The following is a 72,089-nucleotide window of genomic DNA, read 5'->3' as shown; positions in this document are numbered from 1 at the left end:
CGTGACCTCGTTGTTGTGTAACTATTCGGCGGCAGTATGTCTGTGACCTTTCATTGTTCCGATATAAAATATTAAAGTATGGTACGAAAGGTTGTGGCGTCTTAACTGAAGTTTCCTATTGTAAAATAAAACTCTCTGTGGTCCAGAATACACATTACACACATTGTTCAATCTAAGATCAAGTACATCAAGCTATCTGTACACGTATGTCCCGATTTAAATTTGATTAAATTTTATCTATTTCAGAACAACTGTAAAACAAGTTATCTGCTTATATAATCTTCCTTGTTGGTCCAAATAGAAGTGTGCGAGGGGTATTGCTGTTGGATGGAACCTGAGTACCCGGGGGAAAACTCGCGTGGTCGGGCATATGACTCTATACCTTTACACGTCAGTTCCGGGAATCGAACACCGCACGCCAAAGTGAAAGACTAGTGCGTTACAACAGCGCCACCCAATCATCCTGATTTCATGGGATAGGCTTGGACACAGGGATTTGGCACACTTTCCTGATTCACTGTCGGATTACAAGTATCACAATAATGTCCCATCCTCTCTTCATATATATATAAATATAGGTATATCAAGTTATATCAATATAAATATATGCGGACCGGATGCAGTTTTGTAAGTAGTAATTCGAACCGAGTGTGTGTGTTTTGAGATAATATCCACCTAAGAGATAGAACCAGAATATATGTTTCTTACGAAAAAAAAACGTATCATCATAAATTCCCCGAGATTATGTTATAAGCACCAAACTGTCGTGTCACGAACGTGTACTCAGCAAGTTCCCATAATAAGTTGGTGCTAGATCTTGGAGGGGCATTTTATAGCGGCAAACGACGTCCGCTGCTTTCTTACAATATGCAGTGGGCATGCTATCGCCGATTCTATCAAAGCAAATCACTGTACACCAAATGATGTGGCCATATTGATTTTATAAAGCCAAATTAAGTGTGTAAATCCACCCACCTGTACCTGCACCAGCATACTTAGAGGAACGACTGGGGATTTTCGCGTTCATTAGGTATTATGCAATTGAATATTAGTCACTAGCAACTGCCGGTATATAAACCACACACTCTTTACATTTTAGAACATTTTAATTTCAAGTACAGCTTTAAGAATGCTTCCTCTAATACAGAATAAAGCCCCCATACCATACAACTAGTAGACCCACAGTATTTAATATAACTGTCTGGATATCACGTGGACAAGCATTCTTGTGTACTTAACAAATATATCTGTCATTGATAACTTACCTATATCATTCAAATTACTCCTGTCCAAATATACGGGTCACACTATGGAATTTTCGTGAAAAGAAAAAATAAGTCATATATCCTTATGGAAAACTAACAAAATACGACTTTTAATTAAATAAAAAACAATATCCTTACGGAGCTGGTTATTGTTAGAAAAAGTTTGATTTCCCTTGTCGTTAGAGTGACTATTGCAGTACATGTTGTACTCACCTTGGTAAACGAGTTAAGGTTATTGAATACCTGATCTTACTTGAATCCCTAGTCACACAGCGCACCACTTACGTCATCCAATGTTTTGCATACGTCATTCAAAATTCTTTTATGTGAATTGCATTTTTCCGGAGGTATATTATGTGCCGTGATAATGGTAAATAGTCTTGCTTTCTGATAAAGATTCGCGGAAGAAGTGTTTTAAGATAAATAGGAAACATCAATAAAAGGTTTTACCAAAAACACACGTGAATAGCACATTTAATTCTTAGTTAAAAACAGTAGGGCCAAGCAATGAATTAAACTGTATCACACAACTGTTTCGTACTTCAAGGACTCGTCGGTGATGCTTGGGGTTTAAATTTTGAAACCTAGGAGGCGACTAGCCCCCATAATTAAATAATTTTCGTAATTTTCAAATATCAGATAATTCTAGAACAGCATCAAGTGTTCTTGTGTATATTCCAGCTGAAAAAAAACCATATGAATGCATGTCGCTGTGGTATTTAAAATGTATTTAAGCGTTTTCAGAATTTATTCTCAGAATGGTTGCTATACTTGACATATTGTTAGTGTTAAACGTCAGTTAGAGAATCGAATATTGATTTTATTATCTTACAAGCTTTCACTTGGCAGATTCTTCTGCGCATGGTATAAGGTAGTCAGATCTATATCATAGTTTGTACATATGTGTTACACCTGTACACATCTATGAGATGTTTCTTTCTATAACATGACATCACAAATCTCACAAAGTTAAATTTGCATTTTAATCCATATTTTTTTCCCGAATTCCGTCTTTACAGTCCGCGCCGTTCTGTCCGCTGCCGACTCGGTAGTTTAGACTCAACCATGGCCGCTGTAAAATTGAGTACCCTGGAGGATCAGATGAGTTTACAGGGTAAATACAGAAATATTACATTTTTCTCTCATTTTATCAACACACGCTATAAAAAGATTCATTTATTTTGTGTATTTAGTAAGTTTAAGAGTTGATCAAGGTGGAATAATTTTGCACATCATTTCTTCATCGACCAGATAAATTTCGTTCCAGTATTGGGGAGCATGCGTTATCTTCCTGTCAGCCTTAACGGTACCGATAACTGATTTTGATAAATTCAGTGTAAACATTACCATAAAATCGACACTACACACTGCGTATGATCTCTATTTAGCATAAGATATATGATATGCTCACTTAGTTTTTATCTTTGACGATTTTTCACGAAATTACGTGATAAGATGTGCCGAACAATTGAAACAAGGGTGTCTCCCTGGTGTAACTTGTGGCCATTGTCATGATCCGCGAGATATATGCACGTATTCAAAATGCTTATCGTCTTTGCGCATGTTATCACATGTACATGTCATGCAAATGTTGCTATGATCCTATTATGCACGAGTTTACTGAACGACATCCTGCAATAATGTCACTTTGTTAACAATAATATTGTCTAGACAGAGTGGACAAAGGGAGATAACCCGTAGCGGAAAAATACCATGGGGCCCATCAGGGGTATTCTACGTAGTGGGCAAATCGATTGTGAATACACTTAGCAGTGATTTTTGAGTCTCAAATATGTTCTTTACTCATGTATTTCCTATCGGACCCAATTAAACTTTTAGAATCTACAGAATTATTTTTTAAATTGACTGATAAAAATTTTGGATATGTTGTTCAAGGCTCGTTAGAAAAAATGTTTACTTATTATTCAAACAGATGTTTTAATTTTATAAACGTGCAGAAAGAAATTAATCAACAATTAGGTAACTTAGATTTGGTAAATTTTGACTGAAAGAATTCACTTTAGACTCTTCAAATATTAAATAAACAGTTCCTGTGATTTAGCACAATGTAATCAATTAGACTTTTTTAAAAAAATATTATTGATATATATGAATTGTAAATTATTTGTCAATCTAGGGCCCTGAGTCATCTAAAATTTATTAGGGACATCAGTCATTACATCAATATTTATGACTTTGATACCTTGTTGAATGCAAGATACGTTTGAGTTGGTAAAAATTAAAAAGTGTTTCAAGAGGTGATCCATGTATTTCTTTATATGGAGTGGATTTTACTGGCTTAGTACAACTTTCCACTGCTCCATATTGTAATAATTTGTTCCATATTGTTCAATTCATTATTTTATATTTAGCATGTCCTGGTTTATTTCGCTTCATGTTATCAAATGTAATTTTACAAAGATCTACTTAATGGCTTTAAAACAATATGTTTGTTGAATTTATTTGAAGTTGTTTACTGTAATATATTTATTTTCACAAACATATTTAAAAGGATAATTTGTAGGTCAGGATAATTATTTTTCAATGAATCAATAAATTTAATGTTCACAGTTTTTTTCTGCAAAAAATGTATAGTTAGAGAGCTGTCTAATGCTGATCGCATACATATGCATTTTTGTTGGATTTCAAATTCCACAAACATAACACATCTTTCATGTATGCTTTCTATTATTCGGTTCTTCTTAATTCACAATAAAGACATGGACAACCTAAAGAACCTACAGTCTATGGAAATGAAAAAAAAACATAAGAGTCAATCCTACAAACGAACGTTAATGTTGCAGATCAAGAGGTTACGGCGCGCCGTTGTAAGATGAACTTTGACCAGTTCCGACAACCATTTGATCCTGGTGATGGTGGAATGACTGCAGTTGAGGAGGATTACCTTGACAACATGCTCCTGGATAGTGGTCAGCCCCGTGCAGATCTTTGGGAAGGAGAGCATGATTTCCTAGCACACAATACTGACTGGTGCGAAGAGTTATGCAATTCATATAGTGTATACTTGTATTTAATTAAACATGTCATAAAATTAACATGTTTACTGTCTGGAATGCCAATATATGAATGATATATGACTAGCAGGTATTAAATAACTCCTCCTGGCTATAATCCTTATACATTGTAGATGTATATAAACTGTATCAAGTTGAGCTACATCCTCTTTTCTGAAAGTTATGTCCCTTTAAGAACTCTTGTTGGTGGAGGGGACAGCTAAAGTGTAGGAGTCAGCCCGTGGATGACAGTTCTAGTTTAACCTGTCAGTGAAAAAAAAATAGACAAGAACTGAAGTTTTATATGAATATCAAAAACTGCAGAGAGAAGAATCCATTTCTGTTTAAAATTGTGGCTGTTTTCATGCATAACATAAGAAAGCTATGTCATGTTTTTCATCTTTCATCTTAATCAATTGAACCCTCAACTGAAAGAAATTAAAAAATTAGAGAAGTTAGATTTATCTGAAGTTGTATCATGTAAGTAATGTTTAATGACTGTCTGAAGATGAAAATATCTAGTCATCTCATTCTGTTGTAAATTCATAGTAGATCTACAATACCAGATTTTAAACTGCATTTTGTTTTATTTGATTTGTAAATGACTCATATTTGTTGTGAGGAAAAACAAATTATTATTTATGAGTGAAATAATTCATGTTGGTCACTACATAGGGAGATGGAGACAGCACAGTTGTATTTCGAAACATTGCATTTTCTTCCCCTATTACCTACATATTGTATAGACGTATGTTACCATGGTAGGAACATCATGTTCAAGCCTCTATGCCATGATTTGGTTTGGGTTATTATTGATTTACCTTGTATTAACAACCAGGTTCATTAAAGGATGCACCAGGTTGCGGGTGGTAGAGGAAAGCCGGAGTTCCCAGACAGTACCTGGCAACTGCCCCATGTAGGTCTTAAACCTGCAACTCAGAGGTGGAGAGCTAGTGATAAAGATCAGACACCTTAACCATTTAGCAACCTTTGACCCCTGTTTACATATAATATGTACTGATATTGTATATCACAATACTTAAGTGCATAACAGACAGATATTCTCACTAAACGGACAGTTAGACTGAATTTGAATAACATATTTTGTGTTTATGAGGCTCAACTTTAATGAAACTGTTGGTTTTGTCTAATGATGCATCTTGTCTGTCCCTAGTGATGATGTGTCCGAGGGTTCAAGTGATGGAGAGGAGGAGATGGGACTGTCATGGCAGGACGATAAGGTTACCGATAAAGGAGCCAAGGCGCTGGGTTCACTCCCATTTGAACCCAACACACCACCTGGAATACAGATGCGAATGCTCACACGGTAATATTCTAGTATTTTTTGTCCCACCATCATCAGATGGTTTGCTGCTCAAGTCACCTTTTCTCCATGGTCGAATCTGTAAACATTTCTTAATATCACTACGTCTGGAGAAGCACTTGTTGGATAATTCAAATTTCATATGTATATTTCTCCTATTTATTAAGATGATCAATCTTAAACCTTTCATGTCGAGTAATTATTTTGCAGTATAATTAAATGTTATTGAAGAAGTGCATGTGAGTGTAAAAACTGTCATAGTACAGATATATACTAACTACAGGTACTTTCATGAAAAAATGACATTCAGTATTAACTACTATTTTGATATTGCAAGCTACCTTTAACATCAAGTCTGCAAAAGTCAGTCATTCATGAGCATTGAAACCTCAAGCATATTGATAACTACAGTTTGTACGATTCGTACTTTAAAGAGAAAATTATGACTGTCATCTAACAGATTGGTCTGGCACTAAAACTTCAGCATTTGCTCTATACAATAGATGACATTAAAACTTTCTGTAGTTTTCGACCATGGTCAGACTAATTTCCTTGCAAAACCTGTGAACTGTATCTTCTGCTGTATATCTTTCTGATATTTCTGAAAAGATATTATCTGTAGATGTATTTGATCTATGTTTTTTCTATTCTAACAGGTTTGTTAGACAGACAGCCAAGACCCCTATCCATTTCTTCTCTTTCTTCCTGTCATTTGACCTAGTAGCATCCATTTGTAATGCTACAAACGCCTATGCAGAGATGACCATTAAAAAGGGCCAGTTCCAGTGTTACGCCACACAGGTCCAGCAGAAAGATGTCTGGTCAAAGGTCACTACTATGGAGATGTACAAGTATGTTCAAGTTGTCTTTATCGGGATTATATGTGAAATGACAAAAATGTTGTTTCAACTACATATGTATGATATTTATAATATAAAATTATATAAAAGGAGAACTCCTATAGCATGGCAAGTAAGTATAGAGTGGAAGTTTTTAAAACACAAACAGTAGAAGACTTGATTGACATTTTTGATGACTACACAGTCACCTTTATAAAATTTAAAGTTGGTCAATACTTAACCATCTTGTACACTATATACCCCAGTGTTAGTATGCTTAACACTGGTCATTTTTGTGATGAAGGTGACAGTGTAGTCATTGAAACGTCACACTAAAATCTTCTACTGGTTGTGATATAAGAACTTCTATTTTATTGACATTACCATCCTGAAGAAAATGTTCTGAAATATGGCAAATATCTGTTGGCATTTCTACTGAAACAGCAATGGATGTGAGTGGGCTTTTCTCATCAGGCATAGACAATGTTTTCTTTCATGATATTAAAATTGTAAATATTTTTTGTTTGTTTCGCTTACACAAATGTATTTTGTTTTGTTTATAATAAACACCAGTATCAAAAAAATGTATATTTTTAATGTTCAAATTATATTAGTGCTAATCTTTAACACTGATTTCTTTGTAGATTCATTGGAATACTTATGTATATGTCTCTGAACAAACTACCCAATTTGGACTGTTATTGGTCTGAAATAGATGACCCTGTGTTTGGTCCTTCAAGTGACATGGTTAGGGAAAGTATGTCCAAACATCGCTTCATGACATTACTGGCATTCCTTCATGTTGTATCACCTGAAAATTTAAAAAAAGGTGTGTATTGTTGATTTATTGTCCTGTGTGATTTAGTCACTTTTGATAGTATTATAAGCTTTGTTGATGTCCATTATGTTTGGACTGAATTATATATCTAGCTGTTCTGTGCAGCTAAGTGACTTTATTACTTCAGAGATGGATTATCTTAAATATTCAAAAATAGAAAAAAAACTGAAACAGGGTCTGTAAGTGTGCTATTAATTAAGCTGTCTGCCTTGTTATATTGATTAAGGTCAATTAATCATAAAAAAAAACATCTGTAATATTAGAAATATATTATGCTTTCAAAATGTAAAGAAACGTATCGGAACTGATTCACACAAGTCTATAAAGGCTTGTTACTTAAACTGTTTGTGAAGAGCCGCGTAAAACATCAAGATGTAATTTATTTGTAAGTAGTGACTAAGAGCATAAATAATTTGCCCTATTCAAGGACTATTTTTGTCCTGGTGGCATCGATGGTGCCCAAGTGGCACTATCAACTATTTGAGGGAATTTGTTTTTTAAATGTTTTATGAAATCCTGTTGGTATCACATGTGTAACTAAAGGATTGTTTTTATTTTTTCTGTACATACATCAAAGTGTATTTCATATTTTAATGCATACTAAGCAATGTTTTGTTATGTAAATGTAAATACACTTTGGGGCACATACAGAATTTTATTTTTAAATCTTTAAATATTGCAAGGATTGTCGACTTTTGAAATAATAAACGTGAACAACAATGACACAGATTGTACAAAAGACACACATGGGAATAGAACCTCTTGATAAAAATTTATACGGTAGAGCCAAACAATAGATTAAACTGCACTACTGCGATTTCATTCTTCTAGGATTCTTAGGTGATGCGAAGTTTTGAAGTTTAGCAGGCGACTTAGGAAAACCCTGTTGTTGAATATTGATATCACAGTATAGTTTGTTAATATCACCTTTGTATATGGTAATATTGAAAATACATAGATATCACAATACAATTTGTTAGTATAACGGGGTATATGATAATTTAAGGAAGATTGATATCACACTACAATGTGTTAGTGTCATGTTGTTTACCAAACGCAGAATATTTCTTTCAAATTTCATAATTAGATATACACTTCAACGCAGCTGTGTCCAGAGATTTCTTTCAGTTATCAGATTGTAGTTTATATGATATCATACTCAGATGACTGCAACAGGAAATATTGTTATTTACTGCAAGGTATAACAAATATGACCTTAGCTTTTACTCCAAATTGAATATGGTTATATATGTGATAGAAATTAATAATTCTTAAAATTCATAATCGATATGCCGGTAATATTTATCTTTTATTTACATTTCTTTTTATTGAATTTACAGAGGAAAAGATTAGCTATGTGAAACCCCTTCTGAAACACATGAAGACTGTGTCCCACACGTTATACTTTCCCTACAGAGAGTTAGCAATCAAGGACAGGATGTTGGAAACCAAAAAGAGGCTTGGAAATCTTGACAATGAACCACAAAGATATGGCTGTAAACTCTTCTCACTTGTCTGTGCAGTCACAGGATACACATATGAACTTTTACTCTATGTGAATAAAGGAGATTATAAATTGGCCAATCACCCAGAAGGAATTCCATATTCAATAGTGAACACGTTAACAGCTGACTTCCAGAATCAAGGCTACCAGTTATTTCTGGAAGGTTTTTTTGTGTCTAAGACTTTACTTAGAGATCTTTTCAGTAGCTCCATCTTCACAACTAGTTCCTTGAAGGCTGGAAGCCCGGTGGTACCAATTTCTCTACGTGACTGGCAAGAATGGGATGAGGCAGCCAAGAAAGGAGACTTCCGATGGCAGAGAGAAACAGACAGCTATTACGTAGTGGTACAACATAAGGACGTAGGCACCAAATCGTATCTATCCACGTTACACATGGGGTCAGCAGTCGACTCTAAAACACATGTACCAAAATTGGTAGTGGATTTCAAACAGGGCTCAGACGGATTCAATCGTAGCATCAGTAACATGAATAATTACCCATTCAAGGTAGGGGAGGAGACAATTCACTGGTGGAAAAGTGTCTTCATGCACTGTATTGACATGATGGTGATGAATTCCTACATTATTTACACAGAGTATGTGGACAGGTATCCAGCAGAATTCGCAACACCATGCAATGAGCTGGAGTTTCGGAAGGCATTAGTGAAGTCTCTCCTAGTGCAAAAGAGGCGAGGCATAGACTTGTCACCTTGTCGGGACTGTATGCCGGAAATGGTGGTGACACGTCGCGATTGTGCTGTCTGTAATGCCCAGGCGAGACTTGAAGGCAATTCTTGTCCAAGTACAAAAACAAACTTCATCTGTAGACACTGCTGTGTGCCCCTGTGTATTTATAAAGACAGAAACTGTTTTGCAAAGTGGCACATGCCAGAGGGTAAAACCATTAGGGAATGGGTACGATCCTATGGACGGAAGAGGAAACATTCAGATTAAACGACAGATCTGAAAACAACCACTTTAATCTCTAAATTCACAAAACAATGATAATTTAATATACAGACATTTTGCCAATCGATTAAATAGATTTTATGCATTGTCAGATGAAAATCACATCAAACTTATATTTCCTTGACTGAACTTCTTCAAAACAAAATATTAAGATATTAGAGCGAATCCATTTTGTGGTAGCTTGACATTTTGATATTTTGTACTTTAAATCTCTTCTTTGAGCTCTGAACATGATACTGTAGCATATTAAAACTTAGATGCATAGGAACAAAAATTGTGACAAATATTGATGTTGATTCTGCTGTAGGGTGATGACTAAAATAAATTGTAGTCATATTGACCTCTCATTAAAGATTATCAGGCAGATTTCAAGTATGTCCATCCTCAGACCAAGATATACATCCATTATTGATTAAGTGGACTCAATTTCTACACACTACATTCCTTGAATCTAAATGCTGTTTAGCTTATCTATAAACCGTAATGAATATTCATCAGAATCTGTTTTATACTGTGAATTATATTAAGTGTGACAAAGGTGCTAAAAAAATACGTGCAACTACTCATTGTTCTCATTTCATTTTTGACATATTACATTTGACAGAGAATGTAGCACGATGTGCATTGTTTACTTCAGAGAATGTATTTTATCTTCAGAAACCATGACTGAAAAAAATGTGCGTGTTTCTGTAGTTGATAGCTAGCCAATTAAATTTCACATGACAATTTCATACCATTTCATAGATAAAATTGATACTTATTATATATTGTATACATTGGTAAATAGAAATTACTGTGAAATTTTGTCTCATTTTAAAAAATTTACCAAATGAAGAAATAAAACATAAAACAAAGGAGGATAAGACAAGAAGAGATGCAATTTACCTATGTGTTTCAGTGATTCATGGCTATGCTTTTCTTTAACAGACCTTTTGCTAAATGCGAAATATATCACCACCTGTCGTTCTCTACAGGTAAAAGGACCGACATCATTTTATTGTTAATTTTAGTACATCCTCGATACTCCAGCAATTAAAATCACTTTCACGCTCAGAACCCCGGGACCATTTCATGGCAAAATTGAAGGCACAACCGAAGTAATTTCAATTCGTTCTAGGAGAAAGAATCACAGGGAGATATGCTCTTTTTGAAGATTACAAAGGAGTGACATCCAGTTTCAAAGCCATTGCATCATTACATTATGCGGCCTAGAGATTCCTTTGATGTATATCAAAGGATCAAACTAATCTTTTCGTCTTGTCCTCAAGGTGTCGCACATGGAACATTTAAAAGTGATCGTAACTCCTGGAGTGTCGTGGATGATACTACCACTGATCTCATGTGTTCTTGTTTTGTTGAAATAAATGTATGTCATCCATGACAATTTGTTAAATAATTTGTTAAATATTATCACTTATTAGTAAATATTTTATGTTGTACATGACATTTTGTATAGAATTCTACATGTTATATTATATGGATATTTTTATTTTCACTAGAAGTTATGTTGATGTTTTGTCTCATTTATTTGAAATACTGAACTGTTAAAACACGGTTTGTATCTGTATTTAGTGAAAATTTGCATAATTTACGTTTCATGTATTCTTGAATTATGGTTACATTGTACCTTCCTAAAAAGGTGGTTACTGACAAATGAAATCATCAGCAATATGAACAATAATAGAATAGAAATTCTTACAACAAAACCAGTGGAAGATTTGTATTTGAGTGTGACATTTCAATGACTATACGGTCACCTTCCTCAACAAGGTGAAGCATACGTTCTAGCACTCAAGTAAGAGAAAGTTAGGAATCAACCAACTTTTTCATCTGTATTATGATAATATATACTCTAAGGTCAAAAATATTGTGACAAGATAGTAACAGTGTATTGTATTCGATTTGGCTACATTTCCGTTTGGTCGGGTGGCGCAGTGGTAACACACTCGCCTTTCACCTAGCCGGTAAGGTAAGGGGTCACCTGCCTGAACACGTGGGTTTCCCCCGGGTACTCCGGTTTCCTCCCACAATAAGACCCCTTGTGCACTTACATCTGGGCCAACAAGAGTGATTAGCATAAGTTGACATAACTTGTTTCACAATTGTTGTAAAATAGATAAAGTTTATATTGATATACACTATATTAACACTTATGGAAGCCTGTGGCCCCTTTCGTCCCTGTATAGTTCTGGCCTGCTCGCCAATTTAAACAAAGCGTAGTCATATTGACTTCTGTACATTGTTACCATTCTGTGTAGTTTTTTCCTATAATCTGTGTACCATTTTGTCACAGTATTTTCAACCCTAGTGTTGATAGGATTATCGTACAGATGAAAAAGTTGGGCGATTCCTTACCATCTCGTACACTTCATATGTTAGAGCTAGTAACCTACACTCTGGTCATTTTTGTCTGAAGAAGGTGACCAGGCAGTCATTGAAATGTCTCACTCAAATCTTCTGCTGGATGTGTTAAAAGAACTTCAATCTATTGACATTACAAACATGAAGAAAATGTTCTGAACTGAACAGAAAATACTTACCTGTTTTGTTAAATGGAAGTATTTTTACATGATGATATAGAACATTTTCTACATTACCTTTTTAGCATTAGTAGTTGTTATTGTTTTATTAGTTGAAAATGAGAGAAAATTTCAAATCTTATTTCATGTCACCAGTGGTGCCATGTCTGTTGTCTGTTCATTAGATTTTACACGATCCTTCCATTGGAGGGCAGATATTTATTTGTCATGTTTGTTCTTCCATATATCTTTCATACCACCCCATGCTGATGGTATCATAAGCTCATTATCTGATCATTGATTATGGTTTCATTGGAGCATTGTTGTCTTGTCCGATGGACATTTTCTAGTAAATTCAAGCATACAAAGCGTGATGAACATCATGGACCTTTTCTGATTTAACGTTAGCTAACCTGATACAAACTGTCATGTTATCTTATGCCATGATGCAGTCCATCTTCAACTTTTCTGTTTTAACAATATCTTCTCAATAACCAAGAGGCCAAATGTCATGATTTTTGGCTGGTGGATTGCAGGGATGAACCCTGACAAAGATTACAAAAAGAAGTTACCTTGGCTCATATTCAAGGTCACAGGGTCAGACTTGTTAAAACTGTAAATTGACTTCTGATTTACCAGAAAGTCTAGAGTTTTTGGTTTGTAGATCTTTGGAGTGAAGGTCAACAAAGTTTGAAAAAAATTATGACCTTGAACTATATTCATAGTCATAGGGGTCATAATTGTGGAAACCTGTAATTGACTTCTTCCGGTTAACTGGAAGTCCAAGAAGCAGGGTATATGGTGGAAAGGTGTTTCTAGTTCAATTGCCGACAAATTTTGAGAAAAAAATTGAAAAGGAATTGAAATTTACAGATAATCAGTTCATAACAGTCACTGTTAAGAGTTGAGTAATAGAATCTGAAGTTTGTTGTGGAGATTGGTCAAATTGATTGGCCGTGCCCTCTTTGAATGCCAATGTTATACATGTTCATGTATTTCTGATGTACATTGATTGTATTTTTGATGAACATTATATGCCAGGAAAGCGATGCAGGCCCATCGGGCCTCTTGTTACTTTTTTGTATTGTTACTCCTCCTTTCCATGTGTAGAATTTAGCATGTTCTACTGATCTCTCTGAACTGTTGCAAGTAGTTGTTTTAAATTTGCATGAAAAGGTTATGCTTTCACAAGGTGCATATAATTGTATAGAGTATACAAGTAAATTCCTAAAAAATGCTATATGAAGACACAATAATGATGAATAATATATGTTACATACCTGTAAATATGAAATATGTTAAAAAGAATCATTTTTACCACTGTATATACCTGTGCACAGACTTTATATGAAAATGTTAGATCTATTTCTGAATTTTCATCATATTGTGATGATTTTTAAGCTTGCATTTTAGATTTAAAAACAATGTTTTCTTTTTACTGAAATATTTGGAGATTTACGTAGTTTATAACTTTTATATTTTTATACAAAATACTATTATTGGGTTTCCAATAGAGAACAGAATTTAGTGACCAGAATGACATTGCAACCCAATCACAAGCAGTACTTCATTGGTACAACAAATAATTTATTGTAAAATTGGTCAGTTTTATGTTGAATTTGTTTTCCTTTATTCTGCTAATTGATGAATTCACATTTCAACGAACTGTTGAAATTAGTATATGTAGACTTATTGAGCTATATTTATTCCCAAAATCAAATGTCCATGAAAAAAAAACAAAATAAAATAAAAAAACCATGAAAATATATGATTTTACATTAAATGGTGCCAACATCTGCTTCAGATTAATTGTTTCAGTAGATTGTTCTGAAATATATAGCATTTTACAAAATGTTTTCCTTGACAATATTATATTTGGAAAATATTGAAAGAAATGAGATTGTGTATGATCTACCAAATACGTGCATTTAATTAGATAAGATTGTGGTAGACAATTAAATGAGGAATGGTAATATATCTGCTCGTTGCATGAATCCATATCACTTCAATAGTTTTGTGATATTTTCAGATATGTCGAAAAAAAATTGATGAAGAGATTTCTCTAAATTCAGTCATAGCAAGTAATATATCATTTTAATAAGTTTGATTCTAAAATTTAATTCAGAGTGAAAATGTTTGTCCAATGGATATTTCTTTTATGCATATGAAATATTAACCTACATTAATAGACACCAAAATGTAATGCAAACAAATTTTCTGACAGTAAATGGATATTGTTTACTAGTATAATTTTGGAATGTATTTCAAAAAATGAACTGTGTTAACAAAAATTGTCCATTCATTCCTATACAGTAAAAACATAAGGTCAGTTTTTTCTTGATACATGAAATTCTGGTCCTTTCTATAGATTGTTGTATTGCTGTCTGACGTTATTGTATTGTCAGTGCTGTACCGATGTTATGTTTTATCATTATAATGTTGTCGATTAATAGTATATGGGCTTGAACAGGAAAACAACGAACCCAGTGGATTTAAGAATACCAAGTAATTATCTATGTATTATAAGTTATATAAAGTTATGTTTGACACTTGTTTTGATTTCCTGACAATATGCTTCCACCATACGTGTGTTTTCGTCAGTTTAGAATAGATGATCACTTATTTCAAAGTTTCCTCTCAAAGGGAGATGAAGTTTGATTGATACTATGCTGAAAAAATGCTACATTCTGGCCTAGCAATGATGTTCCAGTCAAATTAAAAAAAAATGGATTTTGTATTCATCGACTAAAAGACGTTTTTTTATCCTGAAAACATGAATTTATTTACAACGTACTCAAATTGTAAAATGATGACATAATATATTATTCATGTGACTAAGTTTTCTTTTGTTTCAGTTATTTCTTATTTTTTGTTTTGTTATGTATATGTTCGAGGCCGCAGTAAATCTGTCGATTAGACTTGACCTCAGGTGGAGGTCAGATGGTGTGGCTCGACGCTCCCTACAAAAGGTGGTTTGTGTTGTTTAGGAAGCTGATTAACAAACCGATCATGATCTGTGCTAGCTATTAATATTTGATTCCATTTTCTGTTTTAAGAGGGTCTAACATTACTTGACGAGACATAATAAAGATTGATTTTATTGAAATGTAAAAGCAAAAAGATGAATAAAACTATGATTAAACATATTTTATATTTTGTTTCTACTATATACATGTATGATATCATTGTGAGAAGACACTGTGATCATGGTCAAGTTATTTATATGGATAAATAGAAAAATATCAATTTCATTAAAGAGGCTCGATCCTTTCATTTTCAACCGCTAGATTTCCTTGAATATTTAATATATTGATTATACTACCATGTGAATATGGTTTACTTTTTATTCTCTTTTTACAGAAGATATCTCGATTGCACAACCTGTCTTTTACACCCCATTGCAAAATGCCCGGTAAACAAATAGGAAAGTACATCATCACATGTGTGGAAGCTTCACTTGTGTATTACATAGGAATCGAGCCTTCTTAATAACGATACAACCATGACAACGTCAGTAAAACTGGTGATTGTCATTTCCTCAACACAGGTTTTCAACAATACGAGAAATTTTACATTGGTAACCAACAGAAAAAGTCATCGGTTCATTGTAATTATAAACAATCAGTAATATTCTATTTCTTTGTGTGATGTGAAGCTGGACATGTTTGATGCAAGTTAGTTTCACTGTAAGGTCTGTTGTTATACACCATGTTCTCGTTCGAGAATGTCACATTTCTTTCTTGGATTGACAAGGTTTAACATGGTGGGTGTTGTCGAATAAGCAGAAGACGCTTACTCTTCTGGAACTTATGGCCTCTTTCAGGAGTCTCCATTTAAACCATTCTTTTGTACATATTTCACCCGAGTTTGATTGGATTTGAGATTGGATTATGATTGTGTTGACATGGTTGTATTTTCACTTTTTATTTTGCTTCCCATTAAATCCATTATCAGGATATATTCACAGGAGTAGAAATACAGTCTGGACCACAGGACAATAACATGACATCATTTTGGCGCCATATTGACTGACTGATGTTATGCCAACGCATTGCACATTGCCTCAGATAACACGCATTATAGCCTTATATCATTTAGCTGATCTTCAGACAATGCTTTTCCAAATCAAAACACTGATAATAAGATCATATCCGAAGTGTAAATTTAACTAATGAATGTCGGTCAGATTGTATTCATTGTCAATATGAATGCAATGCGAGTGAGAGTTAGATAGAATGGCATCCATAGGGACGTCATGATTATTTATCTGGCATTCAGATTTCATTAATATTGAAAATAAATATAATCTGAACGATGTTCAATGGTAAATAATAACTGTATGATATGCATGTCTTGTCCTGCGTTTATTTTGTTACACATCTCTATGATTTTACCTCAATACTGAAAATAACGAATGATAAAAACAAATTAATTAACATTATTGTATTGGAAAATTAAATTAAATATCAGTTTCATTACTGAGATATGTATGCATGTAATGTATGATGATAAATAATGAAATGCCGAATGAACACTACAAATTCTTTTTTTTTTTTCAATTTGAAATGTTCATCAGAAATTGGTATTTTCATTATTCACTAGCAGCAGTTTGATATACAAGAGGTAGACTGCCCCTAAATCATTCATCTGGTATTTCACAGGTAAAAGTTTCCCTTCAGCGTATACACCCGAAGTGGTCTTAATCCAATATGACTAAAACAATTTCAAACACCGGTAAGTTTATAAGACTTAAAACTATATAACCGTCTGGTTAAATATAAGATGTTTGCGTGTTGGTCTTTGAGATAAAGTCGTTGGGAGGAACGACTGACACCGGACATAATATGGACTTTGCACCAAGGCAAATACTGGGCACTTTTAGCTCCCAAAAGAAGACAAATGAAAACCAGTATCTGATGTGTGCTCTTACAATATAACTTCTATAATGGCTTATTGATTGGCTTTAATGATACAAGGAAGAATTTCATGGTTATTTTAAATTACAATTGTAATATGAAAGAATTGTAGTGCGGTTAGTCTCCTCTCAAAGTAAGTTATAAGATGCGTTTAGTGAATGACATGATTAATCAATATTAAAGTTTATTTACTAGTCCATTTAAACCAAACCCGTCACATAAAATATTCTGCTATCAGGTACTTCTTAAAACACATGAAAACAATAGCTAGACCGATCTGTAAACCTACTGGTATTTAAACACTTTCTGCTTTAAAGGTGAGCGTCAAAATCAAGATTTTGTGTTAGCTTAACACATTAAAGAAATAAGTTGAAAATGACGTCATTATTAAATATCCCCTGGTAACATCTTCCATATCATGGAATCATTATGTCCATAATAAGTTATACATATCAAAGATATAGACAGAAGACATGAACATGTAAATGACTTGAACAAATAACAATGGATATGTACACATTTTATAACATTTAAATAGTTTTATCTCATTCATGCATGAGGAAACTTCAGCAGATGTTACTTTTGCTTCAATGCAGGAACTTTTGATACCACAATATTATGACCGTAGAGAAATAAATAACGGATTTACTATGATATAAACACATTGGCTAAAACACTAGCATTTCGCAATGTTGTAAAAATGAAACGTCATATTAAGACAGTAACGATCAAACAAATTAGAATAAATGCTGGTCTGTTCATACTTTTCTCTTATTCACCGGAACACCTTTCGTTTATGTGTTGGCGTCGTAATAACGCTGATAATCTGTGGTGCTCTGGAAACAAAAACACAAATCTGAAAGTCTAGAAATAATTGAAATTATCTTTAGCGATTCTTCAACGAAAAACAACAGGGAAATACCAACAAGCTATGGTAAGATTTACACGTAGACTCATGAACAAGTACAAGAAGAATAAGACCAGACTCTTGTCAATCCAAATAATATAGCAAAACATAAATGTTAAGACATAATCAGCACAAGCTTTAGAATTGTATTGCATTAGCGCGTTGTCGATTGAATAAGGGACACATACAAGTGAAGAAAAAATAGAATCAGCACACGCTTAATGGGAAAGATATCTACTCTATTAAAATTAAAAACAGTGGTAATTATCAGCAATGTATTAAGTTATTATAAGAAATTTCACCTCGATAAAAGTTGGCGCACCGTATAAACGAGCATCTAGATGTCTCGGTCCTTGATCCATGAGAAAAGCAGCTAAAATTTGAAAGTGAAAAATATGTACTTAATGGAAAAAATATCAAAAGCTTTCTTTTGATATCTCCTTAATATTCGGTTATTGGAGTAACAACATTTTGATCACGTACCATGAAAAAGACATGATATGCATTTCAATCTTTGTTTACAATAAGATACTGACATTGTGTCTGATTGTCCATGCTATAGTGCGCTGACAGTATACACTTCTTGTACGCTCTGGTCATGTCAAACATCTTCCAGTAAGTGTTTACATCAGTGTCAGCTATAGCTGTATTGTAAATTTTAACCTGTTGATAAAAAACATTTGTGATCATAATGCCACCTTATTCAAGGAACGAAACAATATCTTTTGCATGAAATAAAATGACATTAGGTACACATAAGAGATTGTTGATGAAAACAACATTGGAATCTAGTCTCTGGTGTTCATACTCCGAGGTGAATAACGTCTTTTGATAGAAAAAATTAAAGTTAGATGTACCAAACAAGTGAATAAAAAGGGAACTGTGGGTATTTACTTTCAAACACGAGTTTAAAGCTTGAACTCAACATAAGCGTAATTGCAATAAAACATCAAATAAAATGTCATGTTATTGGTTGTTGTTGGCAGGTAAGTGGTCATAACATTACCTCGTCCATTAAGCCATTGAAGAAGCTTTCTCCGTCTTTTCCTAGATACAGGATGTCACTCGTGTTCTAAAATGATAAAGTCTCAATTCAGTGACTGCAGGAAAAAATCATGAGCATTTTCTATCGTTTAATTGTTCCATCTTACAATAATCATTTCTACTAGACTTATGAATAACACAACGCACGTGTTGGTGACAAAGCAAATAAATATATATCCACTTCACTCTAAAATGTTTTATTTATCAGTAGGTACATTGAGATTTGTTACAGATTTGTGGTGCGTTCTCCACATATATTCGTGCTATTGATATGCTACATAGAACGATTTATCGGGAAACTCTGAACACGCACCAAAATAACAAAATAAAAAAAAAAACTTACTGTATGTCGGTACCTATCTGGTCAAATCCAGGAAAAACTGTTTTTATCAACGACCCAGAATACAATTACAAATAAATGGATTACGGATTACGATAAGAAGAGTTTAATATCTTAGTCCTTCCTTATCTGGTGTTGATTGTGATTCAATTAAGTTGGGCAACCGTACATTAATTTAACAAACCCATGTAAGCGTCAGTATCCCATTTAATCTTCTATCTTGTGTGGATAAGCTGTTTGTGCCGTCCACATACAGCGTCACCTGGTTATCTAAAAAGCAAAAAGGCATTACCAATGTGCAGAAAGACTGCATAGAGTGATTAAAGAAATCAGGTCACAGAAGCCTTATCAGCAAGGGATTAAGGTAATTAGTGTACCAACCAAGTTTTATCATAATCCTACCAGTTTTTCAAAAAAAATCATGCGGAAAGCAGCATGCGAGAGTAATTAAAGAAATCAGATATTCAGGTCTCAGCCTCATTAAACATGTGCAGAATTGGACGTTAAAGGAATTTGAGTTAAGAAAAGGAAGGTGTTAATCCAGTTTAGAATGAGGTATGGTGGAGTGAAAAATTAAATGTTGAAGTTTTATCAAGAGTTCTTTGGAGTTCTTTAAAATCCACATACTATTAATTTCACCTATGGAGTAAACAGTATCACAATAGGACTAAGGTTTGTTTAAACAGCTAGACGAGCCAACAATAAAACGTTGTTCACATGGATTCTTGTGAAGGTAAGAGATCAAACATAAACAGGGGAGGTCCGTAACATTACAGATAATATGCAATCTAAATGATTGTAATTCCAAAGCATTGTCAGCCACTATTTCTTCTTCGGAAAGATTTATAAAGTACAGTTGAGGTTCCTTCATTATCAAACAGCTCTGAGTTTTCTTTCTTCTTTTATACAGAAAATATAATAATGTTTGTAGACAAAGATAAAGTGACTGGACGCCTTATCTGCAAGAAACATAACACACCTGTCATGTAAATCTAGAAGTGTTGATTTAACATATGTACCGAGGAAAGATGACCTGTGTTTTGTTTTCATTTTAGATTTCAATCTGCAAAATTCTTTTAAGAATGATGGACCAAATGAAATTAATACAATCAGAACGAGAACATGGTGACTTCACTCTGCAATGTGTATCACAATCATGATATTAAGAAAATCGTTTCATATGCATATATTTATATATAGAATGTAGATTTATGATAAAAACATAGCTACGTACATTGAGCGTTATAAACTGTCATTAAATGTGTCCACGTGTCTGCCATAATTACTCTTATACCGTCGATGATGCTAGCTCCAATTTTTACATGAAATGTACTGCTGTCAACATATAGGCACATGTCAGAAGAGGAAGAGCATATGATTGGTTGTTTGGTGTTGAGAGCAGTCGCTGACAAGTAGACCCATGCCTCAAGTGTGAAACTAGAAAAGATCCATTACATGTTTATTTTAACATTTTTATAAAGTATTTTGTTAATAAGTATATCTTATCGATATAATAGTTATAGTCTATTAGCTAACGATATTTGCAGACAAATAGCTATCTTAGGGATTAGAAAACAAGCTTGGCATTCATGTTGATTCTTCTCCCAAGAGCTATGGCGAAAGTGCAATGTACCATTGTCTTGTAAAGCATATCGAGGCAACGTGTTATCACAAGAATGTGAGAATGAAATGGGCCGTTTTGTACATCACAATCTAAGGAATGGACTTAACGGATTCTGTAGTGATAGCCATGTACCATGGCGAATTATATAGGGATGAATTCTGACTACCGACCTCGATATTCAGATCCCTCGAGGAAGCAAATTTACAAATATTTTGTCCAAAAATACATTGGGCATTGTAGGTTACTGCGACCATTTATATCAAGGCTATATTCAGTAAAATGTTTCCGAAATTTAAAATATACCAACAATAGCAATACTTACCTGCTGTCAATGGATAATACCGAAAGAGTCCCTATTTCACCATATGTACTTCCGTTAAACTGCAGAGCTGTATTCAGTCTGAAAAAATCAGATGAAATTCAGACTGAATACTGCCTCATCGAGATGGGAAAGGTATGAATCATCAAATCTTGTATCCTTATCAACCATACCAAGATTGATTCAGAAAAATAATAAACGAGAAAACATTCATATTAATTGCGTTGGTCACCGTATGTAGAATGCGTTCATATAATGTTAATATATGTACCTTTTAGTACAGCGATACTGGAGGTTGAGCCAGTGTGACCCCGTCTGGTTATAGGAAAACACACCAAGTCGGCCGCCTTGTATCGATGTGTCAAAGACATGGCCGGAGTCCACTATGTTCTTGTCTCCTTGGTCAACTCGTACTCTAGATAAGCAATATTTTACAGGGAAGATGTGAAAACACCAACGAGATGACTTAGTTTTTAAATAACTGTAAGTATATATGTCGAAGTGGAACCTCGTGGTTTCTATTACAAACTACAAATAAGTTAAAATTTTGACCGATGCTGTTATCAAACAATATATTTGTAAAGTGATTTTCAGTTTTACTTGGAATTAAAGGCACTGTAGGAAGCTAGTTAAGAAGTACCTCTTGTCTGTTAGATGGCACAACATAATAGCGATTTTTTTTTTCAATTCTCTTCAGATATTTTGCTTACTTAAAAGTTCAGGAATGCTTGGAGAGATATTTTCAAGTAGGGTACTATTTAAGCAAATGTGTGCAAATCAGTGAGAGTAAATCAACAGAGAATGTTTGAAGCAGAAGACGCTTACTCTTCCAGAACACCTGTTCTTATACTATTTGTACTTTTTCAGACGTGTAATTTTTTCTTTTGTTTATATTTTGCCATAGTTTCATTTGAATATGAGTTTGTATTATGATTATGTTGATATGTTTGTCTTTTCCTGAAGTTTTCTGTATATAAAGTGTGCTTGTAGGCGTGTAGTGTCGGGCTCTTGTGTTGAGTCATGATGTTTCAGTGCGAAAGCACAACATAAATTCGTATGACAGTGTACCAGAAGACGTCTACATAAGACTGAAGATGAGTCCATCAGAAAAAAGGATTGTTTAACATTACCTAAGAAGTCCAACCGATGGACTATGCTCCATTGTCCATTTGTAACTCTGATACAGTTCCCAGCCAGTCAAGTTTGGATCTTGCCAAAGCAGCGTTTTAATCGAGGAAGTATCACAGCCATGATATAAAGCAAATGCGTACGATATTCCAGGAGCAGTTCCTGAGTCTACTAACTGAAAATGAACGATTTAACAATGATAGAAGTATATCAAATTAATCCTTCTAGCTTTTTGGAATATATTACGGAAATATCAAGAAGACAATACCGACATGTCACCAGAATCTTGGTTCAAACTCAACAATGATGAAAATAAAACGGATGATCCTAAAAAGTACAAGTAGGAGGATACCATATGTTCCGGAAGAGTAAGCGGCTTTAACTTTATCGAACAACACTCACCTTGTAAATTAGTAAGTGAAATCGACAAGTACAATGCTAGTATTTAATGAAATCGCAATATATATACAAATTTCAACCTTATTTAACTTCAGTCAAATAGTGTTAACAGTTAAGCATAGTACATGTGTGTAAAGCAGGTTTAATTAAAACTTTGAAAATGAATTGAGAATTAACAACAATAGATGATTTTAGCAACACAATAGGAACATAACGTGATCATGCAATAATCCATGATTTCATGAAATAGTATTTATATATATGCCGAGAAGTTACCCATATTTGGACGCCTTTAACATCTCCACGGTCCTGAAGGTTAAAGTACTTATGTCTCCAGGTGAAAAGATAATACTTCCGGTTACTTTGATAACCCAATATAAACCCGATAACACCGTAGCCTTCGTTATTATCGACAAATGTAGTTCCCGTGAGAATTACATGGCCAAATATCTGCTCCCCTGTAAAACACAAAAACGAAAACGGAAATAAGTTACAAACAAGGTCTTTATAACAAATGGTTTTATATTATATCATATCATTACAGCAAAGGAATTTCATTACGATACTGGATATATTAAATCAAGGAATAATAAACATAGGAAACAAGTTCTTATATCACAACCAGTAGAAGATTTCAATGTTACGTTTCGATGACTACACGGTCACCTTCATCAGACAAATGCTAATTGTGTACTATAACTGACGTTATGTACGAGATGGTAAGGCATCGATCATTTTTTTCAGCTGTTTTAGTGATATAACACTAGAAATTCATTGTAAGTGCTTTAGTTTCGACAGATCTTGTTTGATCTGACAGGATGTCGGTAAAGTCTGTGGTCCACAGAGTCAGGTTTCACTGTATATTTATAAGTATGATAGAATACAGATATTTTTTTCAAAAGGGAAAATATCGATTTAGTCTGTCAAAATATAAAATTATAAATCATATTTAATAAACGGGAAATTCTGTTTTTCTTTTTAATACATAGTAATGGGAAAGTAGTAAAATGTCGATCTAATCAAATGTCTCCGAAAAGAAGGAAACATCACATGTATCATTGTACTAACTGCTCAAAAACTTAGTGGGGAAAAAAAGACCGTAAGTCTTTATAAAATTGATATTTTTTGATATATTACAGACCAAAGTTTTAAAATGTAATCATACTTTCTTGATAACGTTTCGAATAAAATGTTTGTGTAAGCAAGAATTGATATCTTGGAGAAATGTCTAATGAAAGGAACTTTCTCATAAACAAAAAGTATTTTTGCCATCATAACTGATGAACACTTTATGATCATTGTATCGAAAAACAAAAGCTTTCATCCTACTCAGTAGCTAAATTTTCTTTATATATAATTCATAACAAATCCAGACATCTACTTTCAAAATGAATGTGAATAGATACTTGATACAAGGCATTTAGATAGAAAAAATATAATTTGGAGACTAACTATGGAAAGGAAGGAGAAAGGAAGAATATGTTTGCTGTGGCTTTATATATCACTTGCCATTTTAGATCAATATGTTCATGTAATAGACGTAGATCACTTACTGATTCACTTATTGAAAAAAAGTTTTTCAAAAATCCAAAACCTTCGCTCACATCCATAAAACAAAATCGATTATCTACGTACCAATCAACGCCACTGGTTTCATAGTTGACTTTAACTGAAGAATGTGCCTGCCATTACCCAAAACCATCCAATCAGGAGACTGTTCTGTGGTCCATGCGGGATTGAGGTCCAATGAGAAATAGCGCGAGAATGTCGAATTTGCAATGTTTCCATTCAAAGGACAAACATCCTCGATGTCTGGTGTTCCATCAGAGTCCATATCTTGTCCACAGGCATCACCCCTGCTCTTGAAGCCTATGACAACAGTAATTAAAAGCCCTTATTTTATTTTTTCCTGACGTTGAATGAAGTCTGCATACGGTATTTTTTATGCCACCTTTGCTCAGTTGACACAAAAAGAAATATAGTTTATATGCATATAAATCATAAAAGTAGCTACTAGTCAACATAGCTTAAGATGATATTAAAAAAAAGCAATATCCTTATGATAAAACACTAACATCTATCAACACTATTTATACTAAATTTAATATTTTTTGATGTGGTATTATAATTGTTACTTAGATATTCTGAATCAAGGCTATTAGAATTATCATCAACATATTCTCAATTGTGCTTGACCAGTTCTTACCATGCAGCCTTTCCTGTGCTGGGTTAACAACATAAACACAGTTGTCAGCGTCGTTAAGAACACCATCGCCATCGATGTCGTCATCACAGCTATCCCCTTATAATATTAATTATGATGCAAGTGATGTTAATGTTAATGGCATTTGCAATGTAGAAATACATTTAAGTTCTGCGAACAGGTATACGTACATGCTAATTGCACTGCATTCATTTTAGCTTATAGTTCGGTTGTATTTACATGTAAAATACCATGAAAAAGTATTTAACAGAAAAAGGCAAATGTTTAGCGATAAAATAAGTCACAAAACGTAGCCATTAAGACATCTACAAATGAGAGCAATTTCTAAATCATAGTTTTAGACTATGACGGTAAAATACCTACCGATTCCGTCGCTATCAGTATCGGTTTGTACAGAGTTGGGAAAATTTACACAGTTGTCAAGATTGTCCATTACACCATCGCCATCACTGTCAGACAAGTGCAGTTAGTAAACATTTGTTTTTGTTTTTCTAATACATAAAATTCTTTTGACGAAAATTAATCGATCAGTCAAAACTTACAGACTAGGTTTGATATTTCCTTCTTTATTTCAACTGCATACAACTTAAGTATTGTGTTGTAACTGTAGATGCTTAGTACCGCAGTGTCACTCATGCAATCATTATTTTTATGATACAAAATTTAATGCAAGTCATACGGACCATTTCAGCCTCCTCTTTAAGTTTTGTAAAGATTTCAAATCTCATGATTTTGTTACGTGTCAGAATAAGCGATAATTCTTCAATCACCTGTCCTGTCCATCACAGTCATCACCAACGCCATTCTGATTTGTGTCTGTCTGTGCAACGTTTGGTATGTCCCTGCAGTTATCACATTTGTCTCCCATAGTGTCACCGTCCATGTCCATTTGATCTGTAATTGTATCAGTATGGCTTTAATTACTCCGGAGAAATTCTTGTTATCATCTTACATTTTTTTATACATTTATATACCTAGAACGCTGATACAGACACAAACCTAAAATTGGTAATTAAATGAACGCTATATATGTCAATCTTTATTAGTAAGCAAAGACGACAATAAAATGAAATAGATGTGAATATGGAATTGAATATTTATATGAAATATTTTCGCATTTAACATACATGTTTGCGTCATTTAAAACACCAGACAGGGAACTATATAATCATCTATCTGTATGAATATAATATCATGTTTTCTTAAAGGGATATTTTCATCGTTCCCTCTTTCATTTTATCACAGGCAAAGATTTGCTAACAACTTTTATGATAGCAAATACCATTCATCATCGAGACTTACCGACATTAGCCTTATATGGGCAGTTATCAAATCCGTTCAGGATGCCATCGCCGTCTATATCGTCATCGCAAACGTCTCCTAACCCGTCACCGTCGACGTCAGACTGGTCATAGTTGACGTCATCCATACAATTGTCACACTGGTCACCGCTACCGTCTCCATCTGTATCTTCTTGTCCTCTATTGGCTACATATCGACAGTTGTCCTGTAATTACCGAAATATTTCAATGATAGATAACAATGTCGACACTTCCATTAGTTTAGACATAATTTCGAGCCTTTTAGTATTAAACAGCTTTGATTATTGTAAAGCAATATATTGTTTCCGGCTGTGTAATGAGAGGTAGTAGAACTCTAATGGCTTACATAAACATCGTCGAGATATTGAGATTTAAACTAAGGTTTTTTCTGAGTGTTTCAAATGCAGATGATGAAATGCGTTTATTTGCGTTTACACAACGTGATACAAAAACCTTATGTTAAACCTTTATCCTGCTAAAATATCATATTATGATAATAGAATTTTAAAATGTCAGAATATCTTCCCGAACAAAATCATCATGAATATCATTAAATTTTTCATTTTGTTTGTTTTTTGTTCTTGTTTTTCAAATGAAGATTTTAAAAAATTCCTTATTAGTAAAAGTATTGAATTCGTTTTCGTAATTGTTTTGGTATGATAATCAAATGTTATAGCTGTGTTACTTCTTCATCGACGATGTAATCATTGTCATCATCATCGTCACACACATCGCCAACACCGTCGCCGTCGTTGTCCTCCTGACCTACATTTGCCAAAAATCGACAATTGTCCTGTAAATTAATGGATGACAATTAGAAAAAAATACAACGTTAACGTAATTAAAATGTGAATTATGCTTGACGTCTAATAGTAAAGTTCAGCCCACTCATTGTGCTATTTTGAAACCGTTATGTTTCTTCTCTGTCTTACAAGTGTCCTTTAGAAAGACAATATCCTAAGACGTTGTTTAACCTGCTTTTTCTTGACATTTACGATTTCTTGTATTATTAAAATATTTCTATGCTATAAGTGATACAATCATACACATGATTTTGTTGCACTGACGCACTGTCAGTTCAACATGAATATCAACTTTCGGTTCATTTATCTCGAAAACACCGAGATTCATTTTTTCCTACTAAAAGCAAAATGGCCTTCATTTGGCAGTCTTCTGCATATACCACATTGACAATGATTGCCTTTTTGTGGTTTTCAAGTGTATTCATGTAACCCTGGTGAGTACTAGCCGATATATCCGGCTTGTCTATAGAGAACTTATACTCCAAATAATCCAGGGGTTCCGGGTTCGAATAAAGCTAGTGGACGTATTATAATAACTAATGACCTCTGTTATATTCATAAAGATAAACAATGATAGTGTTATGTTTGGATTGATACGATAAAGAAAAGAAATATTCTGAACCAGTCAGCATCAATGTTGCTTAGAAAATTATATATATATATGCAGTGATCTGGTAATGTATTATTTCACCTGAACAAACACACAAAAAGCTAAAATGCTTTCTGTATTTAACTATAGAAGGAACAATATTTTAAGTGTACTTACTGCCAAACAGCTGTCAGAACTGCATGGAATTGTGTCATCTGATATTCCGTCTCGATCAGAGTCTATTCCACACTGAACTCCATCACCTGCCCATCCGTCCCTACACTTTTATCATGCAAAGAATATTGTCTTTATGCATTTCGGTCAGTAATTGCATAATCACGTATTTACATATAACGGTACAGCAATTAAACAACACAAACAATCTTGTTCTAGTTGACATGAAGGTCGATAAAACATTCATTTCAATAAAAGAATAAAAATCGCAGATACTGTGATACAATTATTATTTTCAAGAGCAAAATATCAGCACCTATACTTACGTTACAGCGGTACATCCCCAAACCAAGGTAATAACACTCAGCGTTTTGGTGACAGTTATTATTTCCAAACTGACAGAAGTCACCAATTTTACAGCCTACGACTGGGTTTCCAATATAACCCTCAATGCATTCGCCACAATAGAAACTTCCCTTTAAGGTAAAACAATGTTTGAATTGAACAGTGTTTGTTCACTATATAAAAGCTTCATAATTGCAACATACAAACTTCTCTTGATCACATTGATTTTATGTTATCATACAACATAGAAGATGTAATAACATATCTTATGTCATTTTTATTGAATGCAGTTGTAACGTGCAATACTTATTAATTTCATGTGGAAGAGTACAAATATTAGATCTCGTGTTGTCTGATTTGCAAATGATAAACATAATTTCCTTTTTAAAAGCGGTTTTATGTCCAACGAGAATACGAAAACATTTATCAAATTTCTAGATATAAAGGTGTGATAAATTTCTCGGTTTAACTCGAGACAATCAGAATGCTTTCACTGCATTATTGAAGGGATTGGGGTATTGTCATTTTATTCTGGTGTCACCTTGACTTAAATTGTTGTCATTCCACATTCTTCTACTTTTTCAATGTTATGCATGTAAATCTGGCATCTGCTTTCACTTTACCTCGATTAAAACAATTAGACATTGTAATTTGACTTTGTTAACTATCGATTTTTGTTGGTTTGTTTTGTTTTTATCAATCATCCTCGAAAATATCTCTTTCTATTAACCAATATTACTGAACCCGTCAAAAAATACCGCATGTAAGTAGTTTTAAATATTATTCAAAGGGTCAACCACATCGTTGTGTGAAGCTACTTGTAGCATTACTATTCACTTTGTGTCAAGACTAAAGAGACGAATATAGTTGCAATGTTTCAAAGCTATTACTGCATTGTATGTAACAAATAGTTTGTCATTTTGGTAACGTGCAATTTATCTAACAACAAAACTTACGATTGTGTTGTGACAGTAAGCATTGACGTCACATCCGCCGTTGTTGATCAAACATTCATTGATATCAGTACAGGTTTGGTTTTCGGATGACAATACCAGATTCTGTCTATAGAATGTCCGCCTATGTATGTGTATGGAGAGGGCATCCTCGTAAGTACCCGTGTAACCAAGGGGACACGCCTTACACTGGTAACCAGGTGACGTGTTGATGCACATGCTCTTATCCCAGCAAGGCTCGTAAACTGCACACTAAATTAATTTAAAGACAATCTTGACCAAAAGTGGCAAAGTACAAAGGAAATATATTTCAAAGAACCATTGTATCCAAAGACTGATGGCAACTTAAATGTACAAAAAGTGGCAATCACTTTATAGCACATATGATTGCACAAAAGACATGCAAGTGAAAACATCTTTTAATACAAATCTAGTGAAGTTAACTACATTATACAGATAATTCTTCCCTTTAGAACTTATCCCTGGTGCTTCGGAGAGCCTAAATGTTGAATTAAGCGACCTAGAAAAATCCAAACAGATCAAAAGAAAAACAGTTAAATAGGTAGGTGCAATGACCCCTTAATTTAATCAATTTGATAATTTTCTTATATCTGACCATTTTATAGGAACTTCAAGAACATGTAAAGAATGATGACTAATGATGATAACATGTCGCCCGCGTCAATATGATTATTTCTGTGATAAATGAAGAGAAAAAAATACATAGTATCCTTGTTAATGAAAATTATGTGAAAACGTGTGGTCATCATTAGGATGTAGAGGAGGACTATTCCATTTTTACGTGCTATATAATGTTAATTTGTTGTTGACCAAATGGTTCTTATTTGGAAACATGATGTCAATTTGGGTATTGAGATATTACATGGTAGATGCCATAGATAACCCATAGGATTTTATTCTCCTTAATTCTCATATCTTGCAATGGTCGCCAGGAAAAAAGCTGATAAAAGAATAGGATGTGCTTTACCTCGTCGATGTCATAGCAGTTGGTACCATCACCTGTAAACCCATCTGGGCAAGGAAGACAACTGTGGTTGTATGTATTCGGTCCCGTCTGGTAGTTGTAACATTGTAAAGCTGTGTGACAGGCAGACATACTGGCTAGGCAAGGACAATGCGTGTGCGAGTCACATGCCACGCACGTGCCGATGTCACGATCCAAGTATGCCCTCATTGGACACACGTCACAGCGATCCCGGAAACTGGAAGATGCGTAGCCTGTCGGACAGGGCTTACATGATGACTGACCCTTTTCATCCTGGTAGGTTCCTAATTCACATACCTGGCAACGCTCTGTAAAATACGGATCGTATTTGTTGTCATCAAGTTCATTGATACCCTAGTGATTGTTTGAAATTGGAGTTGTTTTAAAAGTTTTGATCAACCAACCACGAATAAATCTATGATTGGCTAATCAAAGACTTAAGTTTATGAATTCTTGATAATCCCAGGACATGAATGTTACTGATGATGTGGTTAAGCTTTCAATAATATACTTTATTTTACACTCATACCATTATGACAAATTAAGTACAACACATTGGTGTGCTTGATTTTGTATTTTCTGTTGCTGGTGAGATATTGTTTGAAACATTATATTATGAACACAGAAATATTACAATTATTGTTTAGAACTTATATATCATCTTACAAAATACTTTTCAAATATGAAAAAATAGATATCTTTACATGCCTTTCAAAAACATGCATATCTTCTTATGTAATATATACCTCAACCTATCCATTTTTATTGCCATAACTACAACATACACTTTCAATTGTAACAAAACTCCTGAAAAATCAACAGTTTACAAAATTACATACATTTAACAATATTTATGGCATACATGTCATTTGCTGTTATTCATTTTTCCTTCGCGAACATCTACATACGATAAATATAAATAAAAATTACATAAATTGTGTGTAGCTTATACATAAAGCATAAATAATACAAGATTAGTCATATTACATACCAAATGTTCCATCAGAGTATGTTCCTTCCCTACACTGAAATCTCTCGCCTTTACGACATGCATAGCCTGCCTCACAGGGGTAACACTGGTCCGGGCAGTCATCATCAGTACAGTTCACATAGTGGAGTTCTGGGCAGGGAGTTGCATACCCGTTCTTACACAACTATGATATAAGTTAGAAAAATATCACAGCATCTTTATACAGTAGTAAGATCTTGAAATAAGTAACAAATCCACTAAAAGATTTCTAGTGACGAATCAAGATAAGAACTATAAACAAACATACGACATGTTCCCAATTTGACGTTTAGAGAAGTGACACACAGATTAATCCGATTATTGCGAGAACAGCATCGTTTACATCAGCATCGGTGGCAGATATATTACAACAAATAACAATTCAGCTCCATCAAAGTGACCACTTCATATATACTGTTGGAAGAGAACTAAAAAAGTATATTTAAAACCTCCAAACAAATACATCATAAAATAACGACAACAGAGACATAAAAACAGACGAAAAAAAAACTAGAATAAATAACAACGAAAAACAAATAAATAAATGAAAAAGCAAAAAATGCCTACCCAGCCAAGTGGACAGGTGGTACATTCTGAAGCTAGACCAAATGAGTGTTCTGTAGGTGAGCGTCCACATGTGGAGTTAGCTTGCACTGGATCACATCGTCCACATGGTAAAGAGGTACCATCTCCTACACAGTAGTTGGTGGCGGGGCATCGCTCACATGTCGTCCGGTCTGTGGTAAATGAGATGTATTTGAAACAAGGAAAAATATTGACGTGTTTACAGAATTATAATTGAAATACAAATATATGAAACTAGGACTAAATATGTACATAAGAAAGATTAACACGGAGAAAGGGTACAAGAACAATAAGATCATTTGTTCTGGCAGAGTATTCTCTTCTACTTCATCGATGACACCTGCTGTGCAAGTAAGTAATGTGACATTCCCAAATGAGACCAAGGTAAACAACAGTACGATCAAATATATCTAACGAACATCCAACACGTCCAGCTTCCTTTCTCACAAAGAAGAGCAAATTAGCTAAAATCTAACATTCACTTACAGTATTTGAACTGGAATTCAGAACAACCAACGAGTTCTAGACGAAGTCCGACATGATTGTTCCAGGTGAGCGGATGAATCCGGATGAAGTGAGTGACAATTTCTGGATCCAAATTTATGGTAACTATCGTATTTTTATCTGTGTTCCCTTCGAATATCTGTATATATCAATATGTTTAACTACAGTGTATGTCGTTACTAGACAAATTCAATGAACACTTTATTATCAATCCTGCTAATCAAGTGAAATACAATATCCATATTTGCATTATGAAAGTGATATCATCATAATTTGTTTAAGGAAATCAAAATACTTGTAAAAAGACGTAGTTAAATAATATCAATAACCTTAAAAGGTCATAGTCTTATTTTAATGAAAAAATTTTAAAACAGTTTAATAATAATAAAAAATGAAATGAAATAGTTAAATCTAGTGACCCGATCCCTTTTAAAATCTAAAATTTGTTCAGTCATGGATATATAAACTTACCGTGTTACCTGCCTCATTTGTATAATTCACCCACGTGATTCCATCAGTACTGTATGTGATAGCAAAGCTAGTAACCCAGTGATCCTCATCCGCCTGTCCCTGCACCATCAGTTGATTTATTTTATAGGAGGTGTTCAGTGACACTTGTATCCACTGATCTGAGTCCTGTATAGGAGTCCATCCTCCATGAATGCTTCCTAAAGGATCTATAAATGTAGGTTTTAAATTCAAAACTAATTTTATAAAGAGATCTAGTAAGATTGATAAGATTTTTGAAGATAAGATAGCGTATAGCTTAAACGCAAAATCAAAAAAGAAATTAACACAAACTTAATTGCGACGGAATTACGATCACACTTACATGGAATACCAGAAAAATTAAGCCGTGCCCGACAGGGATTGCCCTCATAGGTAAAGGAAGATGCAGTAATGTCTTTCTCTGCGATATGTCCAGATTCCATCCCCAAGAGTTTGTCACATGCTATAAGTAAATCCACAATACCAATTATTATTTTAGTGCTTGCTTGTGCAATATGTAAGTAAATGTAACTTATGAAGTGTCATCTATATATTATTTAATTATAAGTTACGTATTAATTAATTCTGGAAATATTCAGTATTGTACGTTTATCGAAAATACATCGGTTTTTCGTTACGATATATCTAAATGTTGTAGTTGAAGTGATGTGTCACGGACATGTGATAGGTAACACAATTTCTAATTCCCCTTATCCCCTTGATGCCTATAAGTTATATTACATTCTTCGGAGTCTGTACTTTACGAAAGGTTTATGTATTTTATTGCTATCCTCAAAACTTACACTTACACTTGAATTATATCAATACTTATTCATATATATTTATAAACTTAGTGAACATATTCACGGAAACTGCAAAAACAGTTAAATGTTCGCCCGAACAGTTAAAAAAGATCTAGTTTTGTCTGCTAAACTGAAGTCATTTGTGAAGTCCACAACGAATAACGATAGGTATATGATTACTAAATAGGAGTGAAAGTTTTCACGAGTTCATGAATGATTAACGTCTACTGGAACGACAGCATTTCTCTGAATATATACCATATGTTTTATCAACTTGTCTATTAAACTCTTTTTATTTTAAATACGGCATTGTCTATGAAATGTAGCTTGTATTCTTTTAAAGGCACAATAGCGAGGGCTTGTCATGCAAAATGCCTGGTAATTTTTTATTTGGAAAATAAATTTGTGTGAAAGGAAATGATTTGTGATACATTATTTATGTATTTCCCAATTTCATATTAAAAAAAAATGAAAAATATGAAAGAGCCCCAGCTAGGCTTAGAACCCAGTAGTTGTAACAGCACTCACTCGACAGCAGGCGTCACTTCTAGATAAATTATTTGCCTTCATTAAGCGATTACCTAACATTGTCATTCATACAAAACCTATCACGTGGATGTAACACATATATAAGTTCTTCGAGCTGAAAATATCTTTGATCAACAGCCATCAGTTGACGACTAAATATTTCAAATGGGCGCCATCATCTTGTTACACTATAAATGCGCATGACCGTGACCGCAATAGAGGAAGCAGACAACGTTTTAACAGAATAGTTGAAGTATAACGTCATTTTACCCAATTCATGTATTCGTTCTAAAAAGAAATTTGTTTGAAGTTGAGAGACTCAATTAAATTGATAGAAAGAAAAGAGAGTAGTAAGCAATTGATATGAAATTATGCTCGAATTGTTTATCTTTTAAACCTGATCATTTAGAAGCTTTGCAATACTGACTCTTTCAAACGCAAAGGTAATCAATTTTGCGATGGCAGATTGCAAACGACTTGAATTGAAATTTTTAAATGACGAATATTTCGACAAGTAAACCTTGTACATGTATCATGACCTTGTGTGTTTTGATCGTCTAATTAAGCCATGTTGTACTTTGGTAAGATGCGTTATAGTCGCAACGGTCAACAACATAAAATGTCGAATCAAGTGTATAAATATTTAATTTATTATGTTATTCCTTTTCGTTTTATGATAACATGAATGACCATTATTAACCATTATGTTATTACCTAGATGGTATATATAATACCCCGGAACTCTGAACACGAGCTGGCCTGTACTGTTATCCAGTGAGAGCGAGTAATTTGAAGGGCCGAACGTGGCGTCAATCAGACAAGAATTGTCTACCTCAAACGTCATTGTAGCTTTGGACCCCCGAGGTGGAGACCCGCCGTCAATGGCAATGATTGAAAAGCTGAGTAGAGTGGTTTGCGTAAACACTTCATTGAACAGGTCCATGGTTGGGTTGAAATCTAATGAAGGACTGATTAGATATATGAAATTATTAAAAGAAATAGGTCAACAATTAATATATACATATGTTTCGTATCAATTACAAATAATTTTGAAATAAAACATTGAAGCAGAAATAATTGTGCCATATCAATCAAGAGCAGATTTCAGCATAAATGTGAAATATTTGTAATTGTCACAAACACATTCGGAAACCATCCTCGATAGTTCAGGGGTTGCGATCACTTCCGTACTCTTTGCACCCTTTGGAACATGTCATTAAAAAAATTGAAGGCACAAGCGAAGTTATTTGATAGGTGCCAGGACAAAAAAAAAACCCTGTCTAATTACAGGCTAATAAACTCCTTTTAAATTTTGCAAAGGAGTGACCCCCAACTTCAAAGCCATTAAAATATTCCGTTACGTGACCTCGAGATTCTTTTGATGTACATCAAAGAATCAAACTAGTCTGTTTGTCTCGTTCACAAGGTGTCGCACATGGATCTTCAAATTTGTCATGACATATTCCAGGGATGCAGAGAACGATAACGATCGTAGTCCCTGGATGAGGATGAGACAGAAACCATGGCCCGTATTCATGAAACCGTTCTCATGCTCAAGCATGAATTTTGTGCTCAAGCCTTATTTCTTTTTTAAGTTAAAAAATAATAAATAAGGCTGATTTTGCCAAAGATTAAAAACAGTTTGAAAAAGTTTGAAAGGACTTGAAGTCAAAGTCATATTCAATATTTATATTTGACATTTGTGTCATTTTATATGATTTAGGTGAATAATAATAAAAAAAAGTTTCCTTCAGCACAAAATCTATGCTTGAGCATGAGATTGGTTTCGTGAGTACGGGCCCTGATCAATTTAACTAAACGTTCACAGTTGACTTGCGAGTCATGCGACATTCATGAACAATTTGAATGTTGTATTTGAAATGCTTGCACCTTCACATAGATGTTCGACTTACTTTTCAACAATTGAAGAGATGAGGTACATGACGTCACTATTGATACTACTGTCTGCATCGGTTGCTGTAACTTTACCAAAGGGAAGGATTTGCAAGGCGGGATCCCCTTTTAGGTTGAAATTGGTACCATTTACAATGGGGCAGTTGTCATTGATGTCTTGCACGTTTACCTGATAGAGAAAAGTTACATCCTATGATAAAGGCCTCAAACTATTGCAAACAATTATATAGGCCGTCCATTTGTTTTGTTTAAGTCGAAAGTTGACAAAGCTACTAACATGAGAGGTACCACACAATAAAATCGAACATTATATAAAAGAAGATATATATTGATCATCGACGTTAACTTTGGTGCTATTCTTGTATACATATTCATCAACAGGCATTACTCTCATTGGATGATGTTTTGATGTACCTGTTCTATATGTAGCCATAAAGTAATTCTGAAACGATTCATATCTACACATTTATTGACTTATGTATCAAGACGTGTACCCACACAGAACACCACTTGGACCACAATTAAACCTCTTAACAATTTGATAAGCGTTTTAAATTGCATAAAGATTGTTACACGGATGAAAGTATCTGGTATCAGCATTATAAACCATGTATTATTGTGCAAGTTTACATATGTAATAGTTTCGGTACTCATTATTATTGTCAGAAGACAGTAAATGTTATTATATTTTGGTGCCACGGTGGTTGAGTTGTTCAGACGTCTGACTGTTTTTATCACTCGCCCTCCACCTCTAGGTCGAGGCCTAAGTGGGCAGTCGACAGTCTGGGAACTCCGGCTTTCCTCTACCATCCAAACCTGGCACATACTTAAATGATCCCGGCTGTTAATCGGCCGTAATTCAGCAATGAAATAAACCGAACCAAAGTTATAACATTTCTATTATGTTTGTTTTACAGTCTGTTGTCCAATATTTGTATACCTTGACTGTGATTGTCCCGGTAGATGGCGGGGTTTTACCAGTGTCGATGATTTCCATGACTACAGTGTACGAGCTACAAGTCTCATAATCGAGTGACGAGGCAAGAGTGAACAGAGCCACGTCAGTATTGATGATAAATGTCTCTGTAGTGGTATCATTTTCTTCAGGGGTCACCAGGGAGGAGTTCAAGCACTCTGAATATAGAAACTCCAATCTAGACAATCGTAACTTTTGAAATCTAACAGTTTCATCCATTGATGTTCATATCGGCAATATGTCTTATATTTGTGTTATAGCTATCATTTCTGCATCCTTTATTTTAAAAAAATGAATTACACATTATCCTATCAATTAAACACCAACAAGTCCTTAAAATCATAACCAAAACGCAAATTCAATAAAACCTAGGCAAGATATAAATAAAAAGAATATTTACAAATGAAAGTTCCTGAAGAAATACAACTAGTTTTTACAAGGAATCTTACCAACATATGATATGCCATCTACAATGGTGTAGTTTAGAGATGATACATTTGGAGGAATAGCTGCTAGAGAATTTGCTACAGTGTTGTCCAGGATTGTAAAATGTCTTGCTTCATTCCCTGGAAAAATATGATAAGAATAAGTCCTGAGGTTGCGGGATGAATTTTAATTGCATGGAAAAATATACTTATCCATCGATTTCATTAGTGGTAGTTTGGGGGTAAACGTATACTTCAGAAACAAATACGCTTCGTTTCCCCAACATGGAAATAAAAGAATAAGACCATCTTGTTATATACATTCAGTGCACGTCCCAATCATTGCTCCTTTTTGCGTTGATGTTACAGGCTATTTAATGGCTATGCCGTTGGCATTAGTGTTGAAAATGAACTGCATGAGTGTCATTCCGAGATATGATACTTTTACTTGGTGTCTGTCTGCGTTACTGTTCCAGGAATCTACCAATTGTCTCCTTAATTTTATATTTTTTTGCCTTTTAATAATTATCAATTATCATTGGGATCTCATGTGTTTTGGAATATCAAAGCAATTCACATTCGATACTGTAGAGAAAACTCTCTTCGAAACTGATATGGAATAAAAAAGAAAAAAAAGACTGGTGCTTTATAAATTAGCCAAAGCAGGAATACCTTTAATAATGGTGACATTGAAAGAAGGTCCAACGGAGAAAATGTCGGTAAAGTACAGCCGCTGGAGCGTGCCATTGACGTGGAAACCTTCTGTTGGGTTGATGACGTAATCAGCAGGTCGTTCCTCTTGTAGGTCGGTAATGAAATGAATGTTTTCTGTTTGAATGTATAGGCTTGACGAACACGTGAGACGCTCGGCGTGAAATATAGACATACGGTATCGTTCACCCACCTTAGAAATAAAAAGATGTTATTTTGAAGAAGAAGAAGAAGAAGAAGAAGTAGATTTTATTTATATACACATAAATAATTGCATGATTTCTATTCCTTTCGACTTCTGGATAAAATTTTGAGGACATTTAAAAAATGTCATCAACATTTCCAAGTAAAAGACGAAATTGTGAACGTTTTTCTTTTTTTTCTTTCCATACAATGCATGTTTTATCACATTCTAAGACAGATGAAAAAATTATTCATGGTCATTATAATAGGAACTTATTGGAACTTATACCATAAATTGAAATGTAAGATCCGTCAATTGTATATGGCTACTTACTGTCATTTCAAGAAATACACTCTCTGTCGGTATTTGTTGTGTTATGACACATTGTCCACTGACAATGATACCTGTCTGGGGTGTGATTGTGGCGCCACCTTTAGCAAAATATTACATGGTACATTGATATATAACATTTTTAGAATGTACAGTGTCATAGTTGTAAGGTATGTTCTTTATTGAAGAGAGGAAATATATTGTCGTTTATGAGTTACAACACACTAACTTTATGTTCTGATATATATCATGCATTTATTGAATCTGCATCAATGTTTCTGGTAAACCCATAGAAACGCTCATCTGTAAACTAACAAGACATAGATATTCTTTAGCCACCAGATATTAAAGTAAGTGATCAATTTTAACTTTACCTGCAGCTGATGCTGGATAAATATCAATCATATTGCATAGAATGTCACTTTTTCTAGAAATAACCTCTAACACTAAAACGTCATTGATAAAGACCCAAAGGTCATCTCCTCCTCCGACAGCAATAGTCTCGTTCTGAATTCCTTGGTAAACAAATCCCGCTCGGATGGCAGATGTGAATCTAAACAAATGTACCAAACTCATATGTATGGTAATTTCTTTATATCTTATTTTAGTCGCTGAATTCAAAAAGTGAATAATGGAGTTTCAACTATACGGATTATGAATTTCTAACGCTTTCAAATTGTATCATGATGACAGGTGAACTTTTTTAATTCATTTTGATATTTTTCTGGTTGTGATCAATAAACAAAATTCTCAAATTTATCGATGTCGATCGTTAAGTGAGTTCACTGCTTCCGGAGGCGTGCTTTAAATTCCTGTATACGTCTTGTGATAAAACTAGATTTTAGTTTCTTCAAGTCGCATATCCATCAAAACGAAAACCGCCATATTTGTAGTAATGCAGATAACGTTATATCGTTGTGCCCATCGTACACATACATTATTGTACCAAATTAAGTGGGGAATGATCTAAAAGAAAATTGCAATCGGCAGAGCTGATGTTATGGAAGGCATTCTAGTATATCATTTTGTTCGCTAAATGAAATAAAGTACAAGTATATCATTCTAGGAACATTTCAAAATCAAAGTAAATTCTACTTCTCACCCAAAATTATGATATTCGCCAAAGCAGTCCTTCTGGTTGTCTCCTAAACCAGCGCCATCCACAGGGAAAAATGCGTACGTTTCATACCTACCAGAATTGAAAATCGCAATAATTTAAAAAAGAGAAATGTGACAAAAATCATAATTTTCACTTTTGATGAGGTAGATTGATAAACAGCAGTGGTAGTACATTAACCCACGAAATAGTACTTTTTCGTAAATGTATTTGAATTTTTCAATAATAATAGGCTTAACGAATTAAGTAGGTTCTTTTCAAATAATATCATAATTTCTAGAATGTGAATGGATTTTTATTTATTTATTTCGTTCTTTTTATTTTACCTGTGTGTTGGTGGAACGGTTCCAATCATCGTCAGAGTAATGAAATCCTCTACCGCCAAATTAGTGGGTGGATTATCAACAAACCAGGATGAAAATGTGTCCGTGCTTGGGTTGTTAGATTTTAACAACCAAGAACCAAATGGACTGGGAACGTAAGTTGGTTTGGTGGTAATGGCAGTCTCATACCCCACGAAGTCCGGATGCGTTTGACTGAAATCATAATACTTCTCTCCGTAACAAACAAAATTCAAAAGTGTGTGTAAGTAACACATTAGTGAAATTAGAAATGAATTGGTATTGAGTTTATGCTATATAGCAATAAATTAAATATTGTCATCGTTAAAGAAAATCATTATCTAAATTATGAAAGTGATATGAATTTTTTTTAATAATATTGTTTTTGCAACAATTTGATAAAGAAAGTAAAAGGGAATTGGTACGAAGACAACAGTTGCTTTGTTAAGGATAGAAAAACCGCACTACTTACCTAAAATCATAATATATAATAGGAAGTATCCAATCATAAATGTCTTCTGGTGTGAAAGCATTGGTTGAATTCGTCGAGTTAGTTGAATTGTCATAGCTTAAGAGAGTTGGCAGTACAGCTGTAAAATATTTGAATAACAAAGAAAATAAATCATAATAGATAATGCTCTAGGATAAATATTTAGTTAAGATCATATAAGGAATAGGTTATATCACCTATCCAATCGTAATTAAAAAGCATAGAAAAAATCAACATGTCAAAATAATCATGATTCAAACTGAAATTCAATAAAGCTATGGCAAAACAACTATAAAAGGAAAATTTACATGGAAACTTCTGAAAAAGTGCAAGGATAATATCTACATTGTCCATGAAAGTTACAGACATGTCCGTGAGGTCAATGGCTTTTCCATGTAAATTGTCAATGGAATTTATTTTGTCCATGTATTTTCCCTATTTTCCGTAGAAAAATATGGTTTTCCATGAAATTTTTTCCCCCTGGAAAATGTACAGCCGGGTTAAGATAAGCTATTATTAACTCGTGTAATGAGATAACCGTATAAGTGTTCTGTCAGTAGATATATGTATTTGTTAATTTGTAAGTATATAGTTAAATGTTACTCACTTTTCTTCCTCTGTGTCCTAACTACTCCTGGTTGACTTGGAGGACTAGATGTATAGTTGGAATTTCCGTCAAGGACAGCTACAACACATACATATTCCGTGTCTGCAGTGATTCCATCATCTACCGTGAATGTGTAGGAGAACGAATCCGTTGTATTCAATCCAGTTGAATTAATGGCGTCGGATGTATTCAATCCAGTACTGTTGAATGCATTGGTTTCATTCAATCCAGTATTGTTGAAAATATCAGTTGTATTCAATCCAGAGCTGTTGAATGCATTGGTTTCATTCAATCCAGTATTGTTGAAAATATCAGTTGTATTCAATCCAGTACTGTTGAATGCATCACTTGTATTCAATCCAGTGTTGGAATTGTTGAGCGAATTCATATCCCGAATACTTGCAACTGTAGTTGTTATCACATTGCCATCTGAACTAGTGCATGTGAGTCGATATCTCCTGAAACGTATTCCAGAAAGCTTGGTTATATTACAGTTAATAAAGTCTTCTGTAGTTATATGTGGTCAGCTAAAGTTAAATCTTACTGTCCACTTTGTCAGAATTTAAAATAAAACAATAACCCTGAAGTCGTGAAGCCAAATTTGATGTCATTGTCTTCACGACAGTCGAACGTATCCCAGACAGCTTGGTTATATTATAGTAAATAAAGTCTTCTAAATGTTATTTGTGGTTAGATAATCGCAAGCTAAAGTTACATCTTACTGCCCAATTTGTCAGACTCTAAAAAAACAAAACAAAAACACTGCAGTCGTGAAGCCAAATTTGGTCTCAGTGTCTTCACGACAAACTCACTTCAACATTGTCTTTTGAAATAAATCAACAGCGAGAAAACGATCGCTTTTGACAATTTAATTTGAGGTATTTCATCCAGTGCCTTAGCAATGCTGACTTAAACAGGTTTTGTCCTACTTACTGCTTGTTTCATATAAATGGAAAATATTTCATTTAAGTGTTCCATGTTGGAAATAAGATATACTACCATGACTCAGAGTCTGTATAAGAATCTGTTGTTATATTGTCGGGTCTCCTCCAGGTCACCGTGACGTCATTGGAAGTGATTGTCGATGAAATAACGTTCACAGGAGCTGTAAAATAGAGAGAAAATCTCATGTGACAAGAGACAGTAATTTTCGTGTGCTAGTTTCATGAAAGAATTACAGTTATATGATGTTTGATGAAAAAGGAATCATATATGTCTTATATGGTCTTAATGCAAGTACCTTTATTTTTTGCGCAAAAACTCTAAAGAGTACAGCTGTCACGTATATGTTCCGAAAATCATGTCAGATTCTAATTTTGAAGAAAACTTTAAACGACATTTTATGATATATCTTACAACAAATAAAAAGTGTGGGGTCAACATTAACAAAGTACGTCGATCTTGCTGGTGTGTTGTTCGCTAGGTAGTCCAATGTAACTCCTTCAGGTGACCCACATTCTCCACCGGAAATGGCTTTATGTATCTTTTTCAGAGCTTCAATCATGTAACAATCGCAACCGATATCTTGGTTTCCTGTTAAATCACTTAAAAAAGGATAAGAAAAGAAAAATGTCAAATGTATAACGTATAAGATTATTCAGATTTGAAGATGATTTACATGTTGAATGATAAATGGTGTGGAAAAGAAAAACACATTTTAATTACTTTAATATATGTATACATGTATTCAGTTCAAGGATAAGCGTTACTAGAGGTACTTAATAATGTTTTGAAAGATATTCCGGTTTTAGCACAGGTATGTCTATTTATTCCGTCTATAACATAGGTGTGTTTATTTATTCCCGCTATGACATAAGTGTATCCATTTATTCCGGCAATAAATTATTACAGCAGTTGCTTTTAAAAAATCGACCATACTGTTTTGTTTGTAGATAATCAATGATAATATCCAATTCTAAAATCTAAAGATGCATTTGTAAGTTTTTTTCAGTGATATTCAATATCCAAATACATTCTGTATCTATATCATTTTCTATGGAGCTGTCTTTCATTATTTTAACAATTACAAAATCATCTTTCCAAGCGAGCATTTTCCTAGGTATGCTAATTCTAAATTCTGGCGAAAAACCTTAATGTACTCTATTGCACTCACAGTTTCAAGAAAGCCTTATTATCAGCTATCTGATCAAAAGTTGCTCTTTCAAATGTTTGTAGCTGATTGTCTCTTAAATCAATGGTGGAGAGTTCCGTCAAATTTTGTATCGCAGGAAAGAAGAAAATCTTATTATCAGCAAGGTCAAGTGTCTTCAGAGACCAAAGATCAGAGAACGAACCTGGTTCGATGTAACTGATGAGATTATCACTCAACAATCTGAAAGGTAAACGAAAATAGACGTTAAAACAATGTTATGATAGTCAGTACAGTGCTTTTGTTGAATGAATAAAGGATATTTAATAGTATTAATTTTGGAATCTTATATATATTTCACGAGTGTGGCTAGTATTTCGGATTTCGGTATCCTCAATTAGTTCTGAGCACTCGTGAGGATACCACATTGACAGAATCATAAGCAAAACAAAATTGGTATTTATTTATTTATTTTTTTTTTTTACAAAAGAGATGCGTTCTCTGACTTAATTCTTGATTTCAAAATTATCAATTTCCACTAGTGAATTAATTAAAAAATTCTTTTTGTGTCTATTTAATTAAAGTCAAACACTTTTATTAAGAACAAAAGTTCCTTACAAAATATATCATATATTGGTCGAAGCTTCAAACAAGCCCCCAAAAAAAAGGAATTTTATTAGGGAAGTATGCAGTTTTTGTTTGAATCGAATCTGCAATATCAGTTTAACTAAATGTAATAAAAGCATCACAATATTATTACAAATTGACAAACGGAGATTTGTTTGAATAATTGTAATTCACACTAATATTTCCGTACAGAGTTTGCATGTTGACCAGATTCCCCAAAGTTCCTTGACGAATCGTTGTGATGTTATTTCCAATTAGGTTAACGGTGATCAGATCACTCTGGTTCCGGAATGCAACCAAGGACAACTCTTTTATGTTGTTGTTCGAAATGTTGCTGAAAAATGAGAAACTTTCCTTGTGGAAAAGTGAACATCGGTCATTCTATAAACATTAAGTGCATAAATTGTGTCCAGGCCACCATTATTACATTTGATTTCAAAATTCTAATTAATAACAGGGTACATCGCTATGTTGCTGACAGGAAAATACCAACAGTTAATTCATATAGTCATTGTCTTACAGAACGCTATATCAGAGTAAATAAATAGTATATGCTGTTTAAATGTGCACTTAAATCAATTGACTAAAAACTAAAAAATGTACAGGATGGCGACTTCGATGAATATAAAGGTACATTATTTTATTTCAGTATTATTTTATTTTACAAGTTTTGATTACTTACAGATGTACAATTCCTAAATTAGCAAGGGCAGCTGTTGGATATTCTTCAATCTGATTGTCGTTTAAAAAGCTGAAAAGGAAATCAAAACCTACCAAATCTTTTTATTTTAATTTTTATGCATTCAAGTTTTTTGCATTGTTTTCTTCGTTCTGACGAGGAAAGAACAACAGCGTCTGTTTCATAAATATATAAATTTACAATTCAGAAGGTGTTCAATTCCTGATCAATCTGCTGAGAACGCATTTGTTATGGTTCGAAGTTTAACAGGATATAATATATCTAATTAATTTTGCAATAATAAAATAGGTAAATCGCATCGCAGCTAACGTTAAAAATATATATCGTTTGTGTGTACAAATCAGGTGCTCTTATGTATTACATTTATAATGAAGACCAGACTTACATTCCCGAAAGGGATGTTAGCCCATCGAATGCGTCGCTTTCCACACTTGTTATATCGTTCATACCAAGATACAAAATACCGCCGATACTGGAAGTGTTGGCAAAAACCGAAGTCGTCAAATTTGTGAGCTTGTTATTGTTAAGATATCTGTGACATAAAGGTGCGGATAAAACATTCAACTTTATCACATATTGTATGATATGATATGCACGTAATAATGCATGTCTGGCATTGTTACATAATGGGGAAACCCTACATATCCTTTTGCAACATGCTTACATTACAATCATTCCATCGATGGAATACCTCTTATTCAATTTACAATTCATACATCAGAAAGAAATGTTGTCCATCTATATTTCTGAATCTTAGAGTTTCAATGACTGATCCTAGAAACTATTCCTGTTATGTTTTAGTGATGAGTCAAGTATTACAAATTTAACTACTCCAATTATATTTACCCTTTTTATAACATATATACACTGATAATCTGTCCTACCGTCTCGATAAAAAGCTACATGTCTCTTACGTCAAGAATTGGTGTAAAAAAGTTTCATATTATCTATACAAATATATTATAAAACCCCAAATTTAGAAATGAGGACATGTTCCTTGTATCCGTTACATAATAAATCAGTATAAAACATTTGTAGCTGTTTCCCATTCTTAAGCAGTAATATTTGTCATTAAACTCAAGCATGATATACCTACATGTTACCACTGACATGGACGTCGTCGAATGCAGCTTTTCCTATGTGAGTTATATCATTAGAGTGTAGATATATGTAGCTAGCAGTAATCGATCTGAAGGCTCCAGTGGGTAAATGGGTAATTTGCATGTCATTCATGTACCTTAAAGATATTTTAAAAAGTCTTATCATATAAAGATACATATAATGACAAATTGTGATGATATGTAAATGGTAAAATAGAATGTTTAGTATTTTGACTCATTGTAGTTAACACTATTTAATTGTCTTTTCATTTTTCACGATCATTTATGTATCTACAATTTTATGTACACTGCTAGTATCAGATAATTTTGAAAATTTTGAAATGTATCGAAAATATGTATCTGTCTAGCACATCTCCTAATTTAAATTTTGGCATTGCTTATAATCATTGCTTTTCTCAACAATTTCCTGGATTTCAATATTTAGGTTCACGAACGTACTCTAGCAGGACGAAGAACCTGTACACTTACTTCACTTCAGTTTCTGATTATTCTGTATCTAGTTATAAATTTACATTGAAAATGTGCTTCTTATTTGCGTGCTTTTTTCCCATCTTTTCCATATGTCATTTTTCAGTTTTCATCATTTTGACTCGATACCATATAGTGTATTTGATAACGTGTCTTATAATTGTCTTTTAATGAAACCAAATTAAGCATCAATGCCAAACATTTAGATTATACAAGTAGATTTGTTATGTAATTGTTTAGTGATTACGCCCATTTCGTGTGAAAAAGAAAAACAAAAAATCTTAAGTAGACATAACTAAATAACCAATTTGGAATTCAGGTCAAATATTCATATCAAACCTTTTAAATATTTTAAAACATTTCATTTATTGTTGCATTGTCTATTTTTATAGTGTCATAAAAATACCATTGCTGTGCACGTATCGTATCTGTGTAACGTCCACTTACATGCTGTTAAACGTAGACGAATCGAAAGCACCTGCTTCTATTGTCGTCAATGGGTTACTTCTCAAGTCGAGGTGGCCACTAAATCTAGTATTTTTGAATGCCCCTGATCTTACCACAGTGATGGCAAAATTTCTGAGCGAGCTATGAATGGCATAAACTCAAAATAATTATTGAAGATAAGAATGTATGTTTACATTATTTCTCATTCTATAACAGTTGTGATAATTAAAGAGAGTTTTTAAATATGTCGAGTATTAGGATAACAACATTGTTTATATCCAGGAAACGAAATTTTATGGAATATAATCTGAAATGTAGTCTGTTCTCTTTAAATAGAACGCTCCTTTTGGTGTTAGTTAAAATATCATTACAATATTAGAAAACATACACACATTCTAGAATTCTTTAAAAATTCATAAATTTACAAAATTCTTAAACAAAAACAGTGACGTTTTAATAATTCTGCCTAAAAATGATTTTTTTCATATTTTACTTACAAGTAATCTGACACATACAGGTCTTCGAACGCCCCAGATGGAATTTCTGTAAAGCGATTATTTTGTAACAAAAACCTGTAGATGGTTTTTGACGAGAAATCCCCGCCCGTCGGTATTCTTGTCAGCTTGTTATTATAAAGATACCTGAAGAACATCATTATTATATTACATTAAAGCTTGGCATTGAGCAGGAAGCCTGTCTGTATAGATACATTCTAACAACCAATTCAACTGTATGGATAACTACGAGTAGCTGATCTTACCGTGTTGGTTTACACTAACAAACGGTACTTACAGATATCCGATGCGATTTGTGTGGCTGAACGTGCCATCCTCTATACAAGTGATATCATTGTCATAGGCATAAAAATGGTTGGTGAGTGGACTGTCCTTAAACATGGCTTTGGATAGCCAGCCAATGTTGTTCTGGTGAAGCAATCTGTTGAGTCACAAATTTCACAATTAAACTTAATGTTGTCATATCAACATTTCACTAATAACTACAATCAATACTTTTTAAAATTAATCTTTTAAGGTTCTGTTAGATAAGCTGAATCATGGCTATTGATAAAATGAAAGTTGAATAATCTTAAATTTACGAAATGGCATCACATATAGGTACCAAGCTACCAAGTGATTGTAAAAAGGACAAAGAAGAGAGCATTACCTTTAAATAGAAATTTTGAATTCGTTCGGCCAAAAATAAGTCAAAATGTATCATGTATCTGATAAGTACAAAATCCAAATTTAATAAAATAGATGAAAAAAAAAAAACTAAATGGGGAAATGCGCTAACTGCAACATTCACGATCTTTTTCTACAGCGCCACCAACATAGACAGCCTTCCACCAGGCTTTATGACAAGCGTGATAAGTTCAAATTTTCTATTATCATTATGAGTTTTCAATTCTGGATAGCAACATCGCTGCACCCCCAACCTATGTTTTTTACGAGCAGTTGATTCGATATTCCAGAGCCAGCTAGAGCCATTTTAACTTCTTTTCGCGCATGAAGAGGTCAGCTGAGCTGACGTACAAATTCAAAACACAAATGATTCAGGTTGATGAAAGGTTTACGGTTTTCATAGTGATCTCATTAGAAATATATTCTTTGTGGGATATGAAGTTGGGTGTGTTTGATGTTTGTTAGTTTGCCCGTTGGTTCCGTTGTTGTATATCTTGTTCTCGTTTGAGACCGTGACATTACTTACTTGGCTTGACCAATATTTATATGGTGGGTGTTGTCGATGAGGTAGAAGACGTTTACTCTTCCGAAACACCTGGTCTTATTCTTATCATACTTGTTTTAATAGTCTCCGTGAAATTCTTTCTTTTGTTCATGTTTTATCCTAGCTTTTGTAATTTGAGTTAGGATTATAATTGTGTTGACATAATGGTATTGTTTGTTTTTTGTTGTTTGCTTGTTTGCTGATTTCAAAAGAATGTCAAGTATTTGTGTATATTCTGAACGTCGACGCTATTCGAATAAAGACAAAGACTGGTAATTCCTTGCGGTATAAATGAGTTACCAGCAAATCCACCTTATTTGCACACAACATACATCTGTATTCTTTTGTACGATATGTAAACAAAAACAATAACACACTACAGTTTTATCACGTGTAATATCAGTTGTGAAACAGGCGTAGTTATTGGATAAATGCAGCATCGCCTGAAATTGATGATGCCTTATATATACTTACAGTGTTGTCAGTGAGGTACAGTTGGAAAAAGCTGTTTCTGGTATGTAGTCGATCTTGTTATTTCCAAGGTGGAGATAATAAAGCTTGTTCAAATTAGTGAACGGGTTTTCATGAGTAAATCTAAAACAGTTGTTTGGTAAATGTCTGAAAAGAAACAAAAAAGTCGACAGTTCAATAAACTCCGTAAAAGTAAAAAAAAAAAAGAATAAAGAAAAGAAAAAAACAAATAATTTGTTAAAACAAGGAGTCTGCCGTTGTCATAAAACTATTTTGTACCGCTTCCTGACAAAATTCCACGTTTCGCAAGTTTTATCCAGGAAGAAATCATAGTACATTGTATTTTAACGAATATTGTTTCAATGCAATTGGAAATCAGAAATGCTAGATATCAATTTTAATAACAATTTGCCCTGGCAAAAGCTTTACCAAATATCTATCAGAAAAAGTTAACCCTAACTAACATCTTGCCTGGATTGATCAATATTTATATGACGAATATTGCATGAAGCATAAGACGCTTACCTTTCTGGAGCGTCTTATTGTCCCTATACTTTAAGGGTCTCAGAGTATACCTTTTCTTTGATCAAGTATAGTTCAAGTTTCATACAATTTGTGTTAAGATTATGAGTTTTGTTACTTTTTATCGGAAGTATTTAATTTCAAACGAACACTTTTGATCTGATAAAGATCCTAATGTGTGTCGTATTTAGAATGTTGAATTGAAATTAAGTTGTTTTTGTACTTACAAATAGGTTACAGATCGTGGGAAAACGCCATTTTCAATTGTGATGATCATATTGCCATCCATTCTTCTGTAAATAGATACATTTCTGATTTATTAGTGCCAGATAATAATTTCAGACAAGTTTTTATTTAAAATCTTATTTAGTAGCCTTGATAGTTATGATCCGTAATCCCATTTTGGAACGTGACACAACTTACTCGAATTGACCAAACTTTGCCTGGCGGATGTCATCGATGAAAGAAAAGAAGCTAACCTTCTCGGAAGACTTGATTTTATTTTGCTTGTACTTTTTCATGAGTTACCGTGCGAACTATTTTAACATTTTGAACCAGTTTCCTTACATTTCTGTTTTGATTGTTTCTGAATTATGATTGCGTTAATATATTAGTAAGTTCTTTGCTTCTTTATAAAAGATGAAATGATCTCATATATTTATATATATTATCTGATCTACACAAAATTATATCACGTGTTCATAAACACTACTATTCTTTATACAATTCACTACAGGAAAATGTACAAAAATATCTCCACTGGGACGATCAGCCACCATAACACAAACCCGGTTATTTGTTTATCTTTTTTAGATGTTCAGTGATTTTATCCCATCAAATCCTGTCACAACTATACCAAGACAAATAATATGAGTCTATGATACTTTTAAAACACCTACATGTGTGTCAGTTGAAGATTTCCAAAGATGCCGGCTTCTAGGATGGTGAGGTCACATCGGTGCATCGTCAGTTCTCGAAGGCTTGGCATGTCCGTCATTTTCGGTACCCTCGAGAATGTAGTATAGCTCAGGTCACTGTTTGGATTATAAACAAGTTAGAACAATTTCAACAGTTTCATTATCACTTTAGTCATCAGCAAACTTCTTTACATCACATTTGTTTAATTTTGTGTTTCCAGATATTGCAGTTTATCAAAGTGTCATTACTCTCATTGTTTGTGTTATCAAAATAATAAAAATAATAATCTTCTTTGAATATTTAAAAATAAAACAAGTGATCGATGTCAAACTTACATTCGATACAAACGTTTCAAACAATCTAAGGTTCCATCTACAAAGGTTTCGTCATTTAAAAGAGCATTTCCGGACAATCTTAAATCTCGTAGGTTTTGAAGGTCACACAAATCAAGTCGATTAATACCTTTGATGCCATTGTTAGAAGCGTCTCTGTTAACAGAACAAGTTCTTGTATTGCTTTATGATAAGCAAAAACTTCACGTTTTAATGTAATGGAGTGAAATTTCGAACTATTTTTATTGAATATTTGATTTATAGCATATTTTGTTTTAGGTTATGAAAAAGGCTGCCATGTATTTAAAGTGAATGGAAAGGAGCGATTGAAATTAACAGTAAACAAAATCAGAAAAAGCGGGAAAAACATTTCTTGCAGAAGATATAGACCTCTCAGAAAAATTGCTATTCTATTACTCAAAAAGATACAACAAATGGTGACCTTGGTGACTTATATTTACGAGTAGAATAAAAAAAAAAGCAGAAAAAACATTAATTCGTTGAACATACAGAAATGCTATGTTTGGAGTCGATTTCCAGAGTTTAAAATCTCTTTCCTTTCTGATATGTAACGTTATCGCATTTGGAAAGAAATCCTGGTCACCATAGAGTGTAAGGTTGGTAATCCGGTTGTTGTCAATCTGCCTGTAATTAATCAATTCAAGAATTCACAATTAATTCGTTTGTATTGTTTTTATTCCAGCAAAACATCAAATATGTTTTGTTTCGATGTACTGTGAACTAAGGGTCATTGGTACCTTCAAATGTGTCAATCTAAAGAAGAGGATAGACAAAATATGTATACATATACTTACACAGATTGTAGTTTGTCATATTGTTGTTCTGACAACACGCCATGAGGGAAAGTGGTCAACGCATTATCACTCAGCCACCTTGGCAAAATAGATTAAGCATCCTTGTTATCACTTTGTTGTATAGAGGACATTTTGATAGCATCACAAGGTTACTGTCAACTTAAATTGAAACATAGACCAGACCTTATGAAACCTGTATATACATAAACTAAGTTTGTTCTTTGTACATAATTTCCTTTTATCTAAATGTGTCTTTTTTCAATTGAAAATCTAATATTTTGCTTGAAAATAATGTTTTAAGTAACGCAATCAGCACAAGGAAAATGACTCTTAAAGGGTAAGAACATACAAGTACGAGTCTATTTTTTTCTTAGTTATTACGAAAAACGAGTCATTTCTTAATTAGGGTACATATCGTTTCTGGCAGATCAAATTATTAGATATTTGAAGATATACTTTGATACCTATCTCATCCTTGGCCTGTTATGCAGTAAATTTGTTCATGTAATATTTTCTGTGTATGTCACTAGCACAATTTACCCTGGAGCATTTCTCATTGGCCGAGCCACTTCCACAAAAATGATGTCATATATAATGGGTACAATGATGGTAAGTAATGGCTGCCACTATTGGATTTGTACCTCATCCTTTCTACTTTAAAATCTGTGTGCATGTGATTTCTCACTTTTTTTGGAGGAAGGGGTTGGGTGAGGTGGGGATTGGTGGGGGTGGTGTTGGGGGTTGGGGGTTGGGGGGTTCTTGTTATATCTTAAATTTATTTTCTCTTTTGTTCGGTAAGGTTCACAAAAAAAAACTTAAAAGAAATTTCCCATGCCATGAAAACTCATAACTTCAAATTCAATTATCTATAGTTAGGACGTATATTTATAATCTTTTTTATCTGCGAATTTAATTTTTTTTATTTTTTGGAATGATTGACGAATGGTATCTTTGATCGTGAAAATGTGTTGACCAGTTCAATGTATGAAATGCTCTTGACAATATAGCTGTTTTAAGGTTGTTGTTGTTGTTGATGTGACAGAGAGCGGAACATTCTATGTTTAAAAGACTATTTACTTACAAATTAGTGAGGTTGCCATTAATATCTTTAAACGCTTTGTAGAAAACAGTTGTCAGACCGTTCCCCTGTTGTTGGCTGTGAACACGTAGAGTGTGTAATGCTGGTAAATCTACTAAACTGTTTTCCTCCAGAGCTGTTAAACGGTTTTTCACCAAGTCCCTGGATGTGATGCAAAGGATTTTTTTAATTTGTTTTTTATATGTATATAATTCTGTTTGAAAAACCAAATGCAACATTATTGTAACTCTTCATTTCTCATTTATATTTCGGAAACGGTATATCAAGGTATGATGGTATTTATTCATTATAAATGAATACTTACAAATGTACTAAGTTCTGAATTTTGGCAAAAACGCCGTTATATAGCCGATTCAACAAATTGTTATGCAGCTCTCTGTAACAAAATTAAGAATTGTATGTTAGATATTAGATATTTTAGATTTTCACTCTATGAGATACACACAAAAATTAGATATTCATTGTTGATATTAAATATGCAATTATTTCACAACATTTCAATAGTTGTCTTTTTACCAGATAATTATAATAGGATAAGAATCATTAACTGAAGTGTTGTAATTAACAACGTAGCATATTGTAATCATGTGTTTACAATATTAACAGTTGTCCCAGCTGCGATAACGCGAAAGGCTCTATGTAATCAATGTTATTGTTGCTCAGGTTTCTGAAATGAAAAAAAAAATGTATCAGTTAAGTCCCTTAGACGGGAAAGGAATTTCGTTACAAATACAACTTTCGTCATGCATGTTAGACTTCCCAACAAACTGTCATCGTGAATTATGATTGATAGTTCATTTTGTTAATCTATGTAGAACTTTTCTTCGATTGACAAGTCTACATAAAGTAATCTGCATGAATTATGTTATTATGCATCGATTTTGGGAAGAAGAGACATCATGGAAGATTTATTTGAACTTCTGCTAAATCGTTAAATATTTTAACAGTCTTTTATCATATAATATAATAAAATATTTTGAAATATAATCAATGTAATAAAATGTAATGACTATACATACAGATGTTTTAATTGTGACGTTGCTAAATAAGACAAGTGCCTCTTAGATATCCCTCTAATATTGTTGTCATCCAAACTCCTGTAAATAAGAATTACATATTTTCAGGGTTTTCTTTTTCTAATTTCAATAACCAAGGAAGACGGGGAAAGGTAAATGTTAAATGATTGTTGAAAATTTAGTACTATAGCACTACTAAATTTCTGTTTCGATTTGAGAGAAACGCCTCAAAGTTAAAGACATTTAAATTCAATTTAATAATTTAATTCAATTAACTGAAAACTGAAAAAATGATATTACGGTTCGAACTCTTTATTACTGACATAAATGTTCAATTTGCAATGTTTATCAATGCAGTATATTGTTTTCCTACGAAATCTATTCCGAAAGTATATACTAATTTGCATGATTGACCATGACATAAATGAACTGGGTTTTTTTTAAAAAAACATCGTATCATCAAGACGAAATTACGAAATCTCGCATAAGTATTTAGCTGTCAAATTTTCAGAACATGTTAACAATATTTTACAATCTCTACTTACAGAAACACCAAACTATCAACTCCAGCAAGCGATGTTCCTGGTATATATCTTAACTGGTTCCGGCTTAAGGCACTGTAGATACCATAGTTTAAGCATAACGTATTAGTATAAACGCAAAGAAAGGAATATTCTTCCTGTTATTTCGGAACATTTTCTTCGGGTTGGTAATATGAATACAACAGTAGATCTTATAACACAACCAGTAGAAGATTAAAAAGTGACGATTCGATGCCTAACGAGTATCTAACGCGTCTAACTTTATACCGTACAAAGAAATAGAATATTTCTCATTGAGATCACCCTGGCGACCATAAAACGTTCCCGTTATTTTTATAAACCTGCATCGTTTCAAACCATGTGTTACGAGTTTGTCCGTCAACAGGGATATTGCTATACAGAAATGGAAAATTCAAAATATGGTAATTGAAATCACGCTTATTATACAGCTTGGTTTCGTTCTAGGAAAAGATCTAGATAAAGTGACGATCAACTAAACTTGTCCAATGAAATTTGCATGATGACTTAATCTTCCATCGCGCTTATTTATACAGTGATTCCATTATACAAAAACCACGCTGTTATTGGCCAGTTCCATGGGACGGGATCAATTGTATAATTTATCATCTGACCAAAGACGACGTCAAGAAATATACGACAGGGGAAAATATGAAATCATTATTTAGCATATGTATTCAACTTTTATGCGGATTTGATCAAAGTTTACACAGAAAACAATCAGCAGGAAAGAATTAGATTGCGAGCAATAAGCAGTTGGCTGTGAGCACCAAGTGGATACAGTATAGCGGGCAGTGAGCAGTAGTGAGGTAGTCAGGATGGTCCAATAACTATCCTTATTACAACGTAAGTGTAAATTAACTTGATTTCATATAGAGACAAATCATATGACTTACATATATTCCAACTGGCTTCCATTAAAAAATCCATCTGTTATATAAGCAATTCTATTCTGAATCAAAGACCTGAAATATGATGATTTAATAGAATGGAGACATTACGAAGTACACAGTCTGTTCTCTACAATAATATCTGGAATATACTCGTATAGCAGTATCTAATGTTAGGTATCAATGTAGTTTGGCATTTATAAAAAGCCTTTATCATTTCATTGGAAAAAATAAAGTACTGAAATGAAACATTTCAAATGAGGGATAAATTTCATCAAATTTTATAACCGTCGTTTGTGTGGGTTAAAATGTTATTCTGTCACATTGATTTCACGGGATCATTTTTACTTTAAGTTGCTTCCTTTAAGGGAACGTTATAATTGAAATAAAAGGAACTTCAGCTAAACATGATGTTTTATCACCACTGTTTGTTATGAATCCGTATTGTGTTAATGAAATGTCCACTGACATAGGAATGTGACATTAAATTATTAAATGAAATATAAGCAATGTAGCAAAACACTGTTCATTTGCCACTAAATCCTCTTAATATATCGAAAATGACACGAAGAAACTTAAAAAAAGAGAATATGAGTATCGTATAAACGTTAATTTTTTCTTCTCCTGTGGAATAAAGCAAATAAGACGACAATGTTGACGTGTTTTTGTACTACAGTTGTTTCATAAAAACTGTAATATACTGTATATTTAAAGCAGCTGTAGTATACATACATAATAAGCATAAGTTTATTCGGGTCATATTTCTTGATTGAAAAAAAAAACAATAAAAAATGCCAACATGTCAACAAAATCATAATCAAAACTCATACAAAGTAAAACTAGGGCAAATTATGAACAAAAAGGAGATTTAAAAGGAAACACTTGAAAAAAGTCTATATTCATAATTGTTTCAGGTTAGACGTACCATACATAGTAGCTTTAAAAATGTGTGCATTTGTACACTGTGCACAAATGTTTCAGATAATGCATAATATACTAAACGGATAAAGAAACGCAGGGTGAACTTTAAACCAGAAATTAAGTATGATATCGGGCTTCATTTAAAACGAAATTTTGTATACTTACAGATAGATTAAAGCTTAAAAATTTCCAAAGTCTGTATTTTGCATCTGACAATTGGTTTAGAGGTACTAACGATTAAATTGAATGGACCCATAGGATTTTGAAACTGAAATTTTACTGAGTCATCAATATCTTGTGTGTCCGCCGTTTGCTGTGGTCACGGCCCTTGTTCTTCTGGTCATAGAGTTCATGAGAGCGTTAATCCGTCTTATGGGGATGTTGTCCCACTCTTCAACCAGAGCTCTGGTCAACTGCTCTCGAGTAGCAGGGGATGGCTGGCTCTTTCGAACCTGTCTATCCAACTGTTCCCAAAGATGCTCGATCGGGGACAAATCAGGGTTATATGGCGGCCAATCTAGTGGTTGAATGTTAATGTTGGCCAGAAAGACTTGGCAAATCCTTGCTACGTGGGGCCTAGCATTATCCTGCTGGGGGGGTTAGATTATGCTGCTGTAAGAAAGGGATAACATGGGTCGGAGGATCTCATATCTATACTAAGCTGCTGTTAAATTGCCATCAATAACAACCAATTGTGATTTTAACCAGTGTGAGATTCCTCCCTACACCATTACTGAACCGCCCCCAAACCTATCCTTCTCTACAACGCAAGCGTCCGTAAAACGGACCAGAACAACACGGTGCACGAGATTCTTGTTTTTCCTTCCTCCATTTACCAGAGCTTCGTACTGTACCATGACTAAATTTTCGATACATGACAAGGTGTAATATGACCTAATTACTCAATCCACAAAGTTTCATTTTATTTGGAGAACGCGTTTTCAAAATATCGGAATAAATATTACCCTGCGTGTCTTTATCCTTTCAGTATATATATTAGTTTCATGGAAAATGTATCATACATCTCAGATAAGATAGTTTTTACTCACAGTCGTTTCAGAGATGCTGGCCATTCTATTTTAGGCGTAACACTCGAGAAATATAGCGCATTGTCAGCAAGCATCCTATATAAATTGAAAACAATTGAAAATACATTATAGAATGAAAAATTATCATTTTGGATAACGATAATTGGCTATTTCATGAAGGGGGGGGGGGGGGGGGTTAAAAAGCATAGAGAACAGGTCGATATAGAAATGATTATATATTACCTTAACAAAATGTTTGCACGTTTAAAAAACTATGGTATCATTCATATCAGTTATTTAAAAAAAAAAATTAAATCGTGGGCTTGAACATTTTTCCAAACCACGTTTCCTAGAGTTGAGATATATTGTCAATTCTCTTTCTATTCCATGTATGGTTTTTGAATCAGCCGATTTTATATCACTTACATTTTAGTCATTGCAGTTGCCGAAATGTCAGGGAACATTCTCAAGCCCGTCCTGGTAACGATTCTGGAAAGATAACATATACTTTGGAAAAAGGCATACATGACACAAACAGGAAACGTCGATATATTCGCATTCTGCAACATATTTAATTAGTCACGAGGAATGTATGACTTTCATGGTTACATATAATCTCACGTAATTTTTTAGTGGCAAGTATCTTTTATGATGTTTAATGGTATATGCTAACAGGATTTCTGTAATTTTTGTTTCAAATTATCGGAGTTAGGAAATGATTTATGGTAAAATGGTTCACTCACAGTTCCTCCAATACTGTCAACAAATCTAAGGATCCTTGCCCAAACTCAACAAATTCAGGAACATCAATGATGATTCTGAAACAACAATATTAGGAAGAAGCTGAAAATATTTATATATATTTTTACAACCATTTAGAACATTTGCAAGTATTGCTATACATCATAAGAATACAAAAATAGAAAATAAAGGGTTATAAAACAGGTTGAAATGGAAATATAAGCTTTATTTTCTATTTATGACTGATCAAGATTCGTTAAAACAATATGCCCAGGTTATCACAACGTTTTAGCTGCGAGTTTTCAATACATGTGTACCTTTGTACGTTCGTAATTGGGTGACGAGATGTTTTTCTTATATTCATACTCACATTTTAGTTATGGTAGATGGCGCCTCAAAGGATTCAGGTGTAAGGCGAGTGAACGTTTGAAGCTGTAAGTGACTTTAATACAAAATATTTAATTACCTATTTGTTCTGACAACATTAGACAATCCTGAGATAAGAAAGGCCGCCTTTCATATTTTAAATTAAAAATTGCTACGTTAAATTATCAATAATATCTCAGAAAAATCTTCTTAGCTTTAAGTATTTTATCGAGACACTCTATAATCTAAAGCTAATCTTAATCTATAGAATAACTTACACATTTCCTCTGCACTTGCTGACGGTCTTAAGTCTGGTATCACATGAACATCCGGTACATTGTTTCAGTGACATACTGTAGCTTCCAGTATTTAGGAAGTAGTGGTCATGGATGGATGAGTGCGCACTCCATAACCCCCAGAACCTATCGGACGCTGAGCCACGGATATATAATTTACATTAGAAAGGTAAACAAACATAACTCAAGAAATCATATTAGATAAACGATTCTGAAAAATTAGAAAAAATATGTATATAAACAGGTCTACGTACGGTGTGAACTTTTTAATGGATGGGTATAGCAACTTCACAAACAACACAAGTTAATAGGACCAGAAAAGTTAAATGTATGGTTTGAATGCTTATACTTACATTTGACCTCGGTATATGACCTTGTGGTGATTACCTTTACACTGGCAACGTTTTGCGTTCTGTATTTTATCTTGATATTACTGTATATATATTTAATGTTTGCCATTTGAAATATAATAAATATGATCCTGATCTTTAAAATGACGACCTTGACATTTGTGTCGCAATAAGTTTCAAACATCGATCAAATTTATTTGATCAGTTCATACTATTTCACCAGCATGAAAGTCATCTTAACCCTGGACCTGTGAATTGTGAACTTTCTTTATTTGATTACGATTACCCACACCAGACAGAGATACGGTTATCTTTGTACCATTGATACTATCTTTGAAATTGAGATATTACATCTAGTCGTGAATTTCAAGTTTAGTATATGATAAAATCTATATCACACAGCTTTTTTTTTTTTTTTATTTTGTAATTATTATTTTTCAAAATTGCCATCAATTATACTTGATAGTATATTCATATCCATATATTAGAAATCAAAACTCAATATAGTTATCAATATTGAATAAGTAATACACACGGCAATAGTGTTATACACACAATATTTGCTTACTATCGTAGCTAATCCCGTGAATTGAATGTCTAAGGTTCCAATATTCTGCTCCGTACCAGTATCCAGTTACAAAGTTGTGTGCCACGATACAGAGAATAACGAATACGCCAAGAGTATCCATCCAGACTGAATGTATCTCTGTTCCGTTCACTGCGATGATACGTATATTAATGGATCACATGTAACGGTGCCCCTCTTCCACAATGATCTTCAAACCACATTTGATAAAAGACAAATTTTTACAAATTAATAAAGTTGTTCTTTCTTATGATAAAAATATAATATTTAAATCGATAGTAATTTGATAATCTTAACTGCATTAAAATTTCAGATGTTTCATTCTCTCCTTTTCCTCTTTTTTTGGTTTTTCATGTTTTGTTTTGTTTTTTGTTTTTTTTATTCTTTTTTGTTTTGTTTTTTTTGTTTTGTTTGTTTGTTTGTTTGTTTTTGTTTGTTTGTTTGTTTGTTTGTTTTTTTTTTTTTTTTTTTTTGCTTTTTGGTTTTTTTTGGGTTTGTTAAGAATATATATATTAAAAAGCGAAATATGCATCAAAATTTATAAATTTATGATATGAAATAAGACAAAGGATGAAGAAATGTAAATGATTAAGTACATTGTATCTAAATTTGTATAGAGTAAGTTTTCTAAAGGTCTTTGTGCTAGGCGTACATAATAACACTGATTAAGATGATGTATAACATTATTATGAAACCAACATGAAAAAGCTTTCTCTTTATCTAAAAACTATACTTAATTTCATACAACAAGAATGATATACTTGTACCTATAATAGTTTCTCCTTGATTTAACAACACCTGGCCATGTCGATACGCATCATTGAACATACTTGTGCACTTAATATGATGGTATCATTCGCATTAGTATTTCATATAGTATATGTGATGTGTTATTTCAATTTGTTTAAAGTAAGTTAAATTAAGTGCACATGTATGTTCTATGGTATGTATTAATTAATTTTACCGAAATGATAGAAAAAGTATGTCGCACAATCTTCCGTCATCTGGGTTATACACTGAATACGTTTTAATGAAGGAGATATGGTTGCATGGGCTATATAAATGTCATATTACTCCTAATGTCCTATCAAAAGCATTCAGAATATTGAATGCACAACTGCTATATCTCTCAAGTCATTATAAAGCTTTTATTTTCTGAAGTAAAGGACTTTTTATTATGTGTTTTTACGAGGGTATTGAACTGAACTGAATGTTTCAAGTAAAGTTATGTATATTGAATATATGATAAAACTAATTCTATGGAACTTTTTTTTTCTTATCAAACATCAAATTTCTAAATAAATTCTACTTTTGATTGCATGAAATTATGGCATCTCTTTTTATTTTATTTTTTTATTAACATCATTTTTGTCTCCAAAACAAATAAAGATTTGAACAAACCGTAAGGGCAATAAACACTTCTTAACGATTTCAGTAAATATTTATTCCATAGACATGTCAATAATACCAACATTTAAATTAAACTCCGATTAAACTAAAGCAACTTATTTATAAGATTACAAAAGTGCAAGGGTTGACATCCGATGTACCGGAAAGGTACTTTAGTAGGTGAAAATGGATATTTCTGCAAAACTTGACAAAGTTTACTCCGTGCTTCTTTTTTCGATGTTGTCTTTAGTCATTAATAATGAGGGTCACTACACATAACTAAAAAGGTTTTTTGAAGGTTAATTTCAGACACAACTGCAAATATCACTTCAACTTTTTTTATCTTATTTTTTTATACTGTGATTTTACAACACTTTCCTGTGATATGTTCAAAAGGTTGAACAGGTTATCGTTTAGCAAAAGAGTTTTATATAACCAAGCACTTTTTATGTACAAGATTCTTAATAATTTAGCTCCACAAAATTTGAACGATTTTATGTATACATCTGATGTACTGACCAGGACAACTAGATCCTCATTTACCGATGTGTTTTATTTACCATATCATAAGTCAAACATTATTAGGAGATGTTTTAGATACCGAGGACCCCAGACATGGAATCTTTTACCATGTCATATCAGAAACTGCTCATCACTTTTAGAATTTAAGAGGTCTGCAACGTATTTTTACTTGTGCCGATTTTATCTCTTTTTACCTGTATGTCCTGTTTTTTTTATACATATGTTTCTTAAGGTTGTAAATATTGTACATTTTGATATCTCTTGACCATATGGAAGATGAGCTTTACGCTCAATATGTAATCAATAATAAATAAAGACGATTATTATCATTATTATCATTATAATCAATAACTGACACTGACACAAAAGAGAAAATACCTATCAACATGTCAACTGAATCATATTTCAAAGTTAAATTCGATGAAAACTAGAGCAAAACCTGGAAAAAAATTACATGGAAACTTACTTAATTGTGTACATAATGATTCTAAATACAAAAACATACACATGTCTACATAGTTTTAATGAGATTATTCTAGGGCACAATTTAAACAAAAGAAAGATTAAATGTTACAATATATTCACTATTTATATGAATATTTTATGAGTGAAACAATAAATATTTCCGAAATTGTCCCATAAAAATGCAATGTTGTATCACTTTTATGACCTTTTAAAAGAAAGTGAGAGAGAAAAAAAGATTTTTTTTTACATTACGATATTTTGTTTTACTTACATTAATGATTCCTGATATCCTAACACTTCCAAACACATTCAAGCACGATATACAACGTAGGTTCACTTATTGTGTACTAAGCGAGCCGGCGACCCTATTTAAATATTCTCGTAACTTATTTCAGAATATTTAATGATTCTAGATGTTATCAACACATTTCATTTCTCACTGACAAATAAACCGAAAAAAATCAAAAGAAAATGTGTTTTTAATGTTACAAATTTTATGGTTTTAATAATTTTGGTTTAAATAGATGCTATGCTTTGAAAAAGTAGGTCTGCTAGAACACCTTTCAATTTGTAAGTTATTTGCAATAAAGAGGTCGAATATCATAAAAAAAAATCACTTATAGTGTAGCTGAAGGTCGAATGTTACAAATGAAAAGTTTTTCTTTAATTAATTCGTTAATGATGTTACCAAATGAGTACCTTATTTGATTACTTCAACTACTTGATTAATCATGTCCCTCTGAGTATTTGCTATTAGCGAAAACGCTATCATAACATAATTAATTTCAGAGGTATTTCTTGAAATTATATTCATAGATATGGTTTGAAACTGTTTATGAATACCACTAGACGCAAATCTGAACGGTGTCATAGTACTATGAAACACCATGTACTTCTAACCTACGGCACGAAACATCGCTTAAAACTATGGACACAATTTTTTTCACATTTGTGTTTCTTTCATTAGGTTCTATAAACATCGCATACAAAAATCGTGATATTAAAGGAGAATAGGCCCTTGAATATCGACTCAAGCGCGACGACAAGTACAAAACATTGCTTTGGGATTCAAATATTTTGTTATCAAGAAATTAAAAATTCACAATAGTCTGTCGTGTCCTTGATGTATACGATAGACGAGGTCAATAAAGCTCTGGTATTTTAAGGACACCATCAATATATCTTGAAGTGAAGTTTGAAGTAACAGTCTGTTGGGAACTCTTACTATCAAATTCAAAGAAGATATTGTCAGCCAAAACCTCGATCATTTTCATGATTTCGTCCTCCGTATATTTCTTATTTTTTGTATTATTGGTTACTAACACATCCTCTTTCTATTTGCATCCCTTTAGTTCCAAATTGAGTATTTAGGGACTCCTTTGTATAGTGAGAGAGATGTGATTGTGTGATATACTGATGTTACAGTTTCTTCCCGGAGTCTGAAAGCAGTTGTATTGCTGAATTGGAGAGTTCAAATTTCTGTAGAGAGATTGTGTGGCAGACAGTCAAAGGCCTTTCAGAGATCTATAAATATACAACCAGCATACTCGTTCTGGTCAAGTGCCACTTTCAAGTCCTCAATGTCTCTCAGTCAAGCCGTTTGACATCCCTAGCCAGCTCTTAATGCTGACAAGATGAAAAACACCCTTAAAGAAGTCACTGAGCTGTGTCTGCATGGATCTCTCAAAGACTTTGGAAAGTGCTGGTAGTATGTTTACTGGTCTACAATTTTCTTTATCTGGTGTGCTGTTCTTTTTGTGTAGCGGTCTGAAAGTTTGATGTAGTGAATGATGGGTTTGATAATCATGGATTGTGCTAATATTTGTAGTTTCGGTAGGATCTTGTCATGTCCTGTATCTTTCATATAATTGTTTGTCGATGAAATCTGCTGGTTTAAATGTGAACTGGCTCTCTAGTTTTGTGTGTTCGGTAATATTTTGCAAGCTCGGGTGGTCCTTGTCAGTAGTATACCCGTGTGTCCCAATATTTGAGCAACATTTACAAAAAAAAAAGATGTTAAACATTTCTGCAACATCTGCCTATTTATTTGCTATCTTATCTTGTTCTTCTTAAATGGTATCTACTTGTTTGTGACAGCCTTTGTTGGTAATGAATGGTTTTATAGCAGTCCAAACGTTTTAATTATTTTGTTCCCCTGTACATCTTTCAAAGAAGTATTGTTTTATAGCCTATTTTCTGAACTTTGTGTCTTTGTGCTTTGTAATTTTTGTATAAAGGGTATTGTTCTATTTTGGGTTTCCTTGTTTTCAGTGGAGAATGTTTGTTTATCATGTCTGTTATATGCAGTACTAACATCTGCATGTTGTTCACCTGTTTCTTGCTGTATTGAGTTTTGAAGGTCTGAGTGAAAATTTCAATATTAAAATTCTTGCAACTTCTGTATATCACCCATGGTTGTTTTCCGGTGGTAATTTTAATTTTTGGTTGTACAGCTATAAGGTAACTTCACTATCCAAATAGATAATAAACACACATTGTTAAACAAACAGGTAATAAACACTCACCACAATCAGCTTTCTGTGTGTTAATCCGTGGCACGGCCTATCGAACATGTTATTGTTTCCCCCGTACGGAAGATGTATATGTATGTCTGGTTACCGACGTGTTTCATAATCGTCTCCCCGGAACCACTCCTGACTATTGCCAACTTGCCAATCAAACTAGACTCAGCGTTAAATGAAATATTCCACTGAACAATTACAGTACAATACTTACATCACATACAAGATACAACAAACACTCTATACAATATATATATATATTTATGTATCTGCACACTACGACAAGAAACGACACAACAATGAGTATGAATGAAAAAGGCCACCCTTACAGAGAGGGTGACTTTGTATTTATTTATGAAATTAAAAACATATCTTACAGTTACAAAAACCGTAAAATGAACAAAAGATTATTTTTTAGTAATTGTAATAAAAAGCCAATGTGGGGTTAACAAAAAAACCGCCACAAAGACATGACAAAATGTCTTCCCCACAAAGGCTTATATGTTGTTTTCAAAGTACATTTCTTTAGTAATTACTACAGGTAAATGCACCTGATGTTAATAAAATGTTGAATTTATCACCGTTCCTCGGAATATTTTCATGGGTGGGGGATTTGCATTTAAATGTCTAACATTAACTGATGCCTAGTAAGATAGTTGTTTACCATTCTTTAACGGTATGCATTGTGTAATTGTCTTATCAACCTGTTGTAATATGCATGAAAAACTCTTGTCAAGAAACCTACGTCGACTTTGTGGTTTTCATGTATAGATGTTACATTCATCGTAAACGGAAATCCATTCAACGTCTTTATTTACCAGTAGCTAATGACCCTTGTGTAAGTTCACATATCGTTTGGCTTAACAGGTGTTAAACAAATGAAATTTGAAAATGGGCAATTGGAATGTATATTGAAAAAAGCGGCTGAAATTAATGGCATTCCACATCCGAATGTTAGAATGCATTATTTGCAATTGTAAAAGAACGAAATATGCTCGAGATAACGACAACTTTTTCAAAGGAAAAAAAAAATAATAAAAATCTACCTCTAATACCTATATAAATGTATATAACTGTAGTACCGCTTTTGTTCGACATATTACATATAATACTGTATAGCTGGTAATTTCAGGAGTCAAAATTTTTGAGGTTTTCTATTAAAGTGATCGATTTTAACGAAATGAATTTTTGCAATCTGGATGAAATGACATCTAATAAACAATCATTATTCCAAGTAGTAAAATTTCCACGTGAATGTTACTGTGCCGTGGAATCGCTAAAAATATTGACCCGAGAAAATAACCGGCTTTATGTTATATATGATGAAATGGCTATTAACATATATGGCAGTAAGCTATTATATCTTGAATTAAATCCTGTTAAAAGTATTAATACATCCAATGTTTTCTCAAATTCAGCTGTTTTACAAATGATTTTATGAAAATTTAAATTGCGATACTATTTGCTAACCAATTACTCAGGAGACTTTCCTTCGTAAGGACAACGACCCAGCTGATACTAAATAAACGATAGAAACACGGAATCAGGATTTGAGGTGGAAGGTTAGTGTGTACCTGAAACCAATATTTTGGTAATCTATTTCAAAAACCTCTGCTCCATCCTAACTTTCCCTCTCCTAATGTTTTCATGATTAAGATGTGCGGAGGAATATAATCAAACAAACCGATTCCAAATCAAATGAAGAAGCGATATACATATATATATAAAGAACTGTCATGCGAGGTGAGACTATCCTTAACATATTAGTCTGTATGGAATGCCCCTGTAGTATGGCCATTGGTAGTAAAGTGAAGTATAACATTATTTTCTTACTTACGAACTTTTTTTCATCAGTTGTTTCAATCATATAAATACATAAATAACAAAAAATATGACTGGGGAGGGGAAATTTAGGGTGGGGCAGGGAGGTTCACTTCACCATGGCCATAGTAATGTGAAGCATTACACTATTTTCTTAATAATCAACATTTTTCAAAAAATATTTTGTCTATTCACCCCAATTCAATCATATAAACACATAAACAGCAAAAAATAGGTTTGGGGTGGGGAAATTTATGGTGGCAGGGATGGGGGGAGGTGGGTGTGGGGTTCACTTCACCATGGGAATTGTAAAGTGAAGCATTACAATATTTTCTTACTAACGAAATTTTTTTCATCAGTTGGTTTACAATTCATCCTCATTCAATCATATAAACATAAATATGATGCAATAAATTTACTTCTTCTGTTTAACAAAGTAGATGACTGGCGCAGAGTGTATGCAGTTGTCTTTTCCATTTATGCTCATTATGCCATCAATATTATTTGGGAACAGATTGATCCAATGAACATATGGTTTCAGCTGACAATGGAATATCTGGTTCTCCTGTGTTTACGACAAAACAATGCATTTTGTTATTGAGTTGCGAGTTAAGTTGAATGTAATTTAATTTTTCGTATGACTTTGGAACACTTGAATATCCCCTTTATATAAAACAATGCATTTTGTTATTGAGTTGCCAGTTAAGTTGAATGTTATTTAATTTTTCTCATGACTTTGGAAAACTTGAATATCCCCTTTATAATAACACTGTTTTTGAGGGTTTTTTTTTTTTTATTATTATAATTCCTTTAATCTGATAACTATTGTTCTGTTTGATCATTGCATTTTGTGATAACTATGATTCAGTTTGATCTCTGCGTTAGATGATAACAATGGTTTTATTTGAATGCTGACAATTTGTTTTCAAGCAGTAAAATATCTGTCCATACATGTATATTTGTTGTTGATGCTGTAGATAATGACACATGTTTATATTTATATTTCAGAGAATCGATCACTGTAAACATATAATGTATAAAAACAACAAGGAACAACAAACTAGAAAAATATTGTTTATTGTATAAATAGAAACGTGTGTAAATTGACATATCTCAGATATGCATTGTCAAAATAAAAGATCTCATCATCAAGACATATATTGTTTAGTAAGTAACGATAAGATAATTAGATGTTGAAGCAATAAAATTTCACAATTAACATATTCCAAAATATTAAACTAAGGAAAATATCAAAATTCTACAATTTGATTTGGTAACATAGATGGGAGTCAGAAATGATTGATGTTGAATTTGAAATGGAATCGATCTTAATATTGTCTTAGTTCACTTACAGTGTTCTTACAAACAAGAGTTTACGAAGACAATAAAACCATCATCTCATTAGTAATTTCTTAACTGATAAACATCTATCATATTTCATTTTCTTTAAACATCTATCATATTTTATTTTCTCTAAAGTAAAGTCATACAGGTTACTTAATTATATCTAAGACCTGTGACATACACATACCAAAGATATATCATTCTACTCCCTAGTTTTGATTTTAACTAAATTCCAACTTTTCAGGTCATAAATGATCTGTTAATTTGTAAGATAACAAGATTAAGCACTACTCTTTCTTACATGTTGGACGGATTGAAACTATAAATAGAATATAGAATGTATAAAAAATGAATAATCATGATGAATCAGCGACCAGCACTGAAGGTAAATACTGTGAGACAATAATACAGTGTAAACGTGATCATTTCTAATTAATGTAAAACAAGCTGATAAGACGTCTAAAAGTGGCTAAATCCCATGGGACAAACATAAGTTTTGTACACAAAATATGTACAAGTGGACGGATCATAGTAAAAAAATCACAAATAAATAAACAAAAAACAAAACAAAACAGAAAGGAAAATTGTCCTTATCAATGAATTACTTTTAGTTACAAGATAAAAAGTGTTTACATGTCCACAAATATTCCTGAGAAAACTGATAACAAATAAATCAATAAATGGCTTAGTTCTTAATTTATAAGAATCTTACAACTTTTTTCTGAATGTTAGCACTTATGTGAAATATACTTTATATTAGGTGATAACCAAGCACTATTAAGATATGAAAATGGCCATCCTAAGCACTGAAATCAGACATTAACATATTGATAGTTGTACAATTACATCAAATAAAGAAATACTGGAAAATATAAGAAATAAATCTGTTAATCATCCCAGTGTATTAATTATTGTATAAAATTTTACAAAAATCAACCTAATTTACTGTGATCTATGGAGTATAACTAAACATTTATCTATTACTTCCGGTCAGAATTAAAACTTAATTCCCATTTTACAGGTAAAATAAACCTTAGCGACATGAAATTATACATAACAATGGATAATTGAAAAAGACATGGATGAATTTGGCTGCAAGTGAACATTTTCACTAAACTCTATATAAATTCCCGCCCCTTCCTTAAGTACACAGGTGTATAAATTAACCCTTTTTAATTCTCATCCCGTTGGTTTTGTTTATTTACCCTTTATCAAACAAGGTTCTACAATTCAAAAATGTAGGACCATTTTGGAAAAACTAATATACAATACAGAATGATAATTAATGCCAACACAATGTATTTTAAAACAGTGAATTGTCGCAGGCAGGTTTTAGCATAAGCAGTTTGCTATTTAAGATAATTCTGATAACAGGTAATAATTGACATCAATTTGAAATAGTACTGCTACAAACGTACTATCTTTTGCTGTGAATGCATAAATAATCTGGCAGAGATCTAAAACAACAACTAGAAATTCCACCATGTAAATAAAATCATAATCCAAAGCAAAAATCTATGGAGATTCCTGAAATAGAACAAGGAGGATAAGACCAGGCATTCCTGAAGATTAAGCATCTTCTGCTTCATCGACGGCACCAGGTAAATATTTGTTAATTCAATTCAGTTATAACACATTGCACCTAGTCACTATGGATTGATTGAAGATATCATTTTAATGATAAATCACTTTGTTATTAATCCTTCATACAGTTGTTTCTATACAATCACTTATCACATAAAACTTAAATGGTTTTATTATGTTTGATTGAGATGTCACCATAACTTAAAAATTTTGATGACATGGAATTTCTGAATATGCAGGGCAAAGAATCTTTCTAATAACAAAAAAAACAAAGATGTTGATTTATTGAATTTCATGAATAATTTAAGAAATTAGGTTTTAACATCATTTCCTATATATCTAATGATAAAAAGTTCAAAAAAAATTGACTGTGACTTTCTCATTCCTATTATAACACAGAGGATGGTGGTAATTTTGATCGAATAAAACTACCAGGTAGATATAAGTTAATATAAACAATCATTAAAGATAGATCGCAACAATCTGTTGACATATAAGGAAACGTCTGAATATAGTTTAGTATTTTTTAACAAAAATATTGAATATAGTTACCGTTTTATCTTAATCCAACAATTTCTAGTTTAAGCAAACATTTTATAATTTGCCAACAAAGTAATATGCAAACTTTGAAAGGTTTTACATTGCTCTGTATGAAAATATTATGAATGGAACAGAACCATGAATATACGTCTTTGTCATCAGGTTCTTATTTGTCTAGTTGTTGGTGTGATAATATCTGAAGTAGTCTGTGGTGCTCTACAAAGAAAAAAGAGTAATTTTCAGATAAAATATAATTCAATATGATAAAACATTTTTATATGGCATCAACAGAAAACCAGATACTGTAACTGTGTGGAAACTACGTAAAATGAGGTTAATTATGTGACGAGTTTTCAGTTTCAGTTTATTAGCAGGAAGAAAGGTATTCACCACCATTCTAAGCTATTCATTTTTGAAAATGTTTAATTATCATGAAAATCCTTTTTATTCTTCTCAGCAAAAATGAAAACTAAAATATTTAATTTCTTACCTCAACAAACGCTGGAGATCCATAAAGTGCTACGTTAAGATTCAAGGGACCTTGATCTGTTAATAATGTTGCTGAAATACACAACATGCCACCATCAGTTCATCTGGTCATTTTAAAATGCAGACATGTTTGAACTTTCAAATATGAAATGATAACATTTTAGACTATGTATTCAATATTAAAATATTTTATGAAAATACATGTTATTCCATACATTTCACGCACATAGGTGTTACCACTGTGTTACCTGACCACCACTATCCATTCACAATTTGTGTATACTACTTACTCTGTGTGTTACCATCCATTGTGTAGTGAGCTGACAATGTGAACTGTTTGTACTCGCGGTCCATTCCTGCTTTCTGCCAGTAGGAGTCAATCTCTGTATCGGGTATTTGAACGTTGTAGATCCTCACCTTATAACACAAATGGTCACACCAACAGTTATTGAACTCTTTAAAATTTAACAATTAGTGTCCATTTTTCTGGTCATTTATACTGAGTAATGTCAATGAATTAACAGCTTAATGTAAAATTGTCAGAACTTTGGCTTGCTGTAATGGCCTAAAGAATTCTGTCTCCCCAAATATTAGAGGTTTGAAATACCAAATGAAGCCTACATAATTTCTATTTATCAAGTTTAATTGGTGAAATTTATGAAATTGAACCAATTCCATTAGCTTATAATACCTGTAAGTGACTTGATGACACCATAAAACATCTCAACTTGAGATTTCCTCACGTCGAGATTTTCCTCTGCTGATATCTCCTCAAAAACGGCTTGTATAAAATTTTCTCAAGGAACAGGAGGAAGTCCTCGGCTAGGATGTCCTGAAATTCCTTGAGGAATTTTCATACAAGATATTTTCAAGGAGATATCAGCAGAGGAAAATCTCGACTTGAGGAAATCTCAAGTTGAGATGTTTTATACAAGTGGGGCCTGGTGTCATCAAGTCACTCACAGGGATTATAAGCTAATGGAATTGGTTCAATTTCATAAATTTCACCAATTAAACTTGATAAATAGAAATTATGTAGGCTTCATTTTAAGGATAGTTCTTTTATAAAATTTCCACTAAGGGATAAGAAATGAGCAAGAGTAAAGTTGCTCTGATAAAAATACCATACCTCATCAATTTTGCCATTGAAGTAATTACTGCTGTCTCTTCCCATATACAAAGTCAAATTAGGATCCTGGCAAAAAAAGGCAAAAATTTACCTATGTTTTAATGTGCTGAATGTAAGATATAGATTACAGATAACATTTATCATACAATTTACAAAATGTTTCATATTTACCACAAAAGGTGAGACTTGAACAGATTACATACCCATGTCACCTCTGCCATTGTAGTATTCTCTACATCCTTGGTGACACCACCATCAGCACCATTAACAAACATGGTCAGTGTTCCCTCTGCAGACAAAGCATGATTTAATTTTAGCTGTAAAATTTCAGTATTAATTTTTTGGCTGCATATTTTAACTGTGTTGGACCCTGAAGATATTGTAAGTGTCCTGTTTCCTTATTTCACGTGTGCAACACATCAAATTTGAAGCAGGCATACATATCAATGATTGTTTAATGATAAACATTATCTGTTGCAGATCTTAAAATTATATTTAGTGGTGCTGTAAGTTTTCATAATGAAACTAAAAGAGTGAAATGTTTGCCTCATAGGACACAAGGGTTCAAATATACATGTTAATGTAAAAGCAATCATTTTTTTTATATCTCAACTACTTGGAAGGTTGTGTGTGGCTGTGATACTCACATTGATCAGAATTTTATGTGATGGTTTGTGATACTCACATTGATCAGAGTTTTATGTGATGGTGTGTGATACTCACATTGATCAGAGTTTTATGTGATGGTGTGTGATACTCACATTGATCAGTTTTATGTGATGGTGTGTGATACATTGATCAGAGTTTTATGTGACAAT

General features: G+C 33.1%; 3 protein-coding genes across 3 annotated transcripts in view; 1 reads left to right on the top strand and 2 right to left on the bottom strand.

Moving 5' to 3' along the window:
- The first annotated feature begins 2,330 nt into the window (after positions 1 to 2,330).
- LOC132557143 (uncharacterized) lies at positions 2,331 to 10,058 on the top strand. The gene is made up of 6 exons (XM_060221634.1): positions 2,331 to 2,379; positions 4,070 to 4,256; positions 5,454 to 5,606; positions 6,260 to 6,454; positions 7,087 to 7,271; positions 8,621 to 10,058. The coding sequence occupies exons 1-6, from the start codon at positions 2,331 to 2,333 to the stop codon at positions 9,736 to 9,738; spliced, it is 1,887 nt and encodes a 628-aa protein (XP_060077617.1). The 3' UTR covers positions 9,739 to 10,058.
- Positions 10,059 to 17,982: 7,924 nt separating this feature from the next.
- On the bottom strand, positions 17,983 to 59,569 carry LOC132557141 (uncharacterized). The gene is made up of 60 exons (XM_060221631.1): positions 59,449 to 59,569; positions 58,513 to 58,666; positions 57,871 to 57,945; positions 57,554 to 57,616; positions 57,149 to 57,223; positions 55,185 to 55,253; positions 53,732 to 53,809; positions 53,308 to 53,379; positions 53,017 to 53,088; positions 52,695 to 52,853; positions 51,614 to 51,691; positions 51,309 to 51,443; positions 50,802 to 50,954; positions 50,448 to 50,582; positions 49,776 to 49,841; positions 49,030 to 49,173; positions 47,623 to 47,766; positions 47,328 to 47,471; positions 46,831 to 46,971; positions 45,891 to 46,031; positions 45,180 to 45,326; positions 44,777 to 44,845; positions 43,492 to 43,710; positions 42,735 to 42,922; positions 42,378 to 42,483; positions 41,379 to 41,836; positions 40,754 to 40,871; positions 40,267 to 40,476; positions 39,926 to 40,012; positions 39,198 to 39,376; positions 38,827 to 38,924; positions 38,271 to 38,502; positions 37,623 to 37,739; positions 37,138 to 37,331; positions 36,197 to 36,366; positions 34,998 to 35,251; positions 33,296 to 33,415; positions 32,935 to 33,140; positions 32,446 to 32,602; positions 31,942 to 32,111; positions 31,357 to 31,519; positions 30,348 to 30,673; positions 29,363 to 29,611; positions 28,388 to 28,537; positions 27,181 to 27,288; positions 26,476 to 26,680; positions 25,944 to 26,067; positions 25,537 to 25,622; positions 25,156 to 25,251; positions 24,585 to 24,818; positions 23,226 to 23,407; positions 22,553 to 22,725; positions 21,694 to 21,837; positions 21,426 to 21,503; positions 20,774 to 20,916; positions 19,664 to 19,749; positions 19,102 to 19,167; positions 18,632 to 18,758; positions 18,398 to 18,468; positions 17,983 to 18,024 (listed from the first exon to the last, which is right to left on the bottom strand). Exons 1-60 carry the CDS (start codon positions 59,567 to 59,569, stop codon positions 17,983 to 17,985), a joined length of 8,571 nt encoding a protein of 2,856 aa, XP_060077614.1.
- A 10,855-nt stretch (positions 59,570 to 70,424) lies between these two features.
- LOC132557140 (cartilage oligomeric matrix protein-like) overlaps positions 70,425 to 72,089 on the bottom strand; it is a 10,630-nt gene continuing 8,965 nt past the window's right edge. Inside the window, exons 17-19 of the mRNA XM_060221630.1 lie at positions 71,475 to 71,560; positions 71,272 to 71,337; positions 70,425 to 70,559 (exon numbers count right to left, since the gene is read on the bottom strand). Of these exons, the coding sequence (XP_060077613.1) occupies positions 70,425 to 70,559; positions 71,272 to 71,337; positions 71,475 to 71,560 (287 nt within the window). The remainder of the gene's footprint in view (positions 70,560 to 71,271; positions 71,338 to 71,474; positions 71,561 to 72,089) is intronic.

This window comes from Ylistrum balloti, unplaced genomic scaffold (genome assembly GCF_031769215.1).
Source record: "Ylistrum balloti isolate Yb309-2 unplaced genomic scaffold, AGI_CSIRO_Ybal_v1 Utg370630, whole genome shotgun sequence".
NCBI lineage: Eukaryota > Metazoa > Mollusca > Bivalvia > Pectinida > Pectinidae > Ylistrum > Ylistrum balloti.
This window is presented reverse-complemented; position numbering and strand designations above follow the sequence as displayed.

Bases quoted from the DNA above. Each gene is read 5' to 3' on its own strand.
- LOC132557141 (XM_060221631.1), bottom strand. From the start codon at position 59,569: ATGGATACTCTTGGCGTATTCGTTATTCTCTGTATCGTGGCACACAAC. The intron at 47,472-47,622 runs GTAAGTACCGTT...GATGTTCTTCAG, and splicing joins ACAAATCGCATCGGATATCT to GTATCTTTATAATAACAAGC. The intron at 40,013-40,266 runs GTAAAATAAAAA...CAATTCTGGTAG, and splicing joins ACCGTTCCACCAACACACAG to GTATGAAACGTACGCATTTT.
- LOC132557143 (XM_060221634.1), top strand. From the start codon at position 2,331: ATGGCCGCTGTAAAATTGAGTACCCTGGAGGATCAGATGAGTTTACAG. The intron at 6,455-7,086 runs GTATGTTCAAGT...ATTTCTTTGTAG, and splicing joins ACTACTATGGAGATGTACAA to ATTCATTGGAATACTTATGT. The intron at 7,272-8,620 runs GTGTGTATTGTT...TTGAATTTACAG, and splicing joins ACCTGAAAATTTAAAAAAAG to AGGAAAAGATTAGCTATGTG.